Source organism: Limanda limanda, chromosome 3 (assembly GCF_963576545.1).
Source record: "Limanda limanda chromosome 3, fLimLim1.1, whole genome shotgun sequence".
Taxonomy (NCBI): Eukaryota; Metazoa; Chordata; class Actinopteri; order Pleuronectiformes; family Pleuronectidae; genus Limanda; species Limanda limanda.
Window position 1 is genome coordinate 22,028,902 of NC_083638.1, and position 72,089 is coordinate 22,100,990.

The following is a 72,089-nucleotide window of genomic DNA, read 5'->3' on the forward strand; positions in this document are numbered from 1 at the left end:
AGTAGAAAGGAAAAGATTTAAAGTGACTTGAGACCATTGATTATAATAACAATTATAATATTTTTCTTTTTTAGATTAAAGGGGCATAAATTTGTGGATTTTTGTTTTTGCAGACACCGTGTGTGACACAACAACCTGTGATGTATTGAATCCGCGTGGCGATCACAGACTCCTGTTCACCCAAAGAGGGCTCTCTGCCACCGAGGACATGTACTGTACGAGCCCAGTGGCCGAGCACGGAAAGGTGGGACTTAAGGAGAGAGATGTGCAGAGACGTATAGAGAATGAGAGAGAGGGAGGGAGGGAGGGGTTATGACAGCCAGAGGCGCTGTCTCCCATTTTCTCGCCGTCCCCCCCCCCACCCATAAACCATGAAACAAGCCTATCCATGACGACTGCGACCCCCTTTATCTCGTTTCTCCGATTGGACGTGCTATTCCCACTCACGCAGTCAAATGACATCTCCGAGTGTACCTGTCATCTAATATGGTAATAGACCAGGGCCGAGCAGTGGAAGGATCAGCAGCACCTGCACGTCTCCACGGTGAAAACCGTCAACACACCCGCAGCCTTACAGCACCAAGCACGACCTTCATGTTATGAATACTCACACTAATCACAGCACACAGCAATTCCACTATATCCATTTGATTGGTCATATCACTGGAATCATGTTAAAACACTTAATGCACACCCTAACAAATAAAGTGTATTTTTTTTTATATATTGAAATAAAGTGATATACAACACATTCCTAATTTTGTCTATTTTTCATGACGACACATGTAACGGTTTAGACAGCTGCCAGGTGTCATTAAGATAAAATAACTAAATTGTAATTAATTTTATTAAATTCTAATAGAATTAATTCAAATTATTGTATGAATTAAAAATGTAAAGGAGAATAATTTGAATTTATGTAAACAATCATGCACATTTTGCAATTTCCCCCCCCAGTTGTGGTAAATAACCTCTCTGCACCTAAATGGTGTTGATTTGTAAAAATCTTAAATATATTTTAAATCAAAGAAAATGAGTAAATGCAATCATTCCTTGATAAACACATTAAGTAAAAAAAAAAGAGGAAATAACTCTGATCACAAATAATTGATTCACAATAAAGCACATAAATGGTCCTTTTACAAATATATTTGTTTTAAATACTGTGTGTGGTAAAAAAAGAACCATCACCCCGGTGGCACTTGAGCATGAGCAGAATACTTCCACTCTCAGAGTCAGGGATGAAGAGATCCTATCGTTAGCCACGCCAGACGTACATTTGAAATACGATACATAAAAATGAATGACATTCCTATGCCTCTGCCAGGAAGTGTAATTATTAAACATATATATATGTATATGACAATGAGACAAGCCAAGAAAATCAGACAGGTGAGATGACAGTAAACATTTGTGCTGTCTTTGTTTTGTAACCGAAGACGGAGAGAGGGAGGAGGAGGAAGAGGAGAGGAGTGTTAACTGTCAGACAGGGGGAGGAAGGGAGATCACTCCAGTTTTGGCACAGCAGCCCTACCTGTCCTCTACACTACACACAGCACCTTGCAGGTCTACACACTGGGATGCAAACACACACAGAAACACACACCTGCCGGATGCACAAATTCACTGGGGTTATGAAACATGTATAAATCCTTACAAATAAAAAGAAGGACGATCGGAAGGAGCTAAATGTGAATCACTGATTAAAAATCTGCAGCACTGACGCCTGTTTCCTCGCTTTCTCCTGCTGCTAATCTCCTCCCGTCTGCTCTCCTCCCGTCTGAGAGGTAGGGATCTGTTTATCTGACCTCTTCCCCTGATTCCTCCTCGATGGCCCATGGCTATCTGACCCCTCGGCCCAGCCCCCCCCCCATCAACATACCCTCAGCTCCCCACCCCATGTTCTGCCCCTCTCTCTCTCTCTCTCTTGCTCTCTCTCTCTTCCTCTCTCCCTCCCTCCCTCCCTCCCTGACAGCCTTATAACGCTTAATTTTTTACTTTTATTACACCCAATGCATTTTCCTTGCTCCCATCCTAAACTAAAGTCATAATCCTGCAGATGCTGACAACCATACACCAAGTGCTTTGTGCGGCTCCCCCCCCCCAAAAAAAAACACACACACACACACACACACACACACACACACACACACACACTATCAACTACCATCACCCCTTTTTCTCCCCAAACACTTGCCAGACCCACTCTCTTCTTCTCATCCTCCCTAGGCTGTTTGCAAGGGGGGGGTCTTTCTTTTCTTTCCTTTTTTTTTTTTTTATCTCTGCATTCACTCTCTGACCCCTGTCCCCCCTGTTTCTTGCTGTCTGACCCCCCCCCCTTCCCCCAAAACACACACACTCACACACAGCTTCTCATCCTTCCTCTCTGCCCCCACATATCCTCTCTCCTCTCTTGCTCGTTTGCAAAACCTCTTTTTTCCTCCTCTCTTTTTTCCTTTCTCGTCCGTGTCTCGCAAAAATATCCACGACTGACTTGTTATTCTCTGTTTCTGTTTTCTATTATTATCATAGCTCCAACCCCCGTTCGAGAAAAATCGCTTGCCATTTTCTTTTTAATCCTATTTATGGGGGACTTTTGTTTTTGCAATTGCACCTAAACATGAAGATAACAGCTGCATCTCCGTTTTTTTTTGTAATTTTCCCCCCCGTGCACGATCAGATCCAGTTGTGGCGAGATTAACGTCACGTTGCACACAGGCAGAAATAAAAAAAAAAAAGCGTGTGTATCTTTGGTTTAAAAAAAGGCCCATTCCGGCTGTGGTGCTCTATCTGCAAGCCTGGGTTTTTGTTTTCATAGACATCATGTTTAGTTTAGCTCCACACACATACAACAAAAAAAACAATACTGCAAATGCTAAGTGCTTACTAAATGCAAGCAGTGACCTATAGGTTCAGCCCGGACATTATACTACCAAGTTTAAGCGAGTAACTTTTGGCATGAGCACGTCTGGTGGAGGTCGGACTGACAGGGCAGCGTTTGGTTTTCATTCGGGTCAGCGTTTTCTCGGGGAATAAAGAAAAAACATCTTCTCTAGAAAGTCTGATGCGGCAGCCAAGTGTAGTTGGAGGCAGCAGATCCAGAGTGTGTGTGTGTGTGTGTGTGAGTGTGTGTGTGTGTGTGTGTGTGTGTGTGTGTGTGTGTGTGTGTGTGTGTGTGTGTGTGTGTGTTTTATTCCCTGAGCCACATGTCTGCTGCTGAGAGACCCGGCTCCCTCTCTCCTGTCTGCCCGCTTGCGAGCTCCTGCTGACCCGCTGCTGTCACGCAGGAGACCCGGGGATCCGTTTTTCTCCCCCCCCCCCCCTTTCCAACACAACACACACACACGGAGACAGACAAACACGCACTCGCCAGAACCCTGCACGCACACACACACACACACACACGTATCGATCTGCATGTGACTTCGCGAAGGGAACGACTTGAAATAAGCTTCGAAAAGAAGGAAAAACACATCCGCGAGAAATGAAAGAGAGAGAAGGTGGACGAGAAGAAGAAGTGAGTGTAGCTGGAGGAGGAAAGAGGGAAAGAGGAGCTGTGGGGGGGGGGGCGAGGCAGGGCGGAGGGACGTGTATCGGAGAAGAGCTAAAAAAAAAAAAAAAAAATGTGTTTTATCCATGCGAGGATTTTCTTTTTTTTTATAGCCATGCAACGATTTGGACCCCCCCCCCCCCTTCAATTTGGACATCGCAAGTGTCCGATCTGTCCAAAAAACGAGAGAACCGGGAGCTGCCCCCCCCACCCACCGCCCCCCCTCCTCCGGGGTGGCCGGACGCGCCACGGACCCGCCAGGCTGGACTCGGAGCTCCTTCCCCGGGCTGCGCTCTGCGTGTGGAGCCGCCGCCGCTGCCTCCTCTCTCCTCTCTCCTTCTCCGTCCGCTCCACACAACACAGCCCCCCCCTCTCTCTCTCCCCCCCACCCCACCTTCTCTTCTCTTCTCTTATCGCCTTGTGAGCCTCTAAAAAAACCACCATGAACCCTCCGCAGCTTCCTCCACGGAGCCACCGGCCAAAACGCGCACATTCGTCTCCAAACGCCCCGTGTGTTTTTTAAAACCACCGCGATCCGTTGTGTTTTTTTGGAGAGAGAGGATCGCTCGCTGCCTTTGCCCGTTTTCTCGTCTTCCATTCATGAGGAGGAGAGAGAGAGAGGACGATCGCTGATGTAAACACAGGTAAAACGATACGGGGGAGAGAGGAAAGAGAGGAAAAACACAGCGAGAAATAAAGCAAAGTACTTGCATGAAATCAAAACTTGTGTTCGCCGGGCGGATTGTCACAAGGTAACAATGCAGCCGGCGGCAGCAGCAGCAGCAGCGGCGGAGAGAGAGAGAGAGGCTCCGGCGGGCGAGCGGAGCAGGAGCGAGGAGACACAAGAGGGAAAAAGAGACAAACGCAAAGTTGAAACTTACAATTTCTCGCTGCCGCTTTGTGATCCTCGCGTTTTAATCCAGTATTGAGATGATTGAGCTAAAGATCCCATCAAGGCAGTCCCCGTTTTGGTCAGTTTGCGCTTAGGGTGGCAAAAGAAAGATCATTGTTGTTGCGGAGTGTAGAGGAGAGGAAAAAAAAAAAAAGGAGAACCGAAGTACTATTAGTTGTTAAAGGCGATATAAAAATAATTTGGATGCAAAGCAGGCGATGAGTCTTGTGTTGGAGGCAGCGAGGAAGAGGTGAAAGTGAGATCTGATGATTGAAAAGAAAAAACTCTTTGGATCTTTATTCCTGCTAATTAGTTTCCTGCAAAAAAAATGGCTGTGATTAATTCAGTGCGCATGTGCTTCATTACACAGGCACGAAGGGAAGGGCTAATTAGCCGCCTTCTGGATCAATAAGATTCAGCAAAGGAGAGAGCTCGGGAGAGGGAGGGAGGGAGGGAGGGAGGACGAGCGAGGGAGGGAGGGATGGATAGATACAAGTAAGGGGAGAGGAGAAGAGAAAAAGGAGGAAAGTAATGATCAGGAATTGAAAATATGGAATTAAGAACAGCGGAAAGTAAGAGTTTGATTAGACGGAAGGCTGAAAGTTAACCGTGGAGCCGGCCGCGGGGACGCGCGCAGCCCCGGCGCCGCGCACGCCGCGTCTCCGCCGAGCTTTTTACACTTTTATAAACATTTTCACCCCTTTTTTTAATTTTTAAATGGAAGATTAAAAAATCCCTCGACCACTAAAAGTACATAAGCGGCCGTGCTGTGTTTTACTCTGCCTCTTTCCACCGTACGTCGGTCATTTCGGTTGCGTAAAAGCGGCGCAGGACCGTTTCCATATAGTTGCTAAGTACATTTATTTCTACGTTTGAGCAACTTATTGAAATACATAAAATACATGAGTTCTCCGCGGGTTCACGGGCTGAAATGGAACCGTGCCTCTCTGGTGCACGATCCGCTAGTGATGGGGCAAACATCTGTCGCTTTTGCGAACAACTGGAACAAACACTTGTCCAAAAATTAAATCACGTTTACAGGAGATTTCTGCGTGTGTGTGTGTGTGTGTCTGTGTGTGTGTGTTTATGCAAAAGACGTATAAAGGCTGCTACTGTAAGAACAACGCAGGCTGCCACGGTGTGACTGCAGCCTGAACTCAAATCACAAACCCAGCTTACAGCTGCACCTGAATATGATTAGATAACAATGGTTTTGTATTGATAAATATCGATTTTCAGCATTTAGATTAATTCCACTTCCACAGAGACAGGAGCTGATATTAAAAAGCCCTCTTCCATATTTTTAAATAAAAACTTTAACAAACTTAACGTGATTCAACCTGAACCCAGCATTTAGACACATCCCAGTTTATTTGTATGTTTACAATTTATAAAAACAATACAAATTCACCGATGATGGTGAATAGTAGAACGTGAATAAAAGAGTACTTCCTCAACCCACACATACGTGTGTATGCAATAATTAATTTGATTAAAATCAAGCAAAATTAAGACTCTCAACTTCATTTCTGAATAGTCAATTTCAAATTTCTATACAAAATATGACAAAATAGAAGAGAGTGAGACGGTGAAGACGTTTGGGTCGCTTTCACTGTCAGCTCCAAAATATTTGTTAAAATTTACTATAACGCTTAATAACAATATCGTTATGGATATAAAATAATCCAATTGTTTTCACTGATGTGAGGGCACGTGTGGCACAAATGTTGTATTATATTTCTATTGGAATTGAGTAATTCAGAGACACTGTACGAGTTTTGCGAAGCAAGTTCAGCTCCTGTTAAAAACATACTTGTTGAAGCCTCGTTGTTTTCTACACGGATTGATTAGATTTTTACATGATGAGTCGCGGCTGTTTGGAGCTGATTCCAATCCCGAACCAGCAGAACCAGTGGGAGAGTTGTGAAGAGTGGCTGTAACGTGGAGTGATGATGGGGGAAACAGGTTATCGTGACATCTATTACGAAACAAAGTGGGAACACGTTGTCAATACGTGTGGGTTCTGTTAAATAATAAATGTGACAGACCTTGTATTATAAAGCTTTCGGTCAGCTCCGGCCTGTTTTCTCTCAATCTGACATTTATGCCTCAGAGTTATCCCGGTGTTGAGAGAAGAAGCCTTGATGGTCAAAGTCTCGTCTCATTCTGATATGCTTCGTGATCAGGGATTTCAATACCGACGATTTGTCTCTGGTTTATTTTTCTTAATAATCTCTGCGTAAAGCACTTTGCGTGTTTGACTCGTGTCCCCCCCTGCGAGTGAACAGACTGTATTCCCCCCCAAAACCTTAGAGTCTGTCAGTGCTCTTTGTTATGATAATTTTATTGTTGATTCTCTGAGGAAATGGACAATCCCTCACTCTCAGTGCGCACACTTTCTGTGCAAACAGCTCCATATAGAGTCCTGCTCCACTGAATACAAGTAGCAGCTTCCACTGATCACATAGCGTGCCATGTTTATTGAAACAATACGCATGTGATAGCCTGCGCCTATATGTAGCCATACAGTGAATTCCGATGCAGATTTCACAGAGAAACGCCACATCTCGAATCCAAACCCTGTCCACACAGGCTCCACGACTCAGAGTCAGAGATGAGACACTGGGTTCATAAAACGACCGGAGGATTTCCTTGCTCTTCTTTTCAGACGTGTGCTGGATGGAGGTGCATGGAGCAGATAAAAAAAAAAAACCCCACTGTCTGTTATTATTTTCCCAACATTGCACACAACTGATACCATGAGCAGCACCTCCTTGATGTCGTGGTATATACAGTGGAGATGGCTGATGAAATATATAGGCTTTATTTTGTTTTGTTTTTTTTCTTCCGAAGGCCTTTGGACTTAAAGGTTTGAAAGGTTATGAAGCACCCATGGGGACGCGGCGTTCCTCCAGATCCAATAGCCAACATCCCTTTGAAGAGCCAACCCCCCCCAAAAAAATCACAATCCTGATATTGTAGACTTTACATGACCAGGACCCAGCTCCCCCACAGGCGCACCCTCCCTTCTCTCTCTCCCCCCCCGCTGCTAAAATATATGGTGTGCTGTAACTCGGCATTTCCTCTGCACTTTCCTCCAATAAGCCGAGGCAGCCACTCATACCTGCGTTTTTAAACAATATCGCATGTTGCTGTGTAGTAGCATGTCTCCCTCATTCAAAAAAAAAAAACAACAAGGAGAAAACTGCATGGTCCCGTATAGAACAGCTTCTCTTTTTTTTTGAGAGGCAGACTGCAGGAATCTCGAGGATTTGCGACGTGTCTGCTCTCACGGGAAGAAGAGATTGTAAAAATGAATAGGTTGAAAATAGCGTGCGAGTGGAGTTAAAGGGGATACGAGATAATAAAAGAGTCTGGTGTAATTTGGGGTGGGGGGGTGTTTGGCAGGAGGCAGCTTCGAGTCGCCTCCAGCCTCATGACGCAAACGTTGGTTTTTACGCAGAGGCCTGATTGACATGACTCAATCAGTGGCCACGTCCAGGGGAGGGTGGAATCCCAAAGAGGAGCAGCAGCCTGCAGACGGAGGCCCCGGATGCTGTTATAGGGCCTGTGCATCCCTAAAAAGGGGGTACAAAAAAAAGGGGTGGGGTGGGTGGTGGGGTGGGGGGGATTGACAGGGTCTGAAGCTTTTGTGTGTGCAGCATTCATCTGCGCCTCTCTGTGGGAAGGATAACTGTCCACGTGCCAGTCTCAATAGGCAACACATCGATGAGTGGCATTGCAAATTAAACACAACCTGTGGCTCTGACAGCCCGCGGTGGTGACAAAGAAAAGCAAGAGTGGCTTAACATGCAAAATGCTCTTGACCATCACACAAGTGACGGAAGCGACCCGGTGGATCCAGACAGAGGGCGACGCTCCGCTCGTCTCCACAGCGGCGACGTGGGGTTTCAGTCAACTTTCCCTCAAAGAAAATATTTATTTCAACGCATTGAAATGAAATCTAAAGTCTAACAAAATGTGTCTTATTTATATTTACGCATCAGCTGCTGCGAGGGCGCGCGCGCACACACACGTGGACGCGCGCCCGCTGAAAAGCCCGCACACGCGATCCCAGCCAAACGCACAAAAGGGAAACGGAGAGGAAATGAGCAGGAGGGAATGTGTGTCAACATAAAAAGCTGCTATATCAAGAGAAGTCATATAAGTTTATAAAGAGAAAACAACCATTAGATTCCAGAGGATTTGAGGCGGATTGAAGCTGCGATATTAACCGGGAGGGTGTCAGTCATGTGTTCAGGCTTTTGTAAACAGATGGGAAAGGGGCAAGAGACATTCCTCAGGAAACAGGCTGAGTGAGTTATGCTATGAACATATGTCTACATAGGTGGAGAGGATGCACAAAGGTGGACACTAAACAAATAGGCAAAAATAAATACAAACAACAGAGGGATTTTGAATATGAAACGTAAAAATTATACTGTTCCTTTAGTTATGATTTTAATGAAAATAAACATTTAAGCTGTGATGTGACACGCAGCCTGAAAAGTTGGATTATCCATCAGTGGCCATGGGCTCATACAGTCTCAGGGTTTGGAGCCCAACTTTCTTATGGAGGGCAACTCACAAGAGGGATGATCCACAGTCTAACGTGAGGGGAAAACAGCCGCTACATTTTAATTCTAAGGACATTCGCATCTATTATTTTCACGTTCGTCTTTCTGATGCGTGTGTATGATCCTCGGCCGGATGGAAGCTGTGAGGCAGTTTAACACCACGTCAGCGCGTGCACGAGGCTGCTGTCCGGCTCCCGGTGCGCGTGCTCGCTGGAGAGGGCAGCGCAGCCAGGTGCACGGGGAGCGCCCTCTTATGTTCAGCCGGACCACTGGGATCAAGCAGCGCATCAGCTCCTCTGCAGGAGCCGAGCGCCTGCGGACCAGCTGCTCCCTGCGAACGCGCACGTTGGCCTGTCACTCCAAACACTGCCCCGCGCGCGTGCGTGTGCATGCGATGTAAATCAACGTGGTCGGGTTAGTGCGTGGTCAAACGGAGATTCAGACCCGTGCACGGTTCAGTGTCAGTCTGTTTATTACAGTGCTCAGTGTCCAAAAGTGCGTGGATATATTTTTTAAATAGCCACTGGAGTAAAAACACAACGCACATTAAACCTGAACTTGGTCTAATTAGCGCAGCAACCTGCAGAAATCAAAACGCAAATCTACATACAGAAGAAAAAAATATGCTAAACATTTACATGTTTAATTCAAAATTAACCTTTTATTTACAGGCGTCATAATGTATCCTTGTCATAGGTTGAGCTTCTTTCACATTATATTATTTTTCCAAAATTGCAGGTTACTGCTGGGCACGATTTACATATTTTTAGTTAACCTTTAATGTTAATTATTTCTTTAACTGAATAAAAAGTGTCTGCAAATATTCCAAATGCTGCATCTTCCTGTGGCCTCGTCGCTTCTCTTTTTATCCTCGTGTCATATCATCACAGGGGTGTGTGTTCTGTGTTGTGTGTGTGTGTGTGTGTGTGTGTGTGTGTGTGTAGCCTTTATGCATCAAATTCCAGTGTACAGGCTGTATAGCTGCTGTTTTCTTGACTGTATTATAACATGTATCTAATCATATATTCACCAGTCAACCGGTTTTAACAGTTACTGTAATAAACATATAAACAGGAATCTGTGCTTAGAGCACTTCAAGTTCATATTGGTGGATATTTTATTCAAATGCTTTAAAATGCTTTTTTGTTAAACGCATGTGTGTTGATGGAGTTTTTGTTGTTCTGTTGATGTTTTGTATTTCTTTTATTGCAGGAATATTTGGGGCAGTTTCTCCATTTGATCGTGTAACTGTACACAGGGTGTTTTTCTTATTTTTTCAGAAATATTGAAATGTTTGCTTTGTGATCTACATGCATATTCTTATAATAAAAAAAATATTATTAAAACGCTCCTGGACAAAATTCTGTGCATCGTGTTGGTTTTTCCGTCTTTTGAAATATATGTTGTGATGATGTTTATGGATCATATGCAAACCTGATTTGATATTTAGTGAATGCAGCTGGAGGAGCAGCAGTGAACAGGACCGGGGAGTTTTTGAACCAAGTGACGAGCGGCCGTCTGGTCAGTCTGCCTCATTTCCATGAGAAACCAGGAGGGATATCAATCCACCCGTCCTGCCACATCTACCTTATTAATGCTCTTATGCATAATTCAAAAACATGTTTTGACGTTTGCATTGAAAGAAGAAAGAAACACACCCAGTCGTGTTAAGACATAATCATCCAACATCTGATGTCTGCTAATATTTGAAAAATGTCGTAAAGCAGCCCCAAAAATTCTCCGATGTTTTGCTGATTTAACTCGATTGTACAAATTATTTCATCCTGACCACCGCGATTAAATCGAGTCCCAAAAAAGCAGAAACGCACGCAGACACACACACACACACACACACACACACATAGACACACACACACACACACACACCAGGCATGTGCACGGGTGCGCACACACGCACACGCACAAATTCCCCACAAATCAGCAAGCGTGACTCTGTCCCTGCTCCATCCCTCTGTGTGTGTGGGTGTGTGTGTAAGATGGGTGTGTGTGTATCCTTATTTTGGGTGTTTTTTGGGGGGTGGAGAGTCGCCTCATATTTTAAAACCAGATGGAAAATAAAGACAAAATAAACTTCTATTTTTACAGATTATATATTTTTCTTATTATTAATATTATTATTATCACAGGGGTTCAGAGAAACACACACACGACAACAAAAACAACAACAAACCCGAGCCTCATCACACCCCGCCACCTTCCACTTCCTAAACTAGTTCGTGACATTACGCTCACCTGTATTATCCATTAAAACACCTGATCAAGTCATTAAAATATTTTTTTTATGCATTTTCTTTTATTCTTCCCGTATGTTTCACACAGTTTTTTTCCCCCTTGCTGCTATCGTCAGATCTCAGTCTCTTACATGTGCACCCACATAAATCCCAAGCTCACGAACACCAACAACACGCTGTAATCAAATGCGCAGGAAGACACAATAAATAGTGATTTTAAAAAAGAAAACAAAAAGGCAAACAAAAAGGCAAAAGCTTACTAAGTATCTGGAATCATCGCGATTTTCAGCGTGTGTCTAATAAATATGTCTTATTATATAATATAATATATAATTATATTATATAATATGTCAATTTATATGGAATGAAATGAGCTTCTTATGTTTCAAGGCGGAGAGTTGTATGTATATGTATATTTATATATGGTGAATAATGTAGAAATCCTGCGTGCTGCTGTCACAGACTGAGGGTGAGAGACAGGCGGGACTCGTGGGGCTTTTACGCGCTTCGGAGAGAGAGAGGCGCACTGGAACAGAGGGATCCCAAATCAGATCCATATGACCACTGCAGGCTACACAAACACCAGATAGTGCTGAACCGACCCAAACAGGAGGGAGGAAGAGGAGGAGGAGGGAGGAAGAGGAGGGAGGAAGAGGAGGAGGAGGGAGGAAGAGGAGGAAGAGGAAGAAGAGGAGGAGGAGGAGGCTCGGCGACCCCCTGCATCTTCACAGAAATTAGAAAATACCACTCCGCTCTATTTGAACTTGAGTACAACACATTTAGATAAAGTCATTTTCCTTTATGTCAAAGGGAACGCCCACCCCTAAAAAAAACAAGAAACACACACACACACACAAACACACACACACACAGCAGGACGAGATGAGAGATGACAGGTGGAAGCGACACACGCGGCAAATACACATCTAAGATTATCGCCAGGGGTCAAATCCAAGTCCTGCGTCACACACAGCCGCTGGATTCACAGCACCACCCATCTACTGTGTGTTTCCAGGGTCAAACAGGACAGCAATCATTTCAAATGTGTGTGTGTGTGTGTGTGTGTGTGTGTGTGTGTTTGTGTGTGTGTGTGTGTGTGTGTGTGTGTGTGTGTGTGTGTGTGTGTGTGAGAGAGCCGATAATTCATAAACCCACAAATAACATTCAGTGTGGAGCAGTGATGTGGACACACAGACACACACACACACACACACACACACACGCACACACACACTACACTCTTTAGGCTGCTGGTCAAACAACACACGGTGGGTGGGATCTTGCAGAATTTGACATGTGTGGCAATCAACAACTCATATCACACTTCTCTCCACAGGAGATGCAGAGCCGGCTCCTAGTTAAGAAATAAGCTCTTGTGAAGCCTCTTGTGATCAAACCTCCTGTGGAAGGGGGGGGCCCCCGGGGGCCAAAAGCCACCTGGAGTTCTGTGAAAGTCATTTTTAGATATAGCCAAAAGCAAAAGAGGTAGAATTAAAGATGCTTAACCCCTACGACTGCTCCTAAACTTCACTCTGTCGCAGGTGATCCATATGGGCCGTGCGTGGTGAGTTGAGGAGGGCCGAGGGGTCACCGAGCGCTGCCTGTCTATCAATTGGTTTGGCCCCTGTGCTCTGAATACCTCAGCAGAGGTAGCGGAGGTGAACCCCCCCCCCCCCCCTCCCCTTGTTGCCTTAAGTGTTTCCCCGAAAGCCAATAAAACCATGTGATTAGTGGAGCTGCTCCTTTTTTTTTAGGTGTTAGCTCGTTAAGGGAGTTAATAGTGAAGGTGTTTACTTTTGCAGGACAGACGCTTTACAGGAGGGGTCAGCCGAGACCTCCGCCCGGGAGGTGTGCACCGGTCCATCTATGCATGTTCTGTGTTAGGATGCTGAGATATGAAGGCAAAATATGTAAAGCAAAGATGCAATACTGAAGTCAAAGATGCTTCATAAATGATTTGTTTAAATCCTGATCTGGGCTTTTGCACATGGATTAAATATCATGTGGCACACTTGGCACAGAGGACGAGACTCCACCCGCCTCCTCGCTCACCTGCACGCCCAGCTCACATGGCCTGCTCCCCTGCCAGCATCGCTTTTGTGTTTTGGGAATTTCAGCGCGTGTGGAACAATCGGCTTACCTCATTCCCGTGGCAGAAATACTACCCTTCACCTGTTTCGAAGCACATACTGTACTTTTTGTTGAGCTCAGTCAGTCGTCTGGCTGTCTGTCTATTGTGCCGGAGACACAGGAGGGTTTGGTTCTACACAGAGTGAAACATGACGGTGAGGGGGCCGGGGTCCTATCTTAACACTTACACTCAACACACTCAAACACGTGTTTGTGTGTGTGTGTGTGTGTGACTGCTGTCATATTAGAAGAAATTAGGAACTGTGTAAAACCACTTGAAATGCTGTCAGATATGTGGTTTCTGAATAATTTGTAATGTTGTGCATCCCTACAAGCCTGTGGCGCATCAGCTGAATCTAATCCAGTTAAACAAGTTGTTTTTTCTGCTTATAAGGGCAAAAAGATATCAACATGAAAAATTGGCTTTGAATTCCAAAAGGTCATAGCCTCCCTGCGGTCAAATGACAGACAGTGATGTGATATTCTCTCTCATAGCTTAAAGGATAAAATGTGTGCATCGGATCACAGACACACATTAATTCACTTTATGGCTGCTTGTAAATTAATGTGGAATCATCAAGTTGGTATTTTGCTGGTCTGACATGATTGAAATTTGAAATGATTTTACGCATAAATAATCTTTTTTCAGGCTCATTTTGAAATAACAGAATCATAAGCAGATCTCTGTAACCGGTACTGAAGGTTGGAGGCTTCCTCAAGCTGCAGCCAATAACACCCAACAGATTTATGCATCATGTGATTGTGTTTTACAAAAATACATTCTGTGTCTGAATGGAAAAACTGATTGTTTTCCCACAACACATTTTCTTTAATTTAAAAGTAATGCAATTCTATATTTCCGCCTCTTTTGAGTGTCTGAAGATTGCAGTTTCATTTCAGAATGCAAACCAAACAGACAATCAGCATTAGCCAAACCTTAAATATTTCTGCAGATGTTTAATCTTCAGATTGTGGTTTTCATGGACGTGTTAGCTTATCTAGCTTGTATTTGTAGTTTTGTTTATTTTTTAAATCGAATTTTTATTTATTAAATTTAACAAGATATTTTGACTCTAATGAGGCACATGACCAGTGAAATATAAACTGCACTTTAAACTAAAATCATTTTCTGTGACGATTAAAAAAGTGAACAATATTTTTTTCCTAACCAAAATAGTGACATGTTAACTGCAGCTACACATTTAGCATCCTCACCACTGGATCTCTCTGTCAGCACCAACACTTCCTGAGCCACACACTGATAAAGTGGAACCATTGGCGGTTCTTGTGCATTTTGAATATTCACATGAGATATAAAGCGCGTAACAAGAATGATAACCTGTGCTTTGTCTGTATTTTCATCTTATGTTTTTGAATGTGTGCAAATACGTTTTCCTGGGGAAGGAAAAAGGTGGTGGTGGTGGTGGTGTGGGGGGGGGGGGGCGACACTGCTTTTAACGTATTCTGTTTAGAATTGTAAATGTATCGCATAGGCCCTGCTGTCCAATTACATATATCTTTCATGTATGAAATCATGCATGTCTTTCTGTCTAAAAAGGGGGAGGGCAGGCACAAAGGGAACAACCCCCCCGAATGCAGCAGAACAGTGTGCAGCCCACATGAAAAATAAGGTCTAGTGTCGGAGCCCTGGAGCCCTGGGCAAGTGCAGCTCCATCAGCTCACAGGCCAGGGAGGGGAGCTGCTCCCCCCCCACACTAGAGCCCACTCCTGACTCCTGCCGGATTATCGCTGGTCTACTCAGAGGCAGCTGACCCTTTGGGTCCTGAATCAGACTTTATGGAAAAACACATTTCACATCACGTCCTTAATTAGCTCCGCAATAATAAATATAGTTTCTTGTGCTTTCAAGTGTTTTACCCACATAAAAAAAAACTTAAAAGATGCAAGAGGAAAAAAAAGAAGATCTTTATTTATTTGTTTTGTCTTCCTTCATTCTCATTTTCAAAACAATGACTTGCTGCTGGGTACCAAATTTCAGTGACCCAGATTTTGTCAAATTACTTTGAACTTTTCAAAACAGAATTCTTTAGGTCCCTTAACTACTCATCTCAGGGCTGCTGTTTTCACTGTCAACAATATACTCACTTAATGGTATAAACACTTTTTATTTTCAATTAGGCTTGTTTTCATAGCAGTGAATAGAGAGAGGACATGCTTTGCCATGTAGTAGGTGCAAAGCCTAATCTCTGTAGCCCTCTGTCAGCCCCTGTTTGATTCCAAGTCTTTGCCTGGGTAAGAAAATAAAATCATACAGATTCCCTGATCAAGCAGAGAAATTCAATATAGTCCAGATAACCTGGGATCAGGTCTTAATCACTGCTTGAGAGTGTGTTGTCAGTCTGCTGCAAAACAACTGGGAAACTGAATCTTAATAAAACTGGAAGAGAGCGAAGCTGAGCCAAATCAATTTCAAAGTCCCTGTGAATGGAAATACTCATTTCACATCCATGTGCTGCGAAAAGCCCCAAAACTCATGTATGCATCAGAAATGTGCCGAGACTCAAACTCATACTCTGTAGCTATTCTTATACCAACAGCATACGCATACACACACACACACAAATATCATAACACACCTATCTGTAAACCCACGCACACAAATATCATAAAACAACTATCTGTAAACACACGCAGAAATGGCAATGACATTTTATCAGCTTGAAAATCACTTATGTCCTCTTTGTGAACTAAAAACACATCTTGGATCTTTCACATATCCCATTACTGACAACATTACAACTGTAACCGAAAGCATACAGTGGTGTGTGTGTGTGTACTGTGGAGGTGTCATTTAAATAAATAAAATTCATTTCACATCCATGTGTGTGCACATTTACATATGTTGTTCTGCCACTTTATGTGTCCTTTCAGCGTGTGTTTGCATGTCCTCAGTTTGTGACAGGTGCAAACGCTCCTGAGAATGTGCTCGTGTATACGGAGTGTGTGATCCGCCTGGTCAGGCACGCCGAGTCACGTCAAATGTCTTGCACGTTTGCTCAGGCGCTGGCCAGTCGTTGGCTGAATCTGCAAGGGGCGAGTGAAGAACCCACAGCGAGCGTCTATCAGCCAAACAACCTCGACACGTTCAGAGCCTCTAATCCGAGAGGAACAAACAGGTGAGCAGAGCATGAAAGCGCAGCATTTATCAGCCAGCCTTCCCTTTTGCACCAGGTCTGAAGACGAGCTAAGCGAGTGCAGGGACACAAACTGGGGACAAGTTAGCTTCAAAGCCCCGAAGAAGTTAAAGGGCTCAGGGCCGGGACAGCAGGAGCAAGGGGACTTCACAGCCTTACCTGATGGGGTTTTTGGTCTGAGTCGCCACCGCACGGAAGCCTCTCTGACTGCGTTTCCTTTTCAAGTGTCCGTTTGAAGTCGGCAGGCAGAAAGGTCACGCCCTCTCGGTCACAGCAGGTTTGTCGAAGCGATGGCGGATGGCCAGCGGCTATTGCTAATGTTCAGACTTTAGTCTCTTTCTTTACACAAAAAAAATAAAATAATAAGGGAGAATGTAAAGCTATTGATCTGGTGCCTGGGCACCTGAAGAACTTTTGGTGATATACTCCTAGAATTCCAGGTATTTCCAGGGTTTTCCAAAGCTATAAGGTTTTGGGAATCAGGGACTCCCAGGTCACGAGACAAAAAAAAAAATATCAGGACGACTCCATCACCTGGAACAAGAAACAAAGAGAGAGAGAGAAAAAGCGTTAGAATGATGGTTCGAACAGAGTTTAAAAATGACAACAAAGGAAGAGTTCCACTGCAGCCCTGTCAGAGCACCACCCACCATTTCTGTACCTCATCCCTCAAATCCCAGCAGATAATAAATGTCTTTCAGGAGAAACAAACCAGAGCAGTATGACTTCCATCAAGACCAAGTCCAAATTAATCAGCTGTTTTTAGAGCAAACAAAATTAATCTATAATTATCGGTATGATACGACTGCAGGGCAGCCTCTCATGATTTCAAGATGACATTCAACGGCAAATGAACTGCTGTGAGTAATTTCTCCTCTCGTGCCACTGAAGACTTTATAAAATGAGAAACTTAATTTCCCTGTAACCGGAACAAGACGTATTCCTGTAATAGCATATATAATTGCCTTGTTCTGCCGTGGATCTCCCGTATATGACAACAAAGTCTCATAGACAATACATATTTATTCAGCTGTCAATTCCAGCGATGAAAAAAATAAAAAAAGATGTAAAAAATATATAAAAAAGACTTTGAATTCCACATGGACCTGGTTTGTGAAGCTGGGTAAATATGCTTGTCATGTGTTCCAATAGTTCCACAGCGACAGAGATTTAGTTTGGGAATACAGGCGGGAGAGAGCAGACAGCTTGTGATAAGTGAATAGCTCTTTTGAAGCCACTTCCATTTGGAAACACTGTGCGATTATTTTTACCTCTGTGGTTAGACTCGAGTTAAAGCCCGTGTTTAATTGTTCCCAGGAGTTCGTATTGTGGTGCTGATAAGGAGCTCGGGGAGCAACATTTAAAACTGCTACAAAAATAACTAGACTCATTGGCCACAGGTCTGATAGAGTGACAACAGAGGAGCCGTACAGAGACAGGAAATATAAAACAGGTAACAAAAAAGAAGAGGAGTGACAGAGAGACAGATGGGAGCAGGGGGTCTTATGAGGCGTTTGCATGTGAGCGGTTTCTCTTGGTCCTAATTTGAATGTGCGCTCAGCTTCGCGGGAATCACATCGCTTCTGTTTGAAATATCCATTTTAATAATGATCCTTTTAGGCCCTCTTAGATAAAGCGTATACAGTACATTAGCTGCTAATCAATAAATTATCTTTACGACAGCGTTTTGTCAGCAGTTGCGCCGGACAGAAAGCAGCCCTGTTAATTTGTCGTCCCTCTTCCTTTCTGTCTCGCTCCGTCCAAGGCCACGACTTCCCGGTTTGTCAGGGCAACCTGTGGGAGTGTGTGTGCAAGGGTGTGTGTGTGTGTGTGTGTCGGATCAATAGCCCACCCACAGCAGAGCCGCGGGCCATCTCTGACCTGAGCTATTGATTAGGCCCGGCTCAGCTGCCAATAGCAATGTGCTGAATGTGACACCAGGCTAAGACAGGAGCTGAGGAAGGGGGATTCTGAATTGCCAGTGGCAGCCCCACAGCACACCGCAGATAAAAGTCAATTCCACTTAACCAAATCACTGACAACTAAATAGTTAGCAGAGAGAAGAATGCAGAGTCTCTGATGGCAGCATGCTAGATGGCTTGGGGGATTTCCTAGCCCCCTGACCTGTGTGGGAAAGCACAACAGGCCATGGGAGAAACGCTGTGACACACGTGGGCCCTTCTGTGCAGGAAGCATGACCTCTGCTTGCCTGACAGTTTTTGTTTTTGTTTAATATGATCACGTCTCATTCTGCAAGTCACACCTATGCCACTGACACCTTAGGGACACGTTCTATCGATGGCTGCCTCCACATCAATTATCACAATACATGATCAGCTCCTCGATAACAATGTTTGATTGATGCTCTCTGGCATTTTTACACCACATGTTTATCCATCTGCAAATAGAACAATTACATTATGTATTATGAGATGTGGGTGTATTGTGATTTTAAGTAAATTGGAAAGAATGCGGTTTCCTGTGAATGAGGTGTGGAGTGACATGACTGTTGTGTTCGTATTTTATTCGTCAGAGCAGCTATTGAGAGAGAGGCTTCGCCGCCGTGCTTCCTGTAACCACATGCACAGATGTAATGCAGTCCCACTGAAGTTGTCAGACTCCTTTCGATCCATCTTGTTCCCAGTCATTACCAGTCCATATTAGAGTAGTTTACATGTCACTTTACTTGTCCTTTGCCTCGTGAATGTAATTCTGTGGCCACTGCCTCCTTGTGCATTCAGCACCTATCTATGGCTCCATATCTCTCGCAGTAATTGCTGAGTGACAGAAAGGCAATACTGACCACTTCATTATGGGACAGCCAGACTGACTGGACGCTGGCCTCTTGGCTCTGGGGTCGCCGTGGCCAGACTGACCTTATCTGCCTAGGTCGTCAGGGGTCAGCCACCTAGAATTTATAAGGACTTTACTGGAGTTGCCGTGGGTGCCATACAGCAAGGTCGCCTGACTCAGGCCGACTGCTTGTATCAGGTATTGATTGCAGTTTGTCTACTTCAGTTGAGGCTGGACTAATCTCCTAACACAAGGGTCTCAGGGGCAAAGGCTTCAGAGTAAAGTTAAGTGTTGGAAGCAACAAGAGTGATGGTGGGGCCGAGTGGATACTAGTGAGCGTACGCAGGACACGACGAGAGATGTGTGGCTTTAAAACAACATGAGTTAAAACAGTGAGCTGTACAAAGAGGACTGGAGCTATTACTGCTGCTCAAACCTGGAGAAAGAGCTTCTATTCTGCAGGATGCGCTCAGGGAATGGAACTCTGTGCATGACAATTTTATTGAGTAATGAAATCTTGCTTATAAAGAGGCAGACAGGATACCAATCATTTCTCTGCGTGAATGCTACGTGCGCTATTACTCATGTTGCTTTAAATTGTTTGGTTTTTCTGTTGGTGAAGTAAAAGTAAGAAAGCAGTGATCACTATTTGTTCCAATCATCACAATGTTCCCAAGAAAATGTGTTAATCCAGACACAAAAACAATTATCTATGAGTCTTTCTGTCAACCACCTTTAACTAAAACTGATGGATGAAGAAACGTGCGGTTGTTAGTCTGCAACTAGATGTGAAGTTGTGTGTGTGTGTGTGTGTGTGTTTGTGTGTTCATCTGCACCATCTTGTGTCTGTGTGAGACCCTTTATGTACATACTAAAGCATCCCTGATGCTTGTTAGATCTTGTCTCTCGGCAGCTGCTTGGCACCGTTCATATTAAATCACAATAATGGCAGATGAGCTCTCGCGCTGGAGAGACAAGCATCTATTTGAAACTGCACTTTATTACACTTTGTTCCTTTTAATCAAAAAAACTACGCGGAAAGATAACCCGGTTTTAAAAATCCCAGATAAACAGCAACGATTGCATCTTTAAATAATAAATGATCCCCTGCCTCTTACAGACGGGAATATAACTGAAAATAATTGAAGACAACAATGTCCTATAAGAGCACCACTCGAGCAGTGCTGATTCAGGATCCCTCATAACTTCAAACATTCAGTCATAAAGTATGGATAATCCGCACAAGAGAGGCATGAGTCTGTTTACAATTTCCTTCTAATTAAGGCTACAGGACGGGGTCTACCTTTGTTAAAGTTGATGTGTGTTTGCTAGACTTCCCGAGAAACTGTACCACCGGCAAATTAGGGGTGGAATACAAAACGAAACAAACAATAACACTCTAATATGATCTGCAGTCAAGGAATAAATATTTCACAATCTGTCTACATTTGACATATTTTCAGTTGAGAACAAAGGAATTCTCGACAACAAATTGCCCAAACTTGGCCTTGAGACAATAACCTTCTCTGACCTGCATTAATTCACAAAGTGATGATGGTGACTTTCCCTTGACGACTGTATATGTAAGCTTTCCGCACTTTGTCTGGGATTTAAGGAAACATTCTTCTTTTTATTTCTTCCCCCCTCGAAAAAAACATTTTTTGTTGCCATCGATGGAAGAAAAACAGATAGAAACAGACAAAGAAGTTGAAAAACTAAAATCTAGCACAAATCAGGACAGTATGGTATGTTTAAAACAATAAATGTGACAAAACCTAATCATGTGCTGCCTCATACCCATTGGTGCCTGACACTGATCAGCCTGTGCATGGAGCCTCAGTGAAGGGCTGGTCTTGAAACCACGCTGATATCCTTTGGATGATGATACACAAAAGCACTTTACTGTACAAGGCCCTTGGGAGGGGCTGAACTAAAAGAGTATGGAAAATCAGGTAAGCACCGTGCTGATGAAGATGATGTTTTCCCATTTCCCCACTGTGAGCCGGGCCGGCAGTGGGCTGTGTGTCTAAGAGGGATAAGGTGGTGCTTGATGATTAATCACTGGACATAATAAAGCTTCTCACCATGAGCGCACAGTCCAGCTGATTCGATGCTACGATTGGGCCCGATTAGAAAAGAGAAATAATCATTCCATACAGTGTGTTCATAGTGCACTCTAATGATATCTTCTGATTGGACCTCGCCGAGGAGATAATAAGGGCCGTCTTCAGAATGGACTCCAAGATTATTTCTTTAACTTCATGAAATGGGGCCACGGGCCTGGATGCTGCAGATTTGAGGATTAAGATAAGCTGACCTTTCACATTATGACGCCATGTATAAAAGATGAAGTTTACAGTCCCCTCATCACATTAGACCTTATCAATGGATAGAGCCTCTGTGAAACCCCTTTGAACATCACAATAGTGTTTCAGGCTGGTATACAACAGGCCTCGACCCCCTGCTGTGGGATTACTGCGTGTGTGTGTGTTTGTGTTTTGTGTGTGTGTGTGTGTGTGTGGAAAGGGGTGTGGAAAAGACTAAAGTACTAATCTAGTGTAAAAACTTTGTCTCCTTTTCATGGTCTTGTGAGACAAAAATAGAAAGATACAACTCAAGACTGGGAGGGAAAATATTTTACGTCTCATTTTAACCAGTGTGACCTGTTATATTAAAGAGATTTGAAGGCAACAGATTGTTAGAACAGTTACCAGCATCCAGTAAGTGGATATTGAACATTTGATATTTCACACAGTGCTGTCAGGCTCAGGCTCTGAACGCCCACATTAGCTCCTCATGCTGTTGGGACAGGTCGCTCTGCCCTGCTACTGAGACTTTCAAGAGGAGAACAGCAGGAAAAAAAAAACAGTTTTCACCCTCAAAGATCTGCAAAATGTCATCGTCTGGTGTTGAATCTTAACATCAGACTATTCTGAAAAAAGGAAAAAAAATGAAAAATCTGTCAAATGGAAGGCAAAGTGTCACTTGTTTCAAATACAAACCAGCAAGTTTAAAACATTTGTGTCTCTTCTCAAGTGATATTATGTTGAAACCAGAGGAGAAATCCAGCTGTCACTTACAAATACTGTCACTTGTTTCACTCTCAAAAACAAGTGAAACCACATTTGAAACGAGTCAAGCGATCTCACCCTGGTGGCACATTTGTTTTCTTTTGTTTTGGGGGTGGATAAAACTAAATAAAGTACATAACTTTAATTTATAAAAAAAAAAAAAAAAACAACAACAAAATTTTGGATGCTAATAATAGTGAGTGACACTTTTGGATCGTGCATGTTCTCTCCGCCATGGGCTGCACTGAGGAGCTATAGGCGTTTTACAGGTATCACAGCACTGGCCAACATCTCCAGGCTGCTTTGATGTGGGAGGCATTGCTTACCCCTATAACTTACAGCCCAGCTCTGCGGGGACTTATTTTTATAACCTCTATTATTTTCTATCATAAATATTCAAATCCAGATCTTAAATCCAGAGCTTAGTGAGGAGAATAGCCAAAAACAACATGCAGCTCTTCAGCTTCCCCCGGCTGCTGCTCTTCTATAGAAAATCATTATGAAGATTAACACAAAAATCAAACAGAATGCTGAGAGAAGACTGTAGGACCCGCTGGAAATAATGCACTCATATGAAAAGACTCGGGATGGAAATTTTTTGGTCAAGGATCTTGAGCTTTTTTTTTTTTTGTTGTTCTTTATTTGTTTGAGCGCTTTGACACATTCTGCATTTCCTCCTTTTGGCTGTGAATTAATATTTGCAGCTTGAATATTAATCCTGATTCAGTAGTGGATTAGTTTGCTATTGTCCCCTCCGTGCTGAGCCCTAAATAAAGGCACTGACATGGAGAGGAAATCTATACCTCTCTGCCCCGCAAACAAAGACCTCTGCACCCGGAGATAACACATGTCCCTGCGACACAGACCCCCCCCCACCCACATGCTGGATGCACCATCTCCCTCTCCCCTCTCTGTCTCCCTCAACCCTCGATTTCACGTTTCCCCTTCTCCTCACCACTCGCTTCCTCCGTCTATCTCCCTCTCTCTCGCTCTCTCTCTCAGAAAAACTTTGCCATGGTAGATTTGCAAGGCAATTGTGCCCTTAAACTGCGCCTCTTCCTCAGCTTATAACCATGCATTTTCCAGAGTTTATCAAAGAATACAATGGGGTTATGCTTTCACCATTATTCTCCAGGCAAGAACAGTAATTTAAATGCACCAGTACTACTGAGGCAGGGCACAGGCCTGCTGTCTCACTATGGAACAGAGAGAGATGAAATTGCGTTACAAAAAAACGCACTGCATTACTTTGTTGACCTTTCCTGTTCTCATAGTTTACAAACAGCTGTGAAGCTCCTTCCTCTGGGCTCTTTGTACATCAGAGACGAGGGCTGATGGAGGCACGCCATGCTTAAATGAAGGGCTTTTTCTAACTTGCCTCCGTTGTGGCTCACAAACACAACCTAACAAACACACATTTACTTTATCTCTGCCGCCAAAGCAGTTGCCAAAGTGAGCGAGGAAATGCATAGTGAAACAGATATGATGGAATTCTTTCATGCAAGTATATATTTTAACACACAGGCTGTTCAGCAACGGAAATAAATACAAATTATAAACGTATGCACGCATCAACACAGCCACCCACGCACATGAACACGATTAATTGTCTCATCCATTGTGATAGCATAGGCAAGTATTTTCCAAAAGTTAGTCTGTTTTCATCATGACTGAAGCAGAGGTCGTGCTGCTGTTTTGATGCGACTAAATGTGTCGATCTCAGACTCCTCCATGAAATGAATGGAAAACCGTTGCCCTCAATGACACTAATCAGCACATACCTGCAAGCTCATATAGTGCCATGTCTGTACACACACACACACACACACACACAGACACACACACACACGTTTTATCATGGTATTGTGAAAGCAACCGGGAACATTGAGTACTGTGCCTTAGATGGCGGCTCTACATGTGTGACCTGAGGCTGAATGCCAGGTGAATATTAACAGGGTACTGAGAAGAGGAGGAAGATGCACAGGACAGAGATTGGTGAGGACAAGAAATACAAAAGGAAGGAAGGAAGGAAGGAGGGAAGAAGGAGCCTAAACAACACGTGGAGAAAGAGCAGTGGGAGTGCAGCAGTAGACAGTGGGCCATGGACTGGACCTGCGTGCAGACCTGGTCAGACTGATGAGAACGAGCAGCCATAGTGATGCCATTATGTTGTTAATCAATCCATTGGTGTCTGCGTGTCTGGGTGGGCAGACGCTCACAGTCTAGAAGGGGTTAATGGGAAATCAATGAGAGGGATGTGCTTATGAGCAAGACATGGGGGAAAGAGGGACAAGGGGGAGAGAGTGGAGAGAGATAGAGGGGCGGGGAGGTGGAGATAGGAACATTGTTTCCTGTGATAGCAGCAGACTTCCCAGATGTTATCTGTCATTCAGTGAACCACTCTGGTGACCAGATGTTTAGGCTCAACATGGCGGAGTGGGTATACACCCTACTGGGGGATCAATATAGGTCAAGTGCATGGTAATATTTATCACTGCTGTCCACACACTCGACATTGACGTGCTTGCAACGCAGAGACTTTCAGTGAGCAGGAGGAAACCTGTATGAATCCCCTACAAAATAAATCACAACTGGATGATATTTATTTAGGAAGATATATTTTGGGCAAAATGGTGTTTTTTTCATTATTATGGATCATACGTCTGGTCTGCATCAGCAGCATCTTTTCATGTCCATTACGGGAAACAAAGGGGAGAGCTGATTTGGAAGGAAAGGTACAAAAAAAATAAAAAAATAAAAAAGTCAGCCAGAGTCGTTTTTTTTTTTTTGTTCAAGGCCTGGGGGCATCTGGGGAGGTGGGAACGGGGGTACCGAGAGCAGGTCCCAGTGCAGAGAGGCTCTTTGTAGTTTGAGTAGTCTGAACTAGCCAGAGGCTCACTGCTCTAACCCTTACCACTCAGAGAGACTGTTTGGGGAAATTACACCACAGAGTAATAATTAATCAAGTAAACGCCGAACTGCTTTGATTTGGATTACATTAACATATTATCAATAATGTATTAATCAAACACAAATAAACACCTCCGCATGATAGCATACTTAACGAACTCTATTTTCACACTTGGTTAAAAAAAAAAAAAAAAAATAGAAAAGTTGGTCTTCTTTAAGCTGTGAGCAGAAATCCACAGCAAGCTGCAGTGGAAGCAGCCGAGCCTGTGCGGTTTTTGAATGCAACACCTCTTGGCACTTCACTGTCTCTGTTCATCAACTCCCTTCTTCATCACCGCATCACCCATTTCTCCAGTGCTCTCCTTCCAAGAGGCAACAAAAAAAAGAAAATTATGAATTCAGTTACTTATGCTCAACAATGGCAGAAGGCATCACGCAGAGTAAATAAACACGCCGCTGATGAAGCCCTGAAAACACAATGCACGTAATTTGTGCAAAGCTACTCCAGGTTTGATTCCAAAAGTAGCTAAGTGGATTGAGGGGAAAGAGTTAGTCACTTTTATCATTTGCAGAGGAGTCGAATCAGCTCTGCTTTTGTATTTTCACTTAAATGCATGTTCTGTTTTTCTCAGATAAGTTGTGTTGTTTAAGAGCATCCGTTCTCGCCTAACGCTTTGTTCATTGGGGGAACTTCATGCCCAGGGATTTTCTAAACACAATTCATCAAAGTGGAACGGCGGTCTTTTCTCTTTTTTTTTTTTTACCGCATTTCTAATCCTTTTTGCTGCAGATGAGAGATTTGCTGTTCAGACTCATTAAGATTAAAGCGTTTTGCCGGAGTTATTTAAGAATGCAAAGTTTCATGTGAGACCTCTCAGAGTTCAGAACAGAAGAAAATCCTATCGACACGCTTGGTGCACTGGGGGCTGATCTTAGCCTATATTTCTATATTTGGTGTCAGTGATTGAGTGATAGCATGTGAAATTGTTTTTCCTGCTGCATTATGGTTTAGACTAAGTCACTTTTCCATACTTACTATCAGTGGGAGGTTGTGGGCTGTGATTGCTCTTTTTGTTTTCACTTTCAGGATTAATTTAGTTAGCTATTTAGAAAAATATACTTTTTACTCGTGTTGTCAAGCTACGTCTGGTTTTGATCAAAAAGTTCAATGGGCTTGAAAACTCAGTAAAACCTCTTTTGTTCAGGGGAGTAATACATGCTATTCCAATATACTGTAAATACGCAGTCAACTCGTTAGTATTTTGTTTTCTAGTCTTTTTTGGCATCAGAGATTTTGGCTGGGTGAAAGTATCAGCCATCTGGTTGGCCAGACAATAGTTAATATTCAGCTGGAGGAGATGGCAGTCGATTAGCTGAGAAAGAAATTATCATTGGATCAGACTGGGTGTTAGTCTTCTGCCTAAGGATTTTTAATATGAGCTTTTTTTGGCCAGAGACTCAGTCGTTTTTTGGCTGCTCTCGAGCTGGAGAAAGACTCAGATCTCGTCGCTGGTAGAACACAGCTCCAGTCTCGGCACCTTTCCCAAACCTTCCTGCTCCAAGTGTCGCAATCTGGTTCCATTTTACAGCTGGCCTTGAGATTGTAACAGAGCTCCTTTCTCTCCCTCCTCAACCGCATATTTAATCCCTGTGCTTATGTCAAACTTAATTACAGGACCTTGTACGAAAAAATAACAAGTGAGCCTTGTAGGGGTGGGAGAGGAGGAAAGGAGAGCATTAAAGAGAGGGAGAGAAAGAGAGACAGCGGGAGAATGCTAAGAGGTGTGAGGGGGGGGGGTGAACAACAGAGACATTTAATCTGTAGACTCAGCGTGTTAAATGACCAAACACAAGGCTTTGATTCTCATGCATCTGGTTTTTTTTAGCGGACACTGGCGTAATCTATCTGTAAAAATCACCTGATATGAACACAAGAATCCTATTAGTGGCCAAAAATACCAAAAATATGTACTACAGGTCAGACCTGGAACAAGGATTCTGTCTGTCTTGCACAAACTGTAAAAAACTAAAACGGCTAACCTACTTTTTCAAATTAGGAGAGACAAGAAAAGTAAGAAAGCGTCCTAAGAGGATATTATAATATAGCTTTTTACTCACAACCCGGCAAATTCTGCTGAACCCTCGCAAACCAAAAAGAAATAATCATTAGACTAAGTCAGCCACCTACTTTGTGTGTGTGTGTGTGTTTGTGCACATAAAACTATTTACTCTGTAGAAGTGGAACAGCCGGGGAGAGAGATGTTTAGTCTGTCAGTTTAAAACTATTACCTCAAACTCTGAAAATATGAGCCGAGCCTGTCGTGCATCGACACAGGGAGACAGCGCTGTGAAGAACAAACCTTTGAAAAGTCTAAATCAATTTTTGGGGGAGTAACATAACAAACGCTTCACCGCAGTGAAGAAAAGGGGATCTCTTTTTTAACAGTTTGAAAAGCACGTATTCATACAATCTTCATAAGGCAAAAACAGCAAGAATGCAGTACACATGCAGCCTTTTGAAAAAAGGGAGATGATGGGAAGGGAGAGAGAGAGAAGACGCGGGGATGCTCCTCAGAGAGGCAGACAAAACAAACAGGAACACCACCATTGACATAGACAGCCCCCCGATCATTTTTCCCCCTGCACTGCCTACATTTCACACACCTAATCACCCACCCACCCTTCAGGCCAGGCCCGCTGGCTGCAGCCTTCCCAGACTGGACTTAAGTGGCCGAGCCTTGGACCAGAGGAGGGAGAGAGGTTCCCATGCCACGGGTGCTGGAACTGGCGCGCCACCCGGAGGTATTTATAGCAGGCCAGCACTAAAGGGCCGGGAGAGAGGGCATGCTTGTTTTCCTTTCCATTCCCCAGGCACTTTCACCAGGCCTCACATGTGGGTGTTAAATATATACCCAAATACTGGGAGCAACATTGTGGGGGCAGAGAATATGAGGCGGTGGGCTCCTAGGAGTAGGGCTGGTTTGAGGGGGTTCGGGAGTGGAGGGGGGGGGGGGGGTTACAGCGAGAGAAAGAATGAGAGAGAGAGAGAGAGAGAGAGAGAGATAGTGAGAGAGATAAAGATATCTCGAGATGCAGAGTTGTGAGAGGGAACAAGGAAGTTGAGTCTGGAGTAAGTTGGAAGAAAGGAAGAAAGGAAGGAAGACAGGGAGGGAGGAAGGAAGGAAGAAGGAGGGAAACGAAGGAGGGGAAAGAAGGAAGGGAGGGAGAGAGAGAGATGGAGAGAGGGAGAGAGGGAGAAATGAAAGAATGAAAAAAAAGAGAAAGACTGATAATATTAATAAAAATAATAATTTGTGTCTGTAAATGGTTCACATATCTCAAGAACACTTAATCTTATCACCTTCACTCTTGGCATTTGTGTGGTTCATGACCAAAGGAAGTGCAGTGTCCAATTTGGTGCCACACAACGCTCAAATTCAATATCCAAAAACTTTGAATAAATAGTCGACCAACATTCTATAGCGGCGGCGGCGGCTGGGACTCAAGATCAAGATTAGTGACGTTGGACGATCACAGTAGCGGGCGCAATCACGACATCTGATTCTCCAGTTCTTGGTTCTGCGTACTGAGTCTGAGCTTCACCGGACTATGGAGAAACAGGTGAACTGCAGGGAACTTTTACAGATTCCGAAAGAAAGCAGCAAGTTATGGGAGTTATGGTTATTTGGTCTGGCACTGCACTATGGTAAAAAGGGATACATATGAGGGAAGAAAGGAAGAGGAACACATTAGGGTAGGTTTCCCAAAGCATGTGGGGCCTTGAGAAAGACAAGGATCAGATATTAGGGCCCAGATGGACCCAGGTCATTGCAGACTCCCCAGTGAAAAGATAAGTTCAGACCAAACAAGGGGGTGGGGGGGGGGCTTCACAGGGAGGTAGTGGAGCAGTCCTGTTGTTGTGGCCTCCTCAACATCAAATAATATCTGGATCCAAAGAAGTGGCCTTGCCTATCTCCAGCTGCTTCCTATATATTCTCCGTGATGTACGTCTCTCTGTCTCTCTCTCCTTCTCTGCATGGGAATTCCAGAGTGACATTATTACTATGATGAAAACAGACCCTATAAATACTGAGCACTGTGATGAATATAACAGCGATTATGGGGGCAGCGATAATTAGATCAGGAAAGAAAGAAAGGCTCATTGAAGTTTGCTCTGTTTTTGTGTTTGGGAATTCCTTTCAACCTTGTGTCTTAATGTATGAAGAATTACAGAGAGGCAACAGTAGTGTGGTAATCATCTGGGTTTCGAGGAGGGCCTCTTGGGGCCTCTTCAGTGATCCTCTCTCCTGTTTCAGCTCTCTGCTCCCGCTCACATCTCTGTAAAAGCCACCCCACTGTCTGCTGGTTTTAATGATGCTTTGGCCAACAAACAATTAATAGACTGCCCCACAGATATCTGTTCGAAAAGGGAAAAACAGGGACCATGCGGAGGGTTCAGAAATGGGGCCGTCCGGCAGCTCCTGCTATCTTTCCACGCTGTTTTCCTCATCAGGTTTTAACCTCACCAGCAGCCTTCTAACACACCCGGGTCCAGCTTAGATCTTTAAGTCCTAAGACTACAGCTTTAACAACAGCCTGACCTGAGCCTCTGTCCAAATCCCAACTGTACAGCAGCCATCCCACTAGCTGATTGCGTCAGAAAGATTCCACAGCCGTGGCCTCTGTTTTTTCATACTTGTGGGAAAATAGCAGTTCATGTTTCTTTGGATGCTTCACACATTCCTCACCCTGTCTTCACATTGCCGGGGCCCCAGGGACTGGGTAGGGCCAAAGCCACTCAAGGGGAGGTGCTTGGCAGATAAGAGGTGTGGCTAAAATAAAAAAAAAGGGGAAGGCAAATAGCTCTTGTATATTTAGGGAATGAGTTGCTAAGCGATGTGAACTCAAAAAAGGCACTAATTACATTTCCCCGAGTTTGATGAGTGTAGCAGAACTCGGACAGAAATGTTCCAGCTCATTGAATCTCTCAGAACACAGCTGGGAACTATAGATAACAGAACATCTGGAAGTCACAAAAATACTTCTCTAGCGTCTAATCCAAACTGATTCGAAAGTCACCACATCCTGCAATGAACGACATCCCAAAGCTAACTCTGGAACAGCTCTAATATTTCAAAAAGTGTTGTAAAAAAAAAGAAGGCTGACATGTCTGAATGGCACTCAAGTTGTTTGGGCAAAAGTTCAGTCAGAAGATCAGGAGGCGTCTTTAGGAGGTGGAGGTCATGGAAAAGAACCCCAGACCCCTACAGTCTTTCAAACATGAATACATTCTCACACACTGTGCAGTAGAGTTTAGGTTACATATGTTCACATGTGCCATTGTTTTCCAGCACAAAAGACCAATGGTTTCGAACAAGACATATTTCAAACACTACGTCATGCAATGCTGCTGCAACACACACGCACACGCGGACTGTACTCTGCACGTTCGAGTTTGGTCTCATCCCAAATTCCTGACCTCAAAAATGTCAAGACAAAGGTAGTTTGTCTTGATTTATGCACGCTGCAGCTGAGGATGAAGAGAGCAGGACACAGAAGCAAAGCAATTAATTCTGATGCTGAAAACATTATTAATGGTAATGTTTAAAACATCAAAGCGGCGGCTGACTGAGACACAGCATCTTAACTCTGACAAGATGGAACAGATGAGCTCACTTGAGGCAGTCAAGGTGAGGCACTGGGGGAAATGTAATTTCTCTCTCCATTGATTTTCATTGAGATTTCTCCAAGAAGCTGCAGTTCAGAGCAGGTTAAACTTGTGTGTGCTGTGTATGGACGGGCCACCATAGGAAGGGTTGGGGCTGTGGCTTGAGTATCTGTCTACATGCCACAGATGCATCATGGTTGGGATTTACCGATGACAAATGGTTGGCTTGGGACAGTAAGTAGGAGGCGGTACTTGCTCTTGAGATCAAAGGACGCATTTAGCCCGAGCTCGGACATCGGACGTAGAGGACGGCGGCGGCGGGCACGCCAACGGTTAGAAAGCATGAATCTTAAGTTCATAATGACTCGGTGGGCCAGTGAGGAGCCCCCCCTCCTCCGTCTGCGTGGACTCCTACTGTAGCTTTGGGCAAAGGGATAAAGCTTCTCTAACTCCCACATATTCATTTACCCCCCACCATCACACCAATTGAACCGGGGAGTCTGGGGGGGGGAGCCACATTGATATTCACTTCACATCTCCATCCCCCAGCCACAGCCATCCCCACTGGGAACATTATTTCATTACATATATTATGCATTCAGCATAAGGGAGTGGGTGAATGTGCAGTGTGCAGATGTGGGGGGGGGGTGTGGGCGAGCTCAGATGTTGCCTTCTATGTGTATACATGGCTGTGACAAGCCTGTTGTAAAAAGAGTTTTAAAGAGAGCGTAAAAAGATATAAAGCCTCGGGGGTCCAGCGTTAATGGCACTTGGTTTACTTTGTGAGCGGTAAGACAAAATATTTATTTCGTACTGTTTTGTGTCCACACCATGTGATTCTGTGTTTTCACAATTCCGAGGGACAAAGTTTCCCTCAGAGTTTGCATGATTTTTTTCCTCAGTTCATTTGAGCACGTGCGACCATATGTGCGAGTGCAGTGCGTCACATGCAGAGAGCGAGAGATAAAAGCATACCCAGACAGAAAAACAGAGGAGAGATGAAGATCGAGACAGACAGACAGATCTTTCATTTGGCCCGCTGCTCTTTGGGCCCGGGTCCAGATGTCACCAGAACAGTTTTTATTTGTTAATGTCTTGTTTTAAACGTCCTCTTGAAAGCGCCTGCCGCCTCTCCCCTAAGTCTTTAAGTGGCTCAAACACAAGACACTCTTGTCTGATCTGAACTGGAATCAATTTGGAAAAGAAACCATTTCACCTCTGATTAAGCACTGCTCTGTCTGTGCTGTGGCATGCTGACCTTTCCAGAGGTCTGTCTTGTGCTGCGAGGAGGAGCCGGCCAGATCATATGCTGGCTCTAATTTGACTGATTGACGTCAGCAGGCAGGGCCTGAAAATGGCTTGTATTTGAACCCGCAGCCGTTTGCCAGGACTCACAACTGCATCTCTGTCAGGGGCCCTTTGAGTCTCACAAGTCCAAACCGAAGCCTCATTTCATTTTTATTGACTGCATAGTCAATCTTTCTTTGCAAATATCCGTCATGCGTTTCCCTTTTAATAGATGCCTTCCTCTGACTACAGGCTCGATCAGAAATGTGACTCCTCTCTGTACTCGTATGATACACTGAGCCTTGTGTTCACTGTATCCTAAACTAACACCAAGCTTTGTATTTTAGATCAAACATCACACTCCAAATATTAAAAAATGTAAGCCTAAAGTGTTGATTCACACCACTTGTGATACTAAATCAAACTCAGGCTGCATCCACACTACTACGCTTTAGTTTGAAACAAGATTTGAGAACCAAAAATGGAGAAATTGTAGCCGTGAAAACTGTTGGCTCCATTTTTTGTTAAAAAACACCGGGGCTAAGGACCAAACCTGAGATGTCCGTCACCCACATGCGCTCCCTGACAGGTTCTTATCAGTCACGACTGGACTTCCGACGCTGTCACACTGACAGTAACGGTTCCACCTCATTGTCGGTCCGAGAAAAGAAATCCCTCGCCTTACTTTTCACTATTTTCTTGGTGGTGATGTTGTTATTTGCTGGCAATAGTCAACCAAGAAGATAGTCTGCCCCTTGTTTACAGCAGCACACATATGCCCAGAGAATGCGAATGCTCACATGATGTACGTTTTCAGGTGTGTAAAATGCTGTTTTGAAATGAAAATGCATCAGTATCGATTTAGCCTCAGGCCCCTCAGCCTCGACTCATCCTTAGCTTACCCTCTTAGAAGGGGGCTGCATCTGGTGACATGTCTCTGTGTCATCCCTGTGATCACCACCTTCGCTCTCTGCACTTCTCATCATTTCCTCCGTCCCTCACCCTCGTTTATGGACACCAGCTATCACGCCGAAATTATAGAAATACATGTGCAGGCGGAGCATCTGTGTGCAGCATATGAAACATGGACGTCCCCAGAGCTGTACAATGTTGCAAGTGCTTTGAGGAGAGAGTTCAGAGGGAGGAGGTGGACCAGAGATCAGCCCGCAGTCCAGATTCCCTATTCACCTGGAGAAATGTTGCCTGAAGAGAGGCCTGGCGGAGAGAAACATCACCTCCGGTTCAAGCGGATTCCTCTGCCCTTTTATTTGCTCTTGTTTGGCTGCAGGGGGAACGTGCTCCACTCTGACCCGGGGGCACTCATCCAATCAGCTCGCTATCTGCTGCAAGGGCCTCCATAATAGTGACATTTTTCCACCTCGTCAATAAAGTGGTGAAAGCCGCCCTCCACCCGCTACTTGACCATTTAACTTCTTCCTGAAAAGGCCCTTTCTTTCCGTCTGTCTCTGTGTCTGGCTGAAATCAATAAAAGCAGAGCAAGGAGAGAGGCCAATCCAGCAGCTGCATTAACCGGTGGTCTCAACTGCTGTACAAAGAGGATGGCTGGCGGAGAAAAGGGATACATGAGAGCCGGCAGCTCCGAGTCCTGCTCATTCATACAGCAGTGGGAGAAAGATGACTCTTCTTCATACTCTATGTTGTTGTCTGCTATGGACAAGGGTATTCTGAAAATGCTGAATAACAAACTTCACGGCTCGAGCATGCAGCAGGGCACACTCATGTTGCCTACAAGCCATGAAACAAAGTCAAAATTGAAAAACTTCCACGTGCGCACGAAGACTGATAGGTGACAATCACTCGCGGCAAAACCGACGCATACGTTAACAGATGCAAACTCTCTAGTCTCTAATGATCATTGCTTGCCATGACTCATTTAGCTCCTGCGTTCACACATCACCACATGTCTGCAGTGATTGACACGAGGGCATCCGAGTGAGAACAAAATGTCTTCCAGTGAAGGAGCAGGAGGGAGAAAATGAGAGAGATGGGTTACATCGACGCCCGTGCTGAAACGAGTGCAGCACTTTGTTTGGTTATGCTGTCTGAGCTGAAATTGATTTCTGTGAGAAGCATGCACCAAAGAGCCCCAGCATTCAGATGAAATAAATAACACACTCTCTTAGAGATGGGAGGGTGTTTGGAAGAAGGAACAGAAGGTGAAAATTGGATATGGGAGGAGGGAAGAAACAAAGATGGATGAGGTCAAAATGAATTTATAAGAGGGGGGAAAAAAAGCAGAGATAAAAAAAAGAAAGAAAGAATGAAATGGCTGAAGGTGGGGTGCTGAATGTCATGTCTTCAGTGTAGTACAGCACTGAGGAGAGAGAGAGAGAGAGAGACACACACACAGACAGCCTGGAAGACATCTGGAGTAGTGGAGGATAACAGCCACACACCACTCTCCAACCACAGACAACATGATGAGGGATTAAACTTCATTACAACATGTTATGGTAATGAATGGGCTGTGGCCAGTTCTGGATGTGTTAGAGTAATTACCACTCTGCAGCCTACGTGTGAGTGACACTTCCATGATGTGTTTGCTCAGTGTCTGTCTGTGTGTGCGTTCCATCATGTTCCAAACAGAAACAACTGCTGCAGCTAATTAAAAGAACGCAGCATCCAGGCAGCTACCGTTGCATGTCTCAATCCTCCATGGATTTGCTTATCTTTGTTCTATGACAGAAGATGGGCTGGGTGGGCCCGGCCCAGACTCTGCGGTTTGGTTCTCAGTGTCTGGGCATCGGGGTCGAGGGTCCGTGCCAGAGAGGGTGGGGGGCAGGCGAAGCCGCACACCCCAGAGGGGCGAGGTTGACTCGGTGTCAGAGAGGCTGTCTGGCCTTATGGCTGACAGATGTTAGTCTGGTTCAACGAGAGTTGCTATTCTGGAAAAAGTTATACCACAGTGCGTTCCACACTACAATTATCTGCTCTGTGTAAAGAAACATCCCGTACATCATCGCCCGGCGAGACATAAGCAAAAACCCCTCCGTGGATTACAAAGGCTTTGATGAACCATGACACTCGAATCTACCATATGGTTGTATGCCGACACTCAAGAGTTCAAGCGTTGGAGTCTGTCAGTAGCTTTCCCGAGTGGAGCAGCGGTGCTCCTGCTGCAGACAGTGCACGGCAGCCCGTTGTGGTTAGTGCGCTGCTGCTAATGTTGCTAATGAGCCCAACAATGTAGTAATAAAGACTGGAACGGAGCCCTTTCATTTACAGTAAGTTTCACAGTGAGCATCTCTGGAGGGAGGTAAGGATGAGAGCCAAGGGGGAAGTCCTTTCCCCAGACTGCTGCCTATTCCCCTCTGACAGAGCACCAGGGACGTGCCGTGCACCGGTGTCCCTCTGCACGCTGCCAGCTTCCCTATATTTGCACAGGCTGCGTTCCATGAGGCGTGTGTGTGTGTGTATGTGTGTTTTTCTGCGTGTGTGTTTGTGTAAGAGAAATAAGGGCAAGGTTTCTAAGGTGACACGTTTTCCACAGTGCACCAGGGCAGCGCCGCAGAGGAGGAGTGTTTCCTTGCTAGGCGAGGAGAGCAATGGGAAATGGAACGACAGCGGATCATTAGACTGGGATTGCCTGCAGCTCGCTAATTTATGCAAATTACTTTCTTGGCTAATGTGAAAGGAGAAGGGAGCGGGAGTCGCAGCTTGGCCGGCAGTCAACATCGTGCAGCGAGGGGTTTAGCTGCCGCTGCTTTGGTGGTCTGGAAACTTTAGCAGCGAAAGCCAGGGAGGGCTGTGGTTCTAGCGAGCAACTGTGACAAAGAGCTGCAGACTATGCGAGCCCTCTTCCTGGCAAGGCAGCCGGGACCGACAGCCAATCAGGTCCCCGGCGGGCTCACGCGCTGGCGAATGGCATGGCACGCTGGCCCCACTCGTCGCCCCGCCTCCACTCCCCCCCCCACCTTCCCGCCGCACCGCAGCTGCCCAGAATGATTTTATAAACATTTTGCCAGTGGATCAATACCTGTATTGATCAACCATTGTGAGAGTGATCCGTCTAAAACCCAGAGCAGCCTAGAGCTCAGAGATGGGAGGAGCGAGAGAGAGAGTGGCTGCAGAGAGGATGGAGAAAGAGAGAGAGTCTGCAGCCACAGTGAAAGGGAGAAGAGGTGCAAGGGAAGAGAATCTGAGAGAGGCAGACGCAGAGCGGAAGGCAGGTGGGGAGGCAGGTTTTTCGGACAACGCTGCCAGGCCACTGGGACTGGGGGAGAAACCCATGGTAATTGTTTTCTCGTTAAGGGAGGGAGGGTTAGAGCGACTAATGAATACGGCGTTAAGTATGCGGGTAAGTGACAGACGGATAAACAGTGCGGAGAATTGTGTAATGCGTGCAAGAAAAGGGGGCGATTCCCTCACCTGAGATTGCTAATACCTGCTCTACTAGTTTGGCCTGCTGGGTTGTACCTTCAGCTGCATTGTTGCATGTGCATAACTGTGCATGACTTGCGTGATTTTCAAATATCAGTGGAAGGGCGTGCAGGGAGGTGGGGGGATGCAGCTGATGGGGAATTCAGATGTTCTTCACAGAAAAAAGAAAAGACGAATATTCTGCATTGTTTATTTCTGCTTTAATTTGATTTTTAATGTTTTGACTAGAAAACCACTGGAGTGTGAACGACCGGCAGCCTGGAAGACAACGTGGGACAGAGAAGGCCCAGCACAGACTGGGCTCATGAGTTCAGCTGTTCTGGTTAAAAACTGGAAATTCAAAGAGCAAGTGGAGTGGAAAATCCTGCATCCTGGATACAAGCATAGAGGATATAAAAGGGACATTCACGATCAAGACAGAGTTGAGTGTGTCATCAACACTGATGTCAAACTCAAAGATGAGTGGCTGCAAGAACGTGGTGTAATCTGTGGCAAATGACAGATTGTTGTTGTTTTGAACTGGTGTGGATAAACCTAGCTTGGGATCTTTCGGACAATTCACTGGATTGGATTACATCTTTATTCATATTTTGAATTTTTGTTGGAGTTTTGCTGAATGGACAACTGACCAGAGTGGAACCCTCAACACAAGCAATGAATGTTTGATTCAAGGCCCCAAGCGGTGCTGCACCGGAGGAGGAGTCAAAAGGCTTTTGGGATCAATCCCCCCCGATGCTTAAGGGAAATCAAGTTTTCATTGATTGGTTTAAATGTGACTTCCCTGCGCATAATCCTGGATCTGAGGGAAGATAAAATCCCTTGAAACAAACTGTTGATGCCCAGGAACTCACTTTGTTCTTTCCTTTGGCCTAATACACTCATACAGGTTCACTTCTCTGACAACGTGACATTTTATGAACATTCTTTGGCAAAGGACAAGAGACACCTACAATTTTGTTTGTTGGTTATGAAATAAACTATTATTGTGTGGTGAAAAATGCTAATCTTGCCAGGTGTGTAGTAGTGCTATCCTTCAGGTTCCTCTCTGCATGCGAACACAATATAAATGCACTGTGTGTGTTTGAGAGTTTAGTGTGTTAACAGACAGTACACAAAGAAGAAATGACAGGAAATTATTCAACATTGTTCCAAATTGACTTCTGATTTCAAATAATGTTTTTTTAAAGTAATTAATGACTTTATTTGTTTGTGTTTTTTTTTTCTGAAAGCTGTCTCACCTCACTCAAACGAATAAGGCAAATTTAGCATGTGTCATGTATGAGTCTATGCTCTTTAGGTATATTGATTTGATCAATTTTGCATAGAAATCAATACATACTTATCCAAAACCTGGACTGAATGATTCTATCTTGTGGAGTTGGGATACGGCTCCTGACTCAGAGTTAGTACCTGTTCTGTACTTTAGCTCAAAGCTCAATATAGCTGCAGATCAATGAAGTGCAGGTAAAGAACATGTACTGGTAACCATGGGAGACTCGATTAGTGTTTGAGAGAAAACTAAACAACACAGTACAAGGCTGCTGGCATCAATGGTGTTCAGTGTACACAATGCACAGATGATGTGTTCAGTGTTTCTCATTAACACTGACTGGTAAACTACACAGAGTTTATCAGTTACATTATTCAGGTATTTAGTTACAAATGTTCCTATAATATCATCGACCCAAATATCTATGTAATGTTGAGTTATTAAGCAAATATTATGTATTATTTGTATGAAAACAATATCTCTACACAAATAGAGTTTGGGGCATACATGTGGAGATTCAGAGAGAAACATCCCCGCATTAAAAAGATACAGCTGGCTGCACCGGCGTGTTAAGATATTGCTGAAGCAATAAAATACAATCCAGAAAGTCCAGTTGAAATAACACAGTAGAGATTTAAAAGCTTATCAGCCTGAAACAAACACTGTGCAATGGTTTGTAATAGTCACAGGCAGGATTTTACAGCCCTGTAATGTTATCACAGCAGCAACGATTTTTATCTTTTTTCCACGAGGATCGCAGAGTGAACAGCAGGAATACATTGTTCCTGTTTCAAATCAACCAGAATGTGTTTGATTGGCCAATGGAGTGACTCTTTGGATGGTGTTGAATTGAGTTGCTGAGCAAGGTTAGACTTAGACGTTAGAGTTGTTTTACCAGCGCCCTTAATGTTACCACTGTCCAGGGTGCATTGAAATGAATGACGGAGCAGCATTTATTCACACATCTGGCTTAATTTGGTCAGAAACACTGCCTAAGCTTGCTTTAAAAACATATCACCTGTAAGAGGAGGATTCTTGTCCTCATGAAACTGCACCACATGCAACATGAACTATGTGCCAGAAATCAATCCTAACTTTTGCCAAGACCGAACCAAGCCAAGTCTTGCAAATCTGGAGCCAATGGACCACAATGTCAAACAAATGGAAGCCAGTCTTCTCATCCATTGTCTTGATTGTGTTCAGTATAATATAATAATATCTGGACTAAACTGCTAAATAGAGCACCTTCAAACGTCATCCACTTTAAAGTGAATGGGCTCTACAATGTTAAAATGTTCAATATCTTTTTTTTTAGGTGTAAGTGATCAATAAATGATAACGTATTAGAAACATTATTTTCCATCTATTAGGACAATCGACCAAAGGGCACTAAGGTTGCACTAAACTCGCGGCGGCCTGTTCCCATATCGCTGCCTCCCTATGGTCTGTATCAGCATCGTTTAATGGAGATAAACATCCTCGTTAAAGTCATGTGTCATCAAAGCAGCACCGAGACACTGAATCGTTGTCTTGTTCCCTTTCATCCTTCGGTTTGATTCCCGCTCTCAAAAACAACCCTTGGACGAGTGCCAAATAATAAATTAGGATCTTCATTAGACACATCAAATCTAAATTACTATTCAATTAGCAGGCCAGTCAACCCGAACTAATCAACCAATTAGGCTGTGTGTGTTCACAGAAAAGCTAACAAAAGCACACGAGTCCCCTGGGAAAGCTGTAAAACACTGCACAAGAGTGACAGTGCAAATGAGCAGGGCGACTGGTTAAGGAGGATGAAAGCGAGACTGGGATCAGAACAACCTTCATCTTTACATTTTAGGGAGTGAAATTAAAAAAATTATAATTGACTAAAAAGGGTGAATTAAAAGACACTCCTAGAAAGGAAAAAAAGAATACCAAAGGAAGCCATGACAATTTGCATGTTTGCATGACTCCATGGGAAATTACTGTTTTCAGTTTCGTGTTTAACTTAAACTTAACTTAAACACTTCTATGCTGATGTGCTTGATTGAAATTACGGCAAATTGCACCTCTGATTATAACATTGTGTTCAGGTTAAGTCTTTACAATCCTCAAATCAGGTAAAGCACGAGCATCATTCTATGGGACAAATTCTACGTTTTCCATCGTGTACGTCGGACAGGATACCGCTGTGTGCAGTCAGTCTTTTTGTCGAGACACATCTCAGGTGGACACACAAAGTACAATGAAGTGGTTGTGGTTGACAGAGTGGGAGGTTTGGCCACGCCTCGGTCGGTGCGACTGTGTTGAACATACCTGAGCATGGGCCACAGGAGATGTGGTCGGCAGCACGGCCTGTTCAAACCTCCTCTTCACACACAGCACGGTGCAAACCTGAGAGGGAAACAAACACACACATGTGACACAACATCAACCGTGTGCACAGAGTACCCACGACAATACTGGATTTCGCAAATATTGATATCAATATTAAGGACGTTTTAAAACGATAGCTCGGTATTCATTTGAACCGTCGGAATAAAATGTTAATATTGAGCCGTTCAAGCTTATTCTTTTGAGTCGTTAACAACATACATATTCTTAGTGAGACATTTATTTCCCTTCCAGCCTTCGCATGCAAAGGTCTGAGGTGTGCTGGCGCTCCATTACAGGCCAAAGGGGCTTGTAGAGAGGAGAACACCATTATTGTACTTGTAAATGTCAGAAACACCCCCGTCTAATTGTGCCACTAATTCATGTTTATTAATGCGGTGATGTATGATGGCACCACACACAGACCCAGCCTGTCTGCGCCTGTCATGTTATGGGGCTGCAGGGAGTGCGTTAGGGGCTGGGTGGTGCAGGCGGTGGGTGTGTGGGGCATATGGTGCATGTAGTCACAGTGCCAAGTGGTGTGTGACTTTAACATGACGGCAGTGGGGGTGAGGGAGTAGACTGCTGGTGTCTTCCGCTGGCCCAGTGCCAGGGCCCCTGGTCCCCAGTGCCCCAGCCCCTGCGCTACCCCAGAGCCTCTGGGCAAGTACTACAGTTATTGTTTTCACTGCTGAGCAATTAGTAGCACTTAAGATTTATTTAGTCATGCTCTAATGTGTGGTAATTAGCTCGGGGCCCAAACAAGCCCCTTCATCGCGCCACCTTGTCGCTTGCATCACAGCGATGCATCAGCAGGAGACAGTGAGGGAATGTGAGGGCGGAAGCGGGAGGTGCAAGAGGCGGTGGGTTGTGTGGAGGGGGGGCGGGGGGGAGCGGAGCAGCAGGATTACAAGAGCAACAGCCCGGCTCTGTGGATCAGCACTTTTTAAGAGATCTTCAGGGGCCTGTTGGCTGAACGCAGAGAAGGAGGAAAGGGCAAATACAGCCCAGTTACACTTTTATAGAATGCTTTGTGGAAAAACACCCCTGACACACACCTCGGCCTGGCAGCTCCGTTTGTCATATGGCCCAGGGGGCTCCGCTGGCCTTTCACATGACCACCGCAATGACCTTAAAGCGCTGCACTCCGCAACGAGCTCAGGCCACTCCCACCGGCTGCACTGCTCTTTGGGAAATGCAGTTTGGGTCACTGGATAATATGTGATGCACTTGGACCTCAGGCGGGGACCAGGTAGCCTAAAATAGGTTATGCAAAAGCTGCTATGTCGAGTGAAAAACCCCCTGAAAATACTGGTTTCTCTACTGTTGCTGGTCTATCGTGCTTTTAGTGATTTAAATAATATAACACGTTATATGGATGGTTTATGTCATGGGGCCTTGCTGTTTGAAACTGCTGCTGCAAATCGTACACATTTATATGAAATACTCATAGGACATCAGTCTGTCTTAGAAGAAAAACATTATATACATTTTATTGCAAAGACCACAATATGTATCTAGACTTTTGTTACGTCGTCCAAAAAGCTACAACACATGTTTTCATGCATGCTTGCAGCTGCAGGACATTCTAAACATATAATCTTTACTCACTCTTGATATGTTTAAAAGCCATTTAAAATCAGTTTGCATAATTTGCCTTTTATTTTTATAACTCATTCTAGCCATTGATTCATGTTTCTAAGTATCCATATATTCTATATATGTATCTTTTTTTCTTTTTTCATTTATTTATCTATCCCAGTTTGCATTTATATTTTAAACTTTTTTACTTCATTCCCGCTCATCTTGACGAGGACTCCCTGGCAGAAGAGATATTGTATCTGAACGGGTCCTTCCTCATTATATAAAGGATAAATAAGATTTAAAACAATATGATCAATACATTTACTTCAGGTGTCAGGTGAACCTCTATGAGGAGAACGTTTGTGTGTGGAGAGTTTTTTTTAACGGTTTCAGTACCCTACTTTGGTTATATGATTTTTCCTCTATAAGCTGTGTATACTCAGACACCAGGCTCTCAGGTATAGATGTCACACACATCAGCCACAGTTTGGTTCTTAATACATTCACATCCCAGAGATCTTCTAACCACTGTGGTCAAAGCATGAATTAAATATCACATTCAACGAACAACACCAGACGACTAGAGATGGTTGAGAGAAAACGAAGAAAATCAGCGTAGAAGCGACATGCTCCCACATCTCTATTGAAGCACGTACAGAGTAAAGCACAATTGCATTTCCCAAATAAAGATACACAGAAGCCTGAGAACTGAGGGGAATCAGTACTTTGCGATTTAGTATCGACTTCAACAAGAAATATTTGTTCTTTTTAAAACACTGTTCAGTGAATACATGGGAGCAGATGAAGGTTAAAGGCAAGTTCAACTACATATGCATTAAAAAAAACATCAGTCTTTGCTGGTGGGACGGGATGGGTTAGAATCACGACGTATTAAAAACAGCATGTGGAAAAAAAAACTATTCAGCCTTTGGTCATAAAATAAAAAACCTGCAAAAAAAAAAATGCTGATGCAACACATTGGAGGAGACATTTTTGTGTTTGCTGTTTGACTGCGAGATGCACTCTAATCATCGCAGAACTGGAACCTCCTCATGAAACGATCACCTAAAATTGCTCCGCAGTCTGGGAGGGTGGTGCTATAAAATGAAATATCACTTTCCGTTTTATCTACGGAGGTAGCACACGGCTCTGAACCAATCAGAACCCCGCCAGCCGACCCTTGACCTTTTTTCATCTCAATATGACTACCATTATCTCGCCGAAAAATTAGAAGCATCTCGCTACTGTTCAGGAGCGACGGAGGGAGGGGGTGGGGGGGACTGTTTAAAGATAAATGCTCTTGTGTTCATGATCCATGTGGCAATCACACACCACCAGCAGAGCGGAGGGGGAACATGTCTGCATGAGTGCACATGCGCACATAAGAGGCTGCGTGGAAATGGATTCAGGTGGAGTGTTCGGTGCTGATGCCGCAGTGTGTTTGCCCGGTAAACCCGTCTGTCGGCAGGTTCCCGTGGAGGCTCTTCCCTTATTATGAGAGAACTCAAATGGACAACTTTAATGTACAATTTACAGCAGAAGTCTTTGAAAGGGAACTCAGATGATGATGCAGCCTTGATTTCAGTGGTCTCCACAGGCAACTAGGATGGTCGTATAAACCTGAGTAGTGAGAGGGATAATATCCTCCTGGTAACAATGCCACGAGGTGACAAATGTGAATAAAGCTGATGTAGGACTGAAATAACACGACAACATGATGCTGTGGGTGTGAGAACTAGCTGAGCATCTGTTCGCCTTTCTGCACTCTACCACAGAGGAAGACACACAGCTGCAGGAACACGGTTTAACCAGATGAAGAAGGAAGTGTGTAACCTCTGCAGGTGTGAGTTCAAGCTTTTTTTTTTATGAAGGTCAACGTTGAAAAGCTGAAACCTAAGAGGCTTTAATCTTGTATTATACTTATGTGCAGATGTTGGCTCCAACATTCACAATAAATCTCAAAACGTGTATTATAACTTGTTTCATTACAGCTGTGCAGGAGCGATTAAGAGATTAATACCTGCATCTGAAATCCACATTTGAAATGAGTAAGCTTATACCAAACTGCTTAATTCACTGATTTTACAAAGCATCTATCAACATTTACTTTAAGTTCTTAACTTCGCTATAAACAGTTAGAAAATAACTGTTTTAGGAAAAGGAAAAGCTAAATATTCATTCACCTATAGTCAAGAACAAGATTAGTAGTAGATGGAATTGTTTGTCTTCTATCTTCAAATATATCCACAAAGCATTTTAGTTGTGTTGAAGTTTATAGAAAAATTTGAGCGAGTAGAAACCATTTGTTTTTGCTTTGATTTTTGTTTTTACAAAAATCTAAATAATTTCAGGGCTAATCTCGTCACCTAATTGTGTTACAGGACTTTTCAACAATATCCCTTTCAAATAACACATTTTCTAAATATACTAATATCCATTGAATAACCAGAGTACACACACAGACCATCGTCACACAAGCTGTTCAAAATAAAAACCTAAATCATCTCAATCTTGTTTCATTTCGCTACATTACAATTTGTCAGTTTGAGGCCAGAAAATCCAAGAAGTCACTTCTGCTCTCTGATGTCCCTCAATCAAAAACTGAATTGGAAATGTTTGTGAAAAACGATAAATGTTAAATGTTGCCATGCTAAATATTGTCAAGAACGAACTAGTGCATCCAGGATTTTATTAACATATCATATTCATCCATTATTGTAATAATGATCTTACAATTTCAAAATGAGCAAGCAAGAAATGTTCAACAAACACATTGTGTGTCCATATTTACAAGCCTGGTGACGTAAATGGTAAATATGACAACAACTAAGGAGCCATCCTGTATTTGTCACTTGTTCCGTCTGTTTTTAGAACTTTGTAAAAACCTAAAGTTTAAACAAATGTGCGAGACAGTTGTTGTTGGATTAAAAAACAAAATGTGGGATACAAAAGAGGAACCCACTGCATTTGCCTTTTTATAAATTGCAGTGTGTTTCAGGTCATGAGAAGGAGCATTTCACTGTATTCTCATGATTCTTATTATTGTTTCATTCTCACAGAGTTGTTACCAAATTCTATGGTTGTCTGATATTTTGGGTGATTTCTGTGGCCTTAACAAAGGCACAATACATAATAACTCATATATTAAATGTCCACTGTTGGAGACAGAAGTGAAACTGACCATGAATTTGCAGTAGTTCTGCTGCGAACATGTTACTGAATGTCATAAAGCAGCAGGACACCTGCAGTTACACCCAACATATGATAATAGCAGGATATGCTTACCAAATAAATGAATATATTAATATTTGTGTTCGTTTCTCACTCCCAAAATTAGTTATCATCTATTATGATGCATGCATAATGTTACAGAGGGTCACGGGATAGCTCTGCTTTAAATGCTATATTTCCATGATTGGTTCATTCCCTGTATTTCCTGTTCATTGTGTGCGAGCAAACTCCATTGTCTGTGGGTAGATCCCGCTCGGCCCTCAGAGGGGCCGTCCCCAGGGAGCACTGCATCTTTTATTAATCAGGGGCGCTGCGCCACAGCCCCGCTTATCTAATTTAGCAGCCTGCCTCAGAAACAACTATGTTGGGCTTGCTGTGGAAAGAGGGGACACGGGTGCGGGGGTGCAGTAGGGTGTAGATGGGATGGGGGTTGGGGTTTGTATACCTCGGGTTTTCCATATTGTGGTTGATGCATGGGGGGGTGGTGGCTGGCTGTGGGAGGGGGGGGCGGGGGAGAGAGGTAGCGACTTATCAGACACCTCGTCACCCAAGTTTTAGGACTGAATCACAATACAGCAAATTACCTTCTGCTGACAAGAAAAAATGAGCAGGCCCCCATATGAAAAAAAAAAAATAGGATTGTCAGGAGGAGGAGACACATTGATTGCTTAGTATGCGCATCCAGAAGGCTGGGGTTCAGAGGCGTCCTCCCTATATATATGTAGAAGAGGTGCAGCAGTGCACGGCACAGCCATGAGGGGCGAATGAGAAATTGAAATGCCACGTTAGATTGGAGTCTCTTCCTCAACCCAATCTCTCCAGTCCAACCCATATTAGAGCGCCATATCCTAGTGTAGCCTTGTGTGTTACAGTGAGCGTCCACCAACCCTTGGGATATTTAAAGACCATTAGGTTGATCTCTAATATCACATCCGTCGCGTACAGCTTATATATTATTGTATTAATTTAAGCACAGAACGCAAGGACCTGGTACGAGCACATCCTGGTCTCCATAGGTGTTTTATACTTCTTTTCTGGCCGCCCCTCCTCCCCCTTCTCTCCCATCTGTGTCATAGCTCAGATGAATCAGTGTCACCCGTGTTGAGAGCACTTACTGTCAACCCTGGCGCCCTGGGCTACAGCACTGATGGACACAAACTATAAAATATCAGCCCCCTGGGGAGACATCGCTCAAGCACTGGCCCACAGCCCCGGGGGGGTGTGATCTGGTCAGTGTGTATGTGTTTGTGTGAGTGTGTACCGGGAGAGCCAATAGGCCAATGTGTTTGTCTGCGTATCAGATGGGATCCCGTTAGCATGGCCTAGCGTGTGTGCATTCATGCGGACGGTTTCCGAACCATTTGCATGAGAAGGAGATGATAGAAAACCTCTAAAGATGAATATATTTTTCGTTTTTATAAATTTTCTGTTTATTAGAATGTTTTTTGAGAGGGATTAGAAACTATGAGATATCTTATATCAGGCTTTCTTCATATTTACATTTCTGCACCACAGTCAACAACAACCCGCGCATGGTCCGACCGAACCCCTCCACCAAATTCCATAACTCCGCGTAGTCAAGCTCAGCACCCCTGACAACTGCATGGGGAAAACCACAAATGAATCAATCAATAAAATCAATGGCTCTGTCTGAGGACATGTCCCGTATCAGCTGATAAGTGGTATAACCCCCCCACCTCTACTCCTCCTCCTCCAGCCAGGGCACAGGGAGTACATTTCTTTTAAAGATATTAAAATCAGACACAGCTCGACTTTACATGGCTGCAGGAGTGAGCTTTTTGCTCACTCTTACAGGGCTGACCACTCTCTAAAAACTATTTTTGAGATACACACACACACACACACACACACAGGTTTGCGTAGCTATCTTCAATATCTACTTTCTATCCTTTCTATCTATATATCCTATCTCTAACCATGACCAATTCATACCTAACCTTAACCTAACCACAATTCACATCTTTTCATTAACCTTAACCAGGACCTCAGAAATGACGTTTTGCCTCATTAGGGCCGGGTTTGGTGACCATGAGGTCTACTGGTCCTCATAAGGTCAGTTTTTATGCTGGTTCCAAAGAGGTAACAAAAATGAGTACACACACACACACACACACACAGGGAGTACATGAGGTGTCTGAACTGCTCCAATTGGAAGCGAGAGAGGAAGAAAATCAGGAAATCAGGGGGCGAGGGAGAAAGGCAGCCTTCCAGCCCTCTGAATGACCCCCCCGGCTCCCAGTGCCGCTCCCCGGCCTCAAAAAAAAAAAAAAAATCACCCATAGGTCACTGGGCGGCTATTCTGCAAGGTCAAGGTTGCTGCCTGTCAGTGTCAGCGCATGTTGGAGCATGTGAACAGCCGCTCGTAGGTAAAATAAAGGGAACACACCTTAGCTACACATTCTTCTATTTCATTGGAAGAAAGATTTAAAAGGAAAAAGATAAAACAGACACTCTTATCTCCTAACACGCCGTCACCATGTGTCTGAATATTGACTATTCATTTACACTGTCTCAGGTCTGCGGCTGCTTGATTCACCTAATAGAATTATATTAACAAGGCTCTTTTCAGATTCAAGGACAAAGGCATTAAGAGGAAAAAGCAGGCCCGGCGGTAGTTTATTGTTGGCCAATGTCAATGGGACATATGACAAGACTTATGTTGCATTGTACTGTTACGCGTCCCATTGTTAGCAGTGGAGCTAAATGGCTTCTCGAGTGGCTTGGATGAACACGTAAATGCAAATAGATCAAATCAAAGGGAAATCACAGATTGCTGTTTGTCTTTGTTTTGTTTTTTCCTTCCTATTTTCCCGTTTCTCGGCTCAGAACCATAATGGAAGAGTCATGAGACCTAACATAAGAACTGTATGATCAAAAAACAGTTATTCTTAGTGCCTGGCAGGTAAATGACAGAAGACAACAAAGTCTCCTCCGTTTGATCAAATGCACTCAAAGGTAGATGAAGGTATTTGACGACCGATCCATTATAACTGTCACAGGCTTTGTTTATGTACTTCTGCTGGCTTGAGGTTGGCCAATGTTCATTATACTGCATTTTAATGTACAAATATCCATGTTTGACGAACAGAAAGGGTCCCGCACAGGATCTGATTTGGATAAAATAGCTTCTTGTGTTGTATAAATATGTCCTAGGAGTGGTGGAGTACTCCTCTGCTGTCAACTGATCTGGCTAAGATTCTCTGGGGTGAGGCCACTTACATAAAAATGAAAGATAAAAAATCCAATACACAAATTCCTAATGGTAGCAAAGACTGTCTCAATAAATTGGGGACGCCTGCAGACCCCCAAAACAGTAGCTTAAGGTAAGCGTCAGTCTGCCAGGCCTGCAGCTGCACAATAAAACTCATCTATAATTTGTGATGGGTGTAATGCCATCTCCACTTCATGATTATGAGATATTCTTCACCTCGGCCTCAGCCGATGAGCCCAAGAGCTGGCAGTCCTAATGAGGGGCCTCGGAATTCAGCGTTTAGAGGACGGAGAGGAGGATAGAGGACGAGTGGACGAGGGTTGCGAGACTTATGCAAGCTGTAGAAACGGAAAATCACAATATTAAGAAATAAATTCAACGTTAAGCGTGTTTTTGTTGAATAACTACCTCACTAAATACGTTCCTCGCGCGTGGTGAGCTGAAAGCCAAAGAGTTTAACATCTTTTTGTAAAATGTAAGCCCACGCACCGTATTGCACAACTCATTCTAATGAGACGTAGTCACAATAAACAGTGAGAGTCATTAGGTCTCTGCACAGAGATAGAAAAGAAAAAAAAAAAACACTTGTTAAGGGAGGCATGGCGTCCTGGGTTTGTCGAGGATTACGTCCACGAGGGAGATCTCATGAGAGAGGCCCTTAGACTCGTTTTAAGTGTGGTGCCTTGCTATGCTCCTATGGTTGGTCTAAATGTAATGAATAAGTAAATAACAACATTTTTCCAGTCGTTTAATCTCTGAGTACTGCAATTAGTAAGTCTGTAGTTTGTGCTGCCTTTTTTTCTGCCCTTATTATTGTTATTGAAATGTCACGCTCTTATTTAGCTCAAGGATGAATAATAAATAAGCTATAATTACTGTCTTGAATGAGCTGACAGCTTGGCTGGGTCAATAGTAAACGGAGCCCCCCCACCACCCGTCCCGTGCTCGCTCTCTCTCTCTCTCTCTCTCTCTCTCTCTCTCTCTCTCTCTCTCTCTCTCTCTCTCTCTCTCTCTCTCTCTCTCTCTCTCTCTCTCTCTCTCTCTCTCTCTCTCTCTCTCTCCTTCTCCCTCTCTCTCTTTAATTGGATCTTGTAATTAGTTTCTCTGATGGATCTGGGAGGTCTCAGGCATCCTCTGCAGCGTTCATTAGTGTTCTTGGAGGAGGGCGCAGCTTTTTAAAAGCTACGCCTTTGCTCTGTCCCTCAGATGTCATAACACCACATATAATTCTGCCAAACACAAGAAGAGCATAATTTTCACCCTGGGTCAGGTTTCCCGGTATAGCACCGAAAACAAAGTAGCTCAGCTCAGTGGGCCTTCAGGGAAACGTTGAGACAGCTCCTTTGTAATACACATCTTTATCAGCGTTCATCTCTTTGGGAGAATTTTTACACAACTTTTCAGCAGCTCAGAGAATCAGGCGCTGTAGAAATACTGATGAATGGATGATGGTGGACAGAGTGAGATATTGAGAGATTTCTTTTAAAGATATTAAAATCAGACACAGCTCGACTTTACATGGCTGCAGGAGTGAGCTTTTTGCTCACTCTTACAGGGCTGACCACTCTCTAAAAACTATTTTTGAGATACACACACACACACACACACACACACACAGGTTTGCGTAGCTATCTTCAATATCTACTTTCTATCCTTTCTATCTATATATCCTATCTCTAACCATGACCAATTCATACCTAACCTTAACCTAACCACAATTCACATCTTTTCATTAACCTTTACCAGGACCTCAGAAATTACGTTTTGCCTCATTAGGGCCGGGTTTGGTGACCATGAGGTCTACTGGTCCTCATAAGGTCAGTTTTTATGCTGGTTCCAAAGAGGTAACAAAAATGAGTACACACACACACACACACACACACACACACACACGCTTTTCCTAGGTACATTTTTGGGGACATTACATATACTTAAATTGGTTTCCTGGAAACGTATATTAACAAAATCCACGAGTTGCCTAACCCTAACCTAAACTTAATTCTAACCCTTACCTTAAAACCAAGTCTTAACCCTCAAACAAGCCCTTTGACAAAGTAAGGACCGGCCAAAATGTCCCTACACCATAAGGTTTATGCTAAAAAAGGTCCTCACAAATACATAAATACACAAATACAAATACAATACAAGTACATACACACACACAAAAATGTTCAAACCACTAATATACAACCCCCCCTAGCACCCCAATACCATTTCCCACTTTTCCTCCCCACCCCTCTGCTGGCCAGGCTACACTACACATCTCTCCCTAATCAGCAGCCTCGTCTCGCTCAGACTGGTTGCCATAGTAATATGCCGGCTGGTCGACATGGCAACCACTCTGAGGTCCACTATTAAATGAAGAAGAGGAGAGGGAGGGATGGGGAGAATCGAGTCGGGAGGAGAGAGAGACAGAGAGGGGAAGGACGTGAGAGACAGCAAGAGACAGAGAGAGAGAGAGAGCGATTGTCCAAGATGGGGGGAGGGGGGGGGGGTTTCAGGGGTTATGTGGTGGCGGGAGGGAGAAAATGAAAAAAGGGGGAAAAGCATAGCAAAATTAGGGAGAGAGAAGAGGAGGGGCAGCTGGAGGAGAGATAAAGAGCATCAGTGGTGCTGCTCCAGTTATACCTACTGCATTGTGCCGTATTAAAAGCTTCTGATACATGTCACAACAATGCCATTAACCTAATGCATGACGTCATTTACTTAATGCCTCACGTTTATACATTTATACACATGAAAAATGCATGTGCGTCCCCGTCCCGGTCGAGATAAAGGATCATAAACCAATATCACGTTTTAAGAGCCGCTCACGATATTATTGTCAATCGACCTCAAACATGTCTTAAAAAATGATTCAAAGAAATTAATATTTATAAAGAGTAGCCGTGTCATGGTCAGCACTACTGTTATGATGATCAATGAACAGGCATATGAGGAAGTTATGTTGAGACAAAAGGGTCATGTCACTTCTATGGGATTTAACTTCCAATTGAACAAAACTGAGGAGGAGCTCCAGTGTTTTTACAACATTGTGCTTAAACAACAGCAAAACATTCACCTTTAAAATCTAGATATGTTTTTTGGGGCAGCATCACTCATGTGCTTCATGAAGATTTGGCCCATCCCTCACAGTCCACTTGATGTGTCAGACTGGATGGACTATGTAGAATGAATGTTTTAATATTCCTAAACTACAGCACAGGCCTGCAGTGTCTGTCATTGAGCCGTCAGTTGAGTGCTCTCTTTCCAGAATGAGGTGAAAATTCACCAAGGCTCACATATCTCCCTCTGTCTCGGGTGCGATCTACCTCCATCACTCTTTCCTCACTCCTCCTATCTTGCCAACTCTTCCCATCTTTCTCCTCTCATTTTTTATTTGCACCTCACCCATATCTCGGTGTCTCCTGCTCCCACTGTGCCTTTTTCTCCCCCTTTTATCACAGTCCCTCTTCCTTCTCTCTGACTGCAGCTCTCTTTTCTTGCTTTGCCTGAATGTCTGATTCTTTAACGAATGAAATGCCATTCCATCAAGATGCCACCACAGCAGTGACACAAAATAGCATTTGTTGCCTTGTGTGCGAAAATTCCTTTATGAATTGGAGCCCTCTCCTTTTTTTTCCCCCCGGAGCGTCTTATGAAAGATAGCTAATTGCATGTCCACATTGTGCCGTCAGTCCCTGCTTCCCTCGTGCACCATTCAGAGGCAATTAAAGTGAGCTTAAACAGAGTAAGAAAGTGCGTCATCCTCTTAATGCAATTAAGGAAGTGTGCACACAAACATACAGTAATACTCTGCAACACAAAAACAGGAACACAGAAAAAGAACAGAAAAAAAAGCCAAGCGGAAAGGGTTCATTTATTAGGCACAGGAAGCCAATTTTACTGTTAAAAACTGCCAAATGGAGTCGATTTCTGTGTGTAAGGCACCAAAATCAACATATCTCAGCTTCAATAGCAGCTCTGCTCTATGATATCAGCAATCTTAGTTTTATAATGTGTCGTCTCCTTATGTCTGTCTTTTTAACGACATGCTGAGTCCAGTTTGTAACAACTTTGGGATCACAGGCAACTCTCGAACTTAAAATATAAACCTAACATTTAAATAATGTCTGCTCTCCTACTGTATGTGGAGCTGTGCTTCTCAAGCCCCTGAACAGCAGCGTATGGCAGCAGGAATAAAAGTACCTAGTTAGGGAGCACAATCACATTGACTAAGCAAGCCTGCAATCTATTTAGTTGCGGGTGGCAAGGGATAATTGTATATAATAAAGAACACACACACCTTAAAGTATAAATGCAAAAAAGACACATGAGGTGAATTAAAAAGGCTTCTTGTTACAGAGGTTTTTTTTCACTATAACAGTCATGCTCCAACACTTAAGCCAAAGCCTCTGACATACAGTATGTGATTACAAGCACTGGATGATCGGCCAAAATCAAGCAAGGCTTTATTACACTGTACCACTGTTGCACTGCCCACTTAAACCAATATGAGAAATGGATATTTGCTGGATGTGAGGTGATTTTGCATCATGTGCAGATTCCTTGTTGTTTGCCTAACTTAATAGAAAAATGTAATTTGTTTAAAGGCAGCAAAGTGATTTTACGGTGCCTATCTGGACATTCTGGGGAACAGCTTGGGAAATCTAATTTTTTTCTGTGGTAGCCTCATCGCTTGTGGGACAACAGGCCAGAACAGAAAAGCAGCCGTCCGGTTTCTGGAGGAGGTTAAACAAGCCAATCCAAAAATTTAAATAATGAATATAATGAAAAATTACGACAGTGGTATTAGGCATCAATGCATAAACACATTTATGTAAAATTAAAGTGCTTATACACGCCAAAGGCACTAGTATGAACTCATGCTGCCTATTTTATACATGAAGAACTTATATTTTTGATCAGCTCATAAGTGTATTAGTGATCAAATGATTTTCTGAATATAAGTAAAGTTTATTGTCTGAGTGACAGGATGGAAACTGAGATCCTTATCCGCCTATTAGATAGAGTAAAAACTAAATAACACTGCAAACATTCACTTATATTCTGAATCAATTTTTCTTTCGTCATACTTTTCTATTCTTTCCTCTGCCACTCACAATTTTTATATTCTATATCAACATAAAAAAAGTTTCAAGGGTCTTTAAAGGTGGGACTCATTCCTTACAGGCCGACTGGGTCATGTGGAATAACTGAACCAGATTGACTGACAATGGCCTTAACTGAAAAATATCATATAATTTAACTTATTTATAAACATTTCACACAATTTTACAGATTCACCTAACTGAACAATGTGTAAGAAAAACATCTGTGACCGTGTCCTGTCTCCTGATTCACAGAGATCCGAAGGAAACATCAACACGAAATGAGCAGCACAGTCCTCCGTCACTGAAAACACATGCCCATCCATCTCCATGCATTGTGGAAACAAGGCATTGTCTGTTCGGTCGGACCACAGATATTTGTTTTTTAATGTCAGAGAGCACGGCTGGGACGTGGCCTCTATGCCCCGGGGGGCACACTGAGGCAGAAGGGGGGGGGGGGGCGCTGTGCAGTGCACGGACAGACCCAGACTGACCCTAATGGTGCTTACGGCTCGCTTCAATTAGTATCCAGTAGTGCGTCGTACAACATGCGACTGAAAATTGTCTGATTGATTAGATAGATGTGTCCCCCCCCACACCTCCAAAACCCCCACATTCACTGACCTCTTTTCTTCACGTTTCTTTTAAACCTTTTCTGCAACTATTAAAGAGAATCCATGATGTGATTTCAGGAAATAGTTAATTATTGCTGGTTTGTAGATTGATCTGAAGAGGAGGGTTGGCATATGGAAATCAACTTCGCACTTCCCTCATTCGAGATCGACAGTGAAGAGGAAGGAGAGAAACACGGAGGCCTTCATCTCAGACAGTACATACTGTATATGTAGATATGAAATGTAGATGCAAACCTTATATGGTTATTTATAGCAGCCAATTTGAATAAACCAGACTGTAATTACCCAAAGACAGATGGAGATGGAATCATTCAACTACAATTCTTTTTCACACTGCACTTTCCTTGTGGCTACACTCTTGACCTTTTGTAGTCGTGGACAAGCCGGGGCTCTATGCTCCAGGGCATCCTGAGCAGGGCCGAATCGGAATTCACCTCAGTGCATGCGACTGCAAGCACAGAGGTAGCCAACACTGCTGGATGTGCTAAATTATTGTATATTTTAGCCATAATACAGCAAAGTTGCTGCTTAAACATATAATCTCCTGCTAGCTAAGACCAAAAAAAGGTCTGAAAGATGTTTTGGGGTCTAGATGTAATTGATGCCTGTTGCAAAAGCAAAGTCTGCAGAAGTCTAAAAGGTTTGTGATGGAAATATCCATCGACGCTTCACAGTCTTATAGAAGATTATTAACTGGTTGTGAGATCGTTTTTAAAAAAAAATGCCTTATTCATAAGCTATTGTAAAGGAGAAAATTACAAACTGTTTTAGAGAGAAGTGACATTTGCCAATATATTACATATCAGAATTGAAGTGTATATTCTGAGAAACAAAGCACCATGTTCATTACACTTTTCGTTGTAAACGGTCCGTGTAACAATGAAATACCGCAACAAATAAAAACAATTCTTATAAAAATAGAAAAGATAACAAATTAACAAATTGTTTTTTTAGCACAGTTTATCTCGTAAAATACACAAATAACATCCAAGCCCTCCCAGGTAAAAATGTGACCTCCAGTAATTTCTTCTTTTAGGTGCATTGAATTTTTTTTTTTTTTTAGCCGGCCCCCGAATTTGTGCCAAGATGCTCTGAACAACAAATGAACAGTAACTGAGACATGTAAACTATTCATAGCTGCCTCACAATGGCCTCACACTACTTGACTGTAATGGGGGCTTTGCCACCTCTGTTATTCAGCCAACACAGTCACCATCCCAACCAAATGTAAAGTCCAACTGCCCTCCAAATCCCTCCCAATTATAAAAGGTCCTTGAGTTGCTGTTTTGCCCCCTCTCCAGCTCCTGTCTGATTACTGAGTGTGGGGCGAGCTGTGCAGGCAATCAGCCGCAAAGTGCAGAGGACCAGGAGGACCGGGGGAAAAAAATCAAATCCAAAACACTGCAAAAAATAAACTACAGGGGGACTTCTGGACTGCAATTACAGGCCATCCAGCCAGGCCTCTGCTCCAGCACTCAAGAGCCGCCGTGATTTCCGACAGAAAAGGTTATTAGTTTTTATTGGAGGAAATAGATGCTGGGTGGCTTTAAATGGCACAGTAATGTAGGGAGGCTGTAGGGAGACCTCCTGACCCGGGTCTCCCAAGGGTCCCATTGCACCGGCAGAGGGACACGCAGAAGCCATCTCACGCCCTTTCTCCTCCCCCCCTCCATCCCTCGTTCTCCTGCTTGAACTCTGAGCCAGTGCCCTGGTCCTTGGCCTTGAACTCAACCTGGACTCACACTTCTCTTCCTGATGTCTTCTTAAATATAAGCGTCACTACTGATGAGGTTTCTATAACCTCACATCCGGCCTTCACAGGAGAAAGCTACTGGGAAATATTGCCAGGATTGTTTATTTCAAAATTTGTAGAATTATCAATAATTTTAAATTGTAACGTTTTAGAGATATGATCATCAATATCAACAAAAAAACAAATAAACAATAAAACCCTCAAATCTAAATTATGTTTTGAAATGACAGTTTTCTTTGTGCAAGGGAGAAAAAAAAAACCTGGTGTTGACATGGTTCTATTCCACACAATCCCCTCACATAAATTCTATCACTATATTGTCATGCTGTATTTGTGCGTGTGTACACACACATACAGGCGCGTGCCTATATGGCTCCAACACAGCAGCGGCACAGGAGAAAACATCATCAGCGAGCGTGGCAGCTGCGTGTTTGCTCGGCGCGGTGTAATGACTGCCTGCAGATTTCCTGTCACGAGCATGTGAGTCTCTGGCTCCAGAAGGAGAGGAGAAGTATGCGACCATATTTGCCTTTGTGCTGGGCTGCCAGTGTGTGTACTCTGCCGTGTGTGACGTTATTTCAGAATGTGTAAGCTATGATCTGCCTGCACCAGATGAAGTGCTCTCCACAGGCGTCGGCGTGTCAGTGTCCAGCAATAGGCAGCAATCAGACACATGCGCTTTTATCAGCCGGTGGAAATATACGGAAATGTTTTTAATGATTTCTCCTATTATCCCACGTGTGTGATGCAACATCTCAGTCAGATAGGTGTGTGGAACGCAATTACTTTGATTATAAATGTGTGTGTCAAAATATGTTGCTGTATGTCAAAATAGATAATATGTTGTGAGCGTGTGTGTTTGTGTTCATTGTGCTTGCTGCCCATACTCTCCTCTCCTAATCTGTATTCAGGGCAGGTAGGCTCCAGCACGGACCCACAGCTCAGTAACTAATGGAGGGGCTGATGGGAGCCTGATGACGACCACAGGGCCATTTGTACACACACACACACACACACACACACACACACACACACACACACACACACACACACACACACACACACACACACACACACACACACACACACACACACACACACACAAACACAAACAAACACACACACACACACACACACACACACACACACACACAAACACGCACACACACACAAACACGCACACACACACACGTACACACACACGATGCACATATACAAACAAACATTATGTTCATTTCCAACCACATCTGCACCCATCATGTAGCCAGGAGCCAGGTAAGTTGATTACACTGACCATTTAATATTGGTAATTTTTTTTTCTTTAGTGTGCAAGGGATGCAATTTGATAAATTTCATCATCTTTCTGAGTAAGTGAGTAACAATTACAGCGCAGGGCATCATCCTCCTCTGCCTCTGTTGATTTCTGCTGCTGCTGCTGCTGCTTAGATTCCTGCCTTTAATTGCCTCCACTGCAAACTTTCCCAGCGAAGCACTGCCCCTCTAAGTTGATTGCCAGGAAGTGCAGGGAATTAGAAAATTAATGTCACACCAGGGTCAGTGCATTAGAGTGGCACACACGTAAACCTGCACATTGAGTTTTCTCCGCTGACAATAATGCAACACCTGTGACGCAGGTGCTGGAATATATTTAGTTTGACACAATTTCCTGCACTATATATTCACTGCAATTATCGTATGGAAAGCAGTGGTGGAAGTGGTCACTTGTGTTTTACACATATCTGTTTAGAAGCTTTAATAAGTAAAGAGTTGAATGTGAGGTCATTCAAGTCTAAGTTTATGTTCAAGTTCAACATGTAAAATCGAATGATTGTCAGAACAACTAGTGTAATTGTGCAGCTCTGTTTCATGTATCAGGAAGTCTGTTTCTGTCTACTTCCCTCCTCCTCTCCCATGGTCACCTCCCCTTTCCGTTTCTTCCTTCCCTTTCCTTTCCTCCACTTCCTCCTCCTCCTCCTCCTCCTCCTCCTCCTCCTCCTCCTCCTCCTCCTCCTCCTCCTCCTCCTCCTCCTCCTCCTGTGTTGAGCCTGGGCCAAAGAGCTGACAGGCAGTGACCTAGGAGCCTCTGAGTCTCCCAGCGAGAAAAGGTAATGGGCCCAACCCCGGAACGCACTCTCACTCTCGGCACACAAGGGGCTGCCGGCCGCTTTGATCCGGTAGCCCCTGCTCTGGTCTCCTGACGCCGGGTGAGGAAATTCATAGGAACAACTGGAAGAGGCCTGTGTTTATTCAGCTCCTTTAATGAGGAGGGAGACGGATTATCAGGGGCCTAGATCTCCCCGAAAAAACACAGGGAAAGAAAACTGCTGCTCCTTCCAGATGTTGCTCTATCGCCGGTCACTCCAAAAGAATCCAAATTAGAGAGAGAGAGAGAGAGAGGGAGAGGGAGGGAGAGAAGGAGAGAGAGAGTGAGAGACGAAGAGAGAAAGAGAGAGGTGGTTTCAGTATTCAAGAGGGAGAACTAGTGGTCGGCAGGAGAATTTCCCCGTGTTTTCTCTGTTCTTCTGTCTGGCCAGATGTGGGAGCTGGCCGGCGCTCTATGGCTGAGCCCAGAGGAGAGCAGCCGCCCAGACGCAGTGGGGGGAGCTGGGGGCTCTGACAGGGAGCTCGCAGACATGTGTTATTTTGTTGAGGGGGGGTTGGATGGTGTAGGTTACTAAGGCTTTCGTGAACAAGCTTTACTTTAAGCAATTTGTGCCGTCTTACAGAGAAAAAGAAGTTATTTCCTGAGCCTGTCACACACCCTCTAATGTGTTATTTTTTTCTTTTTTGGTTTACACATAGCCTCATTGTAATCCTAATTAACACGGCATATACAGCAAGTAGCCGGTTGGACCAGATGTCCGAAGCCTGTCTGTTAGTGCTGGAACTGAGGCCTGATCCATACAGTGCCGACTACAGGTGGTGGAAAGACAAAGGGAGCTCCAGTGATGATCAGGCCACTCTACCTGCAGACACAAGCAGACTCGGGTGCGTGTCAGGCTCTTGACCCTTTAGCCAGACGGCTGACCAGATCAATACGTCTCTCTATTGTCAAACCATTTAGGAGAGGATTACGGGTCAGCCACTGGTCACAGATGCTCACACGCAGAGGGCAAAGGTCAGTCTGTGTCCGCACATTTACATGTGAGTTCCACACGTTGAATGGTGTTAAGAAAATCACCGGTTTGTACAAAAAGCAGCCGTGCAGTGTGGTCCGGCCCACGTCCGATCCAGCCTTCCTCTTTTTCTCTTTACGTTTCACTCTAGAATCATTCACTGCTCCAATATACACAATTACACCCCCCACACCTTTGTCATCTGAAATGCTACCCCTCCCCTATAGGTTCAAGGTCAGGGTAGTGACAGGATGAAGGGGAGGTGTCTATTGCATGTGTTTATGTGCAAGACGGCTCGAGATGAGACAAGATCTCCAAGGAACCGTAAGAAAACATGAAGGTGCCGACAGATTAACAGTCGGGATTCACGTAGACCCACTGCACTGAAATCTAAACCAACGGACATGAAAGAATACAAGTGGACTTCACAGCTGCAAAACTGAACTCGGGTGCAATGGAATTAAACGTAATAAAACGTTATTACACTGTCGTTGATTAGTATTTCTGCTCAATATAAACAGCAAGAAGAGCTTGAATTGTTTGCTTAATTAGAGAAAACCATCCACGTACAGTTTCTGCTCTGACGTAAGAAACTTAAATGCTGAATATGTATATGATAAGTTTTCCCTAAGACATAACAAATTAATCAATCACTGCTGCTTAATTGATTAGATTTTTTTTAATCTTCATATAGTATTTGAACACTCCCTGATTATATACATAATTTCTCTCTTGGTTTTTGTCACTGTGACTGTCACATACAAATTAAACATACATTTCCTAAGTTTGTATCTTTTAATTAAAAGTAGTAATTAAAATATGATTGACCATTTGGACAGCTATTGGTGACAACCATGCCCACTTCAACATGTTAAATGTCATTTGTCTGCTTTGTTAAAAGGAGAATATATATTGTATATATACAATATCTATTGTTATGTTTGGAATATTATTTGGGGGGCAAATTATTGTAATTTTTGTACTTGTTTGTTTGTGTTTTTATTCATTTCCTGTGAAGCTTTTTAAACATATTAATCTTAAGTTATTTCAATTTGATTTAACATATCACTCACTGTTCACAGTGTGAGAAATAAAAATACAAATAAATGAAAAATATTACTCCTCTATTTACCTCCATTAATTGTCATCATTTATCCATTCTACCTGGCAACATATTAGAAACTGATGATGGACGTGATGTGTTTAAAGCTGTAATCTGTTCACATAGTACAGACGGGGTTTATTCCAAGAATGTTACAAGAAGAATCTCGACAACCTTTTTTTCTTGTGACAATAATAGAGTGTGGTTGAGGAAGAATGGGGTTTGTGGGTGTAATTGATCTATCAGTAGAGACTTTCTGCACACCCTCTTATCATTTAAAAATCTAAACCCTTTAGCTGATACCTCTCTTCTCCAGTCAAGTTCACAAGAGTTTGCTCGGAGATTAAATCTGTAAAAATACGAACTTTCCTCAAAGAAAGTCTTTCTTCCAACATCTCATACATGTGGTGAAGCTACAATGAGAAGGGGGAAAAAAAGTTTCAAGGAAACACTTACCAACTGTGAAGAAGAAGACAGCTTCCTTCACAGTCCTGCAGAAAAAAAACAAAACACAAGGAGAAATGCATCATTGTCCACAGACTTCAATGTGTCAAAAAGGAATGTGAAAGCTAAAGTGGACCACAGGTCTCACTGGTCATCTGAGTTTATCACAATTACTATTCATAACCTTTTGCCAACCTCCTTCTTACTGACCAATAATATCTGCCCCGAGGCTGCACTCAGATTGCAACAACCTCTTATGTATGAATGGATACAACCTGAATAAACTGGTAAACCACAGACGGTCATTATCATTATACTGTATTGTTATTTTTCACTCATTTCTGTCTCCAGGCCTCGTGCTGTTTGATATGAAGTTTATTAAGACCAGAGGGTAAGAGAAGGACACTGCACAGACACACTTTGCATGAAACAAATACAAGCCAACATAATATTGTGCTTTCCTGAAAAAAAAAAAAAAAGACGTATCTATGTAAATCAAAAAACTTCTCCTCTCTTAAAGATTCATGGCATTCTTGTATCTATCATGAAAGGAAACGGCACATTGCTCTGCAGTCATCCCCAGATCTGAAGCCTCCTTCTCTCACTATTAAAGTCATTGTTTCTTTGACAACTCGGAGCAGGTAAGATCCTGTGTGACCCGTCTCACCAGGCTAATGCAGAGCGCTGTATCCTGCCCACTGTTCGACACCACAGAACAACAACGGCCCTGCTCAAATACAAACTGTTCCCAACGCAGCGCTTGTGATATGTGTTGATGTGCTTTTCTTATTCTGTTTATCTCCTAAGTGTGAGGATGATCCGTATCCTCGCGACTCGCAGCACACGCCGTCGCACCGAGCTAATGATCACCACGCAAAGCCCAACTTGTTGTGGCTGCGGTCGTGGAATCCAAAACTTTAATGCGAAAAGACATTTTGTTTCCCACAAGGGAGGGGAAAATATCAACCTTGGAATCAAAACAGTGAAAATTATTTTCCTCTCCGGTTTCATTTATTGCGAAATAATTACTGACAGCGCTGCAGGTTCCTCAGTGAACAACACACAGATGTTTTCATTTTGGTGCATAAGCTACAGCTTAGACTGCGTAATTGCTCGCCTCACACCGGCAGAAGAAAAGGTGTGTCTCAAGATACTATGAATAAAAGACAAACAGACAAAGGTATTAAATAGAATATAAACACAGACACACAACACGGTGGGGTTACTTTAACAGACACATCAAATAATATACAGTATTCCTGATTTATAATCCTATTAATATTATCAATACATCCTTGTTTCACTGTACAGAGCAGCGTGATGATACCATCGCCTCAATCAGCCTTTAACCCCTGCCCTCAGACAAGGTAAATGCAGCCGTTGCACTGACTCCAGGTCAGTCAGTAAGCTTGTATTTTTGGACGGCTGCTGCCGATTGTCTATGCACTTTAATAAGCGGGCCGCAGGTCAGGCAGATTTATAGGCCCGTGGTGGGGTGTAGGGACCGGACTCCCTTGGCCTCCAGCTTCCCCCTGTGCCATTACGCCAGAGTGAGATATAGTGGGATATTGATCCCAATGCCACTTCATTTCGCAATAACTATTACACAATATTCTCCGGGGCTGCGCGTGGCTCCTGATTTATGCTGCCTTGCTATTTACATTAGCAGTAAGTGTTTTTCTATACCAACTGAGGACGGTCTTACAGCCACACAAATGGACATGTGAACATTCACATTCCATACCATACCTGTCTTTTTGCTGCCTCTGATGTCTTTTCAGAGTAGCAGGGGTGCTTTACACGCCGCGCAGCCCGCTATGTGTGAGTAATGGAATATCGGGCATAAACATATTGAAGAATACATCCCGGCTCTTATTGCAGCTGCGTGAGTGACCTTGAGGCAACGTTATTCTCGGTGTTATATCTTATTAAAGATTTCTGCTTGATCACATCTTTTAGGACTCTTTAGGACGCGATTATATTCAGGGAGAGGATTTTAAGGTATTTTATATTGTTTTATTCTCACTTGCTGGTTAGAGTCGTGTATAGTCAAGCTATAGAAATAAAAACAAAAATATAGATTAAGATTAAGATACATTTATTTGTCCCAAACACATGCACAGACATGCACAGGCACACTCATGCAATTGTAGGGAAATTTAACCTCTGCTTTTAACCCATCTGGTGCAGGACACACAGAGCAGTGGGCAGCCATGTACGGCGCCCGGGGAGCAGATGTTGGGGGAGTAAGGTGCCTTGCTCAGGGGCACTAGACAGGGTAGGGAGAATCCTCTTGGATTTTTGGACAGATCAATCCAGGTTCGTCTTTTTGTTGTTTCTCCGTGGAGTCGAACCAGAGACGAACCAGAGACCTTCTCTGCCCATAGTCCAAGTTTCTGCCACTAGTCCACTCTTGACTGCATTTAGAATATACATCTATTCTAAAATCTATATGGATGTAAAGTACAGCCCCTATCATGATGTGTATGGCTAAACTAAAATTCAGACTGTGTTAATGTGTGAAAACATACGTTTGCCACAAACACATTTAATTGAACGTTGTCAATTAAAAAATTATATCACGTGACAGAAATTGTTCAGTCATGTTCGGGTTATTAAGGCTAAACAGCCGGGGCCTCCGGAGCGTGCAGCGTCATCAGCTGCAGACTTCAGCGCTGGGTCTTTGCCAGAGTGGCTTCCCCTCGCAGTGCCAGCCTGGTGCTGAGTGTTTGTTTACACACAGAGCGAGGGCTGTGTCAGTGGCAGAGCAGGAGACATGAATGGGGAGGAAGGGCGGGAGACAGACCCTCCATAGTGCTGACATTCCCACGGGCCACCCCCCCACAGGTGGCACTGGGCCCCCAGATGCTTTCACTGGCTCATCGTGCCACGACAGAAAACAAAAGGGCTAATGATCCTTAATTGCTCTGGAGCCGTTTAGAATCAGATGAGTGTCGCCTGAGCTGCGGTATGTAAATCAAGTCCCACCCCCCTCTCCTCGCCCCCTCTTCCCCCTCGTCTACCCCCTAAGCTCTCTCCCCTGGCACAATCAAGTCTTTTTCTCATAAGGGGGCGGGCAGCTTAGCAGGCCCGCTGCCAAGTGAGGGGAGCTGGCAAGCGTGTTAATGTGGAGACACTTGTTGCTACAATGCCTGCCTGTTACACCAGCACATGGCGGCTGAGCGGCGTGTGTGTGGGGAGCAGATGGGCGAGCCAGGGCCCTCCACGTGCTTCCATATTAAACATGGCAGGAGAAAAGACGCGTGCTCCGGCGTCGGCTCTCGAAGCTGGCAGACAGTGCGCGCATGTCCCATTCATTAATAGGCCCATTCACACGCAACACAAAGTTTGATTGAACACAAATGCTGCATTAGGGATGAAGAGATTGGCTGGTGAATGGGAGTCAGTGTGTGCATGCGTGTTTTCCGGCGCAGTTGCTTGTGCTCGTTTGCATGCATGTATGCATATCTCTGAGAGTGACAGGGTTCGCTTTGTGGTATATTAAAGGTTATAGAGGATGTAAGTATTTGGGATATTTAATCACAAACTAAAAAAAGTATTCTGACCAACACCAAAAAAAAATTAAATGCTTTTTTTTTTTTTATCTTCGTTTTCTAGATTTTGAGATAAAAACACATTTATGTTCTGCAAGTCTTGAATAAAACTGGAAATAGAAACTGCAGATACATCATAGATGTCGTCTCCAGGACTGAGTCTGAGACGGAGCAGGTGTCTCCATCCCGTGACCCACTGAGAGGTGAGCGATGTCCTCCTGCGCCCCGATGTGTCCCACTGCTCCCACCACACCCATTAACATCAAGCCGTAATGTATTTCCTATACCTGCATGCTTTGCTGATATATGGAGTCTCTGGTGATTTAAAGACAGCAACAAACCTGTCCCATTTTCAGAGTGGCATTATTGATAGACTGTCACTTCAGATTGTAGGTAACTGCTAATGGTTATTTTATGGCGCACGTGTCAAATCTGATGTGTACTTTTTTTTCCATCCTCTCTCTTATCTTCATATATGTTTTATTTGACTCTGATGATTGCCTCAAGATTATTGTCGCTTTCTTCTTTGAATAACATTTTATTTATTGTGCAACTTTACCTTGTATTGTTATATTTGTTTATATTGTTCAAGTTAATAGTGGCGTATCATTCGCTGCAACCAGCAGCACAGAAAAGACTGATTCCTGTTGACGTATGTGCAGAAGTTAAAATATATCACTGTTAAATCAGAACAGAGCGTGTTTTTTGTGTCATTGTCCATCCATCCAGCCATTTTGACAAGCCATAGCAAACAGACCACCGCCTCGGCCTCACCCCTCCACTCTTTACCCACTCCACTGTTTTCTCCCTGTGAACCTGTATCCCCTCTTGTCATGGATTAGCCTCCACCACTGCGTGAACAAAGAGCCAGTCAGCATGTGTTTATGTGTTGGTGCATGTGCCGCATGAAGAGGGGACATATCTCCACTTATGTCCGGATCTTAGAGGACCCCCAATTTGTTAGGCATTCATCAGAACACCTGCTCAGAGAGCGCCCTGTGTCACTGGCTCACTTTGTCTCCCAATGGCCTCCTGGTTGCCAGGCTTTTTGTTTCAACACTTGAGTCATCAGTGTCATTTGAAATCAATTTACCTTTTGGGCCCCAGACTGATTTGTGTATGCAAATGCTGCATGGGGAGAAAAGGAATAAGCAACATAAGGAGAAAAAAAAAAAAAAGAAAATGGACAAAATAGACGGAGGAAAGAGGAACAGCATACATCATTTCTGAAGGACAAGACGTGCAAGGGTACAATGTTGGAGGGAAAAGAAGAGTAAAACGCATATGACAGGACGAGGAAGATTAGGTCACAGAGAGGCCAGGAAAGAAAGGGAGCACAAGAAAGAGGTAGCAGAGGAAACAAATGAATAAATTCATGGGGCACAAAATGAAAAGAAAGATGGAGGGGAGTGGAGTAAAGGAAGGGGGTTGGAGTCATCAGAGGAAGATTTTTATTGTTCGGACACAGGAGATGCACACAAAAGCACTGTGAAGATTCAATTAAGTATCATATGCAGTGACCTTATTGCCATGGTTACGGAGCAGTGGAAATATTAATCAAGCCTGCACTTGCAACAGGGAGAAAGATGGTGGAAAGAGAGAAGGGAGGCAGCTATGAGGGAGACAGAGGGTGGTAGGAGAAGGGTGAGGGGATAATGGCACAGTCTACATATAGCATGTGTGCGGTTGTGTGTGTATGTTTGAATTGATGTGAGTTTTTAATGAGTGCAGTTGCAAAGGTCCATGACTGTCCCCACCATGCCATTTTTGACAATGGATTCTCAGCTCCTTTGTCAGAAATATATTTTTAAATGAAAAGGAAAATGCTACCGTGCTACCATTAAAACCCGTCTGGCTCACATTTGCACAAAGAGGAGTCACAGATGTGGAATGAGCTCAATTCAGAACTCATTTCATACGGGGGTGAACTCACTTTTCAGCTCACAAAGATTTGTTTTAGCTCCCTCTCTGCGTTTCAGGTTGAATTCCATGTGCCCAAATGTCTACTGATGCCGTCTTAGCGAAGGGGGGGAAAAAAGACTCGAATCCATCACACGAGTGAATTCGTTAATAAAAAAAAAAACTTGCAAATGTTGCAAGATGAAAATGAAATGTTTTCATCCATCAATGTGTTTTTTTTTCCCTGTTTAAGGGTGCACTTACGCATGGTTCTAAATAAATCCTCCAAAACGTGCTCGCATATTGTTACAGACTCAGACAGAAAAATTATGACGATCATTTTCAATCATATTCCATTATGATGTTCCTCTCAGTCACATTTCCCTGCACACTGCAGAAGGGGAAAGTTGAAGATTGTTCTGTTTGATGAAGCGGTAGAGTGTTTGCTCGCTGTCTGCAGGGACTGTCTTGAAAACAATCTATCTGAAACTCCCCTGCTGAGCAAAATGTTAAATAAACAAAGGCAGGGATAAACAAAATCCCTCCATTTCAATGTCACTGAGAAGAAAGCTAACATTTTAATGCTGCGATTGTAAAAAGGAGGTTACAGCCATAACGCGGTCGTCATTTAAACTTTGGACACACTGTTAATTTTCTTTTTCTCAAAATAGTTCATTATCAACAGGGTGGCTATACAAATATAATTGTTGTACTTGTTTCAGCAATAAGGTAGTAACCACCTATCGCTTCCCTAATCTGACTTTTCTTGAGAAAATCCAATTTTGGATATTTCCTGTAATGATACAATTAATGAAAAATATACGATATACTACATATACATGACATAAAAGTTGCTGCATAGCTATTAAGAATACTGTAGCGCATAAAGTTAAGTTCTTACATTAAAGTCAAGTCCAAAAAGTGTAAAAATGAAAACAAATGGTGGGTATTTCTTATTAACAATTTTTTGTAAACATTGTTGAAGTCATATTGACCACATATGAACTGTGGAGCAGCCCAGGGTTCTGTCCTGGGCCCATTTATTTTTCCACTTGGGCATAACATCTACATTCACTGCTATGCAGACAACACTCTGCTTTCTCTCTCTACTGATCCTACATGATGCAGTTAGACAGTTTAGGTCCGATTTACTAAAAAACAGGCGACACACAATGTCTCAAAAATAACCTTGGAAAAATATTTTATGTTCTAGCCTGTGTCTTCAATTAAAAAAAACTAAGACTGGATGGATGTGGGGGGAAAAAACCGGTAGGGCTTCTTGTTGTGGCATATCATTTAAAGTATTTAATTGAATCGGGACACAGTCATTGATTTACTCTGAAGTGGCTTGATTTCAATAGCATATTTGAAGTATTTCATAGACTGTAATTAACACAGAAATTTCCTCCACAATCAGAGAAGCTATTACTTCTGCCCTGGTGACTCCAACATCCAGATCTTAAGAACAACTGATGCCTCTATAATGTCTCCGTGCCTGTCTGAGGAAATTAAGAAAGACACCTGAGCTTTGGCTTTCAAGTCTTCTTTCAAAATATGTGTCAGGGTTGTTTTTACTTGACCGGTCAATTGCATGGTTTTACACTTTCTTCATTCGTCAATTGCAGTGTTAATATTTGATTTCTCATGGCATTTATGATCATCTTTTTTCCATAATTCTTTTATGAGGGAGAAATCCTACTTGACTTATTTATGCCCGTATATTCATTCAATACTGTATACTAATTCAAGCTATATGAGGAACTGTGACTTCAAACATAGTGTATAGACACAACTGAATGGTTGAAATGTTCAAGAGACAAAAGTAAGACCAGTGTGAGTTGCCCTTTCTGCAATAAATACTACTTTTCACATAAAATATTAAACTTATTCAGAAAAATCTGTTTCATTTAAGCATGCAAACTCTTGTGAAAATCACATATTGAATATTGTACTGCAATACAGAACTCTGATGAGAGAAGTTTTTATTTTAGAAACTTGGCACAAGTTAGTTCTTTAGGTGATTTCCAGAGTGACAGGCTGTGGTCATGCAGCAAAACAGCCAATAACGTCATAACTCAGTGATTTGAGTTTAACATTGGTTCCATCCCATGCCTACTCTAATCCGGAGTCCCAGTGTCTGAGATTCCCCCTGCCCATCCTCGTGGCTGAGCCTGAAAGAACCAATGGGTGAGACACAGGCTGAGGTGTAACAGGAGAGGGCCCGAGCAGAGTGGCTGTTAAAGGGCCTGATGTGACCATGACCACTTCCAGAAACAATTTAATTCCACGGCTTCAGCCATCTCCAGCTGATCTACTCCTCCAAGGTCATTAACTGTGCCACAGAAGGTCACATGATTAATGAGTGACAGACCCTCTGGTGCAATAACGTGTTTGAACGTCACCCATTAATTAGACAGGGGGGCCAGAGAGAATGAATGGCCAGGGACAGCTTGGCCCCCTCACAACCCCGTCCTTCCCAGACCCCATTTTTCATTTCCATCTGCACAAACAGACACATAGGGCTACTCATAATACGGCCAAAATACAGTTTTTTCGCTTCAAAAAAATAAAAAAAAGTAACCAATATTTTAAACGTGACTCATAATTTGACATGTGCAGTACATCATAACATCTAAACCACATGATTACCCTGATTTTAAAAAAAAAGTTAGAGGTCTTCAGAGTCTAAATGGTCACGGTCCAGTTCAGCTAAATAGGTCCAACTGCTGCTAAGAAGAGCTGTAAGCATTGGCCCCAGGTTGATCTGGGTATCAAGCATCAGAGCGTTGTCTTTGTGCAGCCCTCTTCCAGGGCTATGATAAGCACAGTGCATTACTGAGGGCAATCTCCAAGAGGAAATGAAACATTCTGCTGCCACAGACTGGCTTTATTACAAGACAACAAGTCCAGCCTCTCAGGATATACAGATCAGCCGATTTAATTGATGCTGACCGACTGTCAATGCACTCCTACAGCTGGGAGAAACAAGAGTGTTTAACACTGCTCCATTGTAAACAGTATTCATTTCTCAGTCTAATCAACTTAATGCAATTCCAATAAGTCCATTTCTTAGAGTGGCCGTGTTGATTTGAAACCTTATAGCCCTCTGTTTTATTTTCACCATTGCCAACAAATGTAATGGCTGTTAAGTATATTGGGCAATAATATAAGAATACTCTACATCCAGTGTATGCATTTCAATTTTACCTAGAGGTCACAGCATTATGGATATACCCCAGTGGGGTCATTAATCATAAAAATGTACTGTATGTTATAATAAGCAGTAGGGAGAAATAGACTTCAGGGAAGGTTTCAGATGAGGACTTGTGTAGACCAGGGGACACAACAGCTGTGTATGTAAACAACCCCCACCACCCCCCCACCCCCCACCCACCTCACCCACTGCACCAGGGTCAGTGCTGACACCCTCAGTAGATGTATACAGACGGACACATTTCCAGTTTCCGTTGTCCCAGAAACATAACCAGTAGTGACAGGATGAGCCAAATTCTATCAGCGCCCATCCACAAAACAATATCTTTTGGATGCAGGGGAAATATGAAACTGTTAAGATATGTGTTTGTTGTAATGATTTTTTATGATTAGTTGAATTCTAGGTCACGGGAAATTTATCTGCAGCTATGAATATGGAGGAATAATAATTCATGAGGCACAGTGGTAATAAACAGCATTTTGAAAGGTACTGCTGACATTTCTACACTACTTTTTATAAATGAACAACAAAAAAAGTTGAAAAAATATTCTTGCGTCTTATCAAACATTCAGCGAGCCCCTTGACCCTTCTGGATAACGCATCTCTCTGGAGATTTGACACACATCTCTCAGCACAGATCTGAAGACAGCCATGAATGTTGTTTGCCCTCTGATATATTTTTAATATTCAGATCATATCAAATATGTCCTCTTTCAATAATTGATCTATCTATCTACTCGCAACATAACACATGCTGAGTTTTGGCATGCAGTGATTTCTCTTCCCCTGTCAGTATATCATCTTTCCTCTGCTCAGTACCGTAAGGAGGGTACCGGCTACTCCCTGGATCCAACGCACTTGGATGAGGGTATTACCGGGAGCATGCTCCAATGAACTCATGCGACCACAAAGTCTTGGTCCATAACATTGAAAAGCTCTATTTGCTGTTTTTAGGCTCAAAATTCAAAAATAAAGGTGCAAAAATGACACAGCTCATGAGAGAATGACTATAAGTATGATCTAATGTTTTTTCATTATTTGAATTCCTGCTAAAATTCTCTTTATCTTCAAAATCACACAAACAATTTATGAGTTGTAGCAAAATACATGCCTTACATTTAAAGTACATTGTGCTGCATTGTGCTGTTAATATGCTGCTTGGCGAAAAAACACGTTGATTTCTAAAGGTCATACACGCAATTAGGCATTTGAAACTGACAGCCGCCGTAAAACCAAGTATCTATGTACAATGTACGGAAACACTTTTTTTCAAAAGGAACAAAGTGCAACACAAACACATCGGGTCTAATGGAGTGTGCGTTTTTCATCCTGTCTTTTGACCAACAGCATCTCCTGTGGTGGCTCATTTCCTTAGTGCAGGAGGTTCCCACCCTCCATCGCAGCCGGGCTTCAGGGGGCATGGTGGAGAGAATGCGAGATGGAGGGAAGTAGCAGGGTAGAGGAGGGAAACCACGCTGGGAGAAAGGAAATCTTCCATGTGCAGGAGGAGAGTGGCTAGAGGACATTTCACGCTAATGGCGGCCGGGCCAATTGAAATGACTGCATCGCTGCATGATTTGAAGGTCAGGAGACAGCGGATTATATTCCGATGGTGGCGAAGGGGGATTGGAGGAGTAAAATGGTGCCTCCCCACCACCCCGCCCCTCCTCCGCTCCTGAATTATTGCAGAACAGCCAAGATGGAATCAACATAGCACCAAACGCCACCATCATTACTCTTACACACAGCACACAGCGAAACACATAGCGCTGCTCCGATCTACTCGGAGCCCGTACATCATCATGAGAAATTCTGCTCTGAAAAATTCAGAAGCTCAGTTTTTTTTTGTTTTTTTAAACCAAACAACAGAACAAACCACCCTGCTGCCTATACAGCATGCAGTTTTGCTGTTTTACAATATGTAACCAAATTACATTTATGCACAATAGCACTATTAAAAATTATATTACATGCCATATATCAGGAGCAAATGATGATAAAACACTGTACAAGAGATAAGCACTTTGCCTGTGAAGGTCAAAGCGTGCTCTTATTTTTATCCTTGAGGAAACATCATGATAAAATAAACAATAAGACGTGGGTGACACACTGGATAAAACAGTGTGGCTGAAAAAGCACACTTTTTGGTCAGACTCACAAATGAGGGTGCAAAAATTACTCACACATGAGGGAAGCATTAAGTGATTATGCACATGACTGCAATAATAAGCTGTAATAAGATGTGGAATGACCATACGTATTTACTGCATAGATCGCTGTGCAAGACGGGCCAACACCATCACACTGTGTGGTTATTAAGAGATTTAAGGCAACAGGACCTCAAGCCTAACATGCAAACAAATAACAACAGCAAATGAGGCAACAAGGATGTCAGGGGGAATTTCTGAAACATTAATGTAATTAAACCAAACCCTTGGAGGCATCAGCTTCTCTATCTGCTTGATGTGATTCCAAAACTTCTGGAGGCTGTGTAATTCTTTTTTTCCACACACACACACAATCCCCATTAGACTCTGTCTCAGGAAATCTGACCATCAAAGTATTAACCCTTCGTTAAAGCAGACTTAAACATGCATCTGATCATCAGCAGGAAAACGTCAAAAAGCGTGTGACAGAGAAACGATTTCAAACGCAGCGGTGACAAGTGTTAGATGAAGCTCCTTCCAGTGGCAGTAAACACTGTCGGTAAATACATGCAGGCAGCATCCAAACCTGCTCCACAACACTGACAGGAGCGAGATGGACATCTCATAGGAGGAGAGCACATGCCTGTCTATGGGAGCAGCCAATGAAGGAGTTTGTATCATTTGAAGGAACAAAGCAAAGACACCATGCCGACATTCGCATGCTAACAAAAGCCTCACAACCGAATCGATGAATTTAATACGTTAACTCAAATATCT